This window comes from Oratosquilla oratoria, chromosome 33 (assembly GCF_046742065.1).
Source record: "Oratosquilla oratoria isolate Oo_2021 chromosome 33, ASM4674206v1, whole genome shotgun sequence".
NCBI classification, from domain to species: domain Eukaryota; kingdom Metazoa; phylum Arthropoda; class Malacostraca; order Stomatopoda; family Squillidae; genus Oratosquilla; species Oratosquilla oratoria.
The window spans coordinates 12,873,366-12,945,454 of NC_134809.1; the positions used below are offsets into that span (position 1 = coordinate 12,873,366).

Genomic DNA, 72,089 nt, shown 5'->3' on the forward strand with positions numbered 1-72,089 from the left:
TATATGTATATATATAAATATATATATTATATATACATATATATACAGTATATATATATGTATATATATGTATATATATATATATATGTGATATATATATACATATATATATATATACATATACATATACATATATATATGTATATATATGTATATATATTCTTCTATATATATTATATACATATATATATATATATATATACAGTATATATATATATATATATTTATATATATATATATATATATATATATATATATATATATTCGTGAAGCGTGGCAGATTCTCTTTCAAGCATATTCTCAGTATAATTCTGTTTAAAATGACAGCAAACGCATTGCCATAACAATATCCTGGTTTGTATTCGCCAGACAATTTACACAGTTGGTACCTCCTTTGACAGCGTTTATAGCGTCAATAATTTTATTGACTCTAGTAACTATTTCAGGGATAGGATTTTTAGGATTTTTCTCGATGGGTTGGAATTTAGATCTATCCTCTAGGATGTTATCAATCTTTTGAAAATATTCTGAGGTGGGGATAAGGACGAATATCGAGGCTTTATCGGCACGTTTTACTGTCGCTTTCTGATTAACAGACTAACTACTCCTTTTCTTCCAGTGTTTATGTTAAGGACACCAATCCCGGACTATGTATGAACGGATAAAGTGAGTGTCCACAAAAATACAGAGACTCCACCATCAGTACCCTTTTTAGAAGAGCTCTTACCTATTGTTCTTCTTGGCCAGATACCCAGGAGATCGACAGAGCCCACCAACTACTCATCAATAATGAATACTCCAGCAATGAAGTTCAATTTACACTTAGAAGAGTTACTGACACCTAGTATCAAGAAACTCATCACACTGCCACAGAACAAGAAGGAACTACTCACCGCATATTTTATAAGTCCCACATGTCCAATTAGTATAAAAATGATGAGAAAATTTTAAAAACATTATTAAAAGAAATGTGATCCTCACGAAAGAACGCGACAAATTATCACTCATCATTTATTACAGGAAGAGGAAAAAATCTTCTCTAATTCTGAGAAACCACACCGCCCCGAAATCCCATGGAATCCGTCAATCCCACGTAGTGTACACATTCACTTGCCCAGAGGAGGACTGTACGCCCCTATTTACCTACGTGGGAAGGACAACTACCACCCTGTCCAGAAGAATCACCCTTCACCTGCAACAAGGAGGACCTGAACACCACCTTCGGATCCACCGCAGACGCCATCTCGATGGGGAAACCATGATAAGTAATACAGAAATTGTCGCAGAAGAGAAGGACCTCCAACGCCTGACCATCCTGGAGGCTGTAATTATAAAATATTTACAGTCTGTTATTGATATACAAAACTTATGATTTCTCTCTCCTCTCCAGCATGAAACCTACACGTAGGAGATATTTGAGCATGAAAATAGAGCCCCTAGTTCAGAGAATACCCACACATAGGCAACCACAGAGGTTCAAAACAAGCACCCTACAGAGGACAAAAACTCATGCCTTAGACGATCGGCTATGCTGAAGGATCTACGAAACAGTGCCAGCCAAGCACAGGAGGGTCATAAGTGATCTCTCCAAGATTTGTCTTCATTCATACTTATACTGACCACTGGCTTACTTCTCTACATTCCAACTAAAGATGCAGAACGATCTGCGAAGCGTCTTGTTTTTTTCTACTGTGTTTCGTTTATTTTCATTTATTTAATGTATTACGTATGCATTTGTGTTAATATAAGTTCCCAATGTCAATTGGAAATTTGCTTCTTCCCATCTCTTTTCCACAGAAATCTACTTTCCGAAAGCTAGAAAGCTTACAAAAGAAATTAATTTTTAATATATTTACCATTGTTTTCAACAGAATATATATATATACATACATATACCAAAGACTTTTTCCCCTTACAAGTGAGGTAGCCAAAAAACAAAGGCATGAAAACCACTCCCATCCATTCCATCCCCAACATACTCCACTCCCCTCCCTCTTATATTGGCACCTCCTGGATGACGGGTCATCTCTGCATCTTACCCACTGCCCTGATTCAGAAGCAGTGCCGCAAGACACAGCTCATCCACAGCAAGGCCACTTCATTAAATCGGCGACCCCCCCCCCCCCCACCTCTCCGTCTCCTCATGCAGAAAAGGAGAAGACTGGGAAAAATCCCTTCGGGTTGCGTTAATTTATTTCTCAAACATACTCCCTAACTAGCCCCCCCCCCATCCTCCACCCACTCCCTCTAATGTATCACAGCATCATCCATACACAACCCTTCTCCATTCACTCCTATCTTCTGTCCTCTCCTGTCCTTCCTCAACAGGCATTCCCCTCTTTTCCAATGCCCCTTTGACCCCATTATATATATTTATTTATATATATATATATATATATATATATATATATATATATACCAAAGGCTTTTTCCCTTTACAAGGGAGGTAGCCAAAATCAAAGGCATAAATCCACTCTCACCTATTTCATCTCTATATATTCCATTCCCATTCACTGCCCCTCCCTCCCTCTTTTCTTGGCTCCTCCTGGATGAGATGTCGTCCCTGCATCTCACCCACTGCCCTGGGTCAGAACCAATGTAACAAGACACAGCGCATCCACAACAAGGCCGCTTCATTTAATCGGCGACCCCCCTTTTCCATCCCCTGATGCAGAAGAGGAGAAAAACGGGAAGAAATCCCTTTGGGCTGTATCAAAATATCATTCACACATACAGTATTCCCTCACCCCCCCCGCCTCCCACCCACCCCCTTCCATGCATCACAGCATCATCCATACGCAACCATTCTCCACTCACCCCATCTTCTGTTTTCTCCCTCCCTTCCTCAACAGTCATTCCCCTCTTTCCCAATGCCCCTGTTACCCCATCCATCCATCTCATCCTTGGTCACCCCCTCATGTTCACTCCCTCTACCTCTGCCTCCCACACCTCTTTTACTAATCTTTCTTCACTCATTCTTTCCAGGTGTCCAAATCATCCCAATACTCTTTCATCAACTCTATCTCCCAGTTCCCTTTCCACTTGCTCTCCTCCTCATTTCTTATTCTATCAACCTAGTAACCCCTACCATACTTCTCAGGCATTTCATTTCAAACAGAAACTCTTCCTCTCTTATGTTCCATGTTTCTGCCCTCATACAGTGTTGTCAACACAATCACCCCGCTAGCCGTCCTGTGAGGCCTTCGCCTTCTACCGCAATAAGCGAACCAAGCCGTGAAAGTCGTTTGGCCTTGGCTTCTTCACTCTTCAGCTGACTGGAAGGTGGGGGAATGACTGGACGGCAGACGCTGACGAAGTATCACTGGTGTATTTGAAGGGTGGGTGTGACCTCCTGTGTGTGTATTTACCTACTAGTATTTTACAGGAAGGGGAGCTATGCTCGTGGTGTCCCGTCTTCACATCTCGTTTTATCTAGCCTGTTTTTAAATTCGTGTATCGTTTTTGCACATACCATATTTTCGTCTAACTTGTTCCAAACGTCTATTATCCTATGGGGAAAGCTGTTCTTTTTCAGGTTTCTTCTATAATTGTCTTTTTTTCCGTGTTCTTTTGTATCTCTACTATCCCATTTTATTAGATCCTCTCTACCAATAATTTCTATGCCTTTCATGATTCTATAAATAGTTATCAAGTCTCCTCTCTTCTTTGCTCTAATGTCTGTTGCTCAAGTTTTGCCAGTTTCTCCTCATATGATAGTTCTGAGAGCGTTGGTGCCAATTTCGTAATTGCTCTTTGTATCCTTTCAAGTTTTGATATACTTTTTTCTTTTTTTTTTTTTGTACTTGGTGACCACGTCGCCGCTGCATACTCCAATCTTGGTCTTATCAAAGTGACTAGTATTTTCTTCATTATTTCTTCGTCCAGGTATGTCAATGGCACTTTGATTGTTCTTATTAAATTATAAGTTTCTCATTCTTTTATATTATTCATAATAATAACTCCCAGGTCTTTCTCATTTTCTACTTTTTTAATTTCTTCCTCTCTCAGTTTATATGATCCCACTATTCTTTTTTTACCTCTTCCAAATTCCATTATACTACACTTCTTAATATTGAATTCCATCTCCCACTTCCTACTCCATTCCCATACTTTATTGAGATCACTCTGTAGCGACTCCCAATCTTCTACAGTGTTCACTTTTTTCAACAATTTTGCATTGTCCCCAAAGAAGCTCATATAATTTTCAATTCCTTTATCCATATCATTAATATATATAGCAAACATTATTGGGCCCAGAACTGTTCCTTGTGGAACTCCACTAATCACTTCATCCCAATTAGAATGTTTGTCTTATACGTGTATGTATATATATGAATATATGAAAGTATGCATTGTATGTTAATGCATGCATATACGTAGTTGAATGCGTGTGTGCATATATGCAAAGCAAAGCATGTATGTGTGCTTACTCATTTTGTTTAAATATGTACATGAATCATGTTGGTACACTTAGATGATTGAGTCGTCTCATTCACACATAGAATATCCGTTAGCAAATTAAATGTCATAACTAGAATATCGCCAAGATGAAAAAACATTGTTTATTTCTTAGGATAAACTAAAACTCCAAAGCCCATATGAAATTTATTACATTTGCTGTTTACCACTATCAGGAACAAAGTTCTACAGATTTATCCGTTCTTGCACCTTGAAGAGGGTCTGAGGGTCATACACGAAGAAAACGGCGTTGCTCCGTTTCAACTGTTTAATGGCCGCCTTCCCGCGTCAGTACGCATCCTTTCGAATGATGAAGTTAAAACTTTTTTTTTTACCAGTCACATCGTCAAGACCATATGTGTTCTTCTTTTCCTGAATTGTCTTCATTGGCTCTTGCATGCACTGCTGCAGCACTAGTTATGGTAGAGGTTGTTCAAGACCTGCGGGGAGAGAGGAAGACAGCGAGTCACGTAAGCAGTTTCAAGCCGTTGCTCAGAGATTCTCTAAGCCCCCCGTAACCCGAACCCCAATATATATCATCGTTCTTCTGCACATAGCTTTCGTACACAACTTTAGGTGAACATTGATTCCGGACCCACCTGGATAAGAGGACCACCCTTGTCTGAAGTAAAGACTTCTTGGTGGCCCCGACGCTGAAGGAGGTTTGCTTGGCCTAAGGCGACCTCCTTCAAGTCGACGGGTAGACCCTCCACGAGATACTGCGGATGTAAAAAAGGACCAATACAGGATGAATATTTCCCTTTTACTATTTCTGTTTCTGTGCTAATTGGTCTTCCTTATATATGTTAAGTTTATCAACCAATTAGGGGTTATTTTAAGCTTGATGTGGATCTATTTAACTGTGTAGTTGTACTATTAGAAATACCTTAAATTCTTTATGATACGTCAGTGATCGAAAAGGAGAGTTGGGGAGTCCGCTGCTATGCAGCCCCCGGTGCTTTTATAGTAATTCTTCTCTTTACTTACAGTATAGTTAGTATAAATGTTATACTATAGATATTTTTCTCTTTATAGTATAAGTAAAGAAGCATAGACCTTCTTCGTTGCATTTAGCATACTCCCACTAGAGAAATTTTGTCAAAGGGCATCTCAACAAGAATGACAATACTATAACACTTATACTAACTATAATTAAAGAAAATTATTATTATTATTACTATTATTATTATTATAATTATTATATATTTCGTGTGTATGTGTTCAGTCTCTGTGCTAATAGCATATATTATGATTTCTGTGTGTAATTAAAAAAAACATTATCAGTACTGTTCTAAGTACTCCCTCCGTACATACACGACATGAGGGAACATTAGCGACCTAATAAGACATACATAATTCATAAATGTTCGATAGAAAGAAAAGGTTACTACAAATTCGCAGAAGACACGAGCTCAATAATTCGCCAGATATTTCTCAAGCTTACCATTTGGAGATACAAGACCATGAGGTAGCATTAGTTGCAGTAATAAATATAGAATACAAATTAAAAAGAGAAAAGAAAGAAAAAAAGGGAGTGAGGAAAAATTAATGTGAATGATTCTAATACAGTCGCGTCCTAACCACCCCAAGTCTATGTAAATGCAACATCTCATGCAGAATATCTTAACCAAATTTCTAAATGTTATCTATTTCATAATTTAAAAAATATCTGGTATAGAAAATTTTATGTAAATCTTGACAATAGATAAAGCATTTGTATAACAAAAATCATAAGTTACTTGATAAATTTCAACTCGACGGTATTTGTGCATTTTTCACTTGAGAATGAAAACAAAAGATAAATTCTTACCACCAGCATGATCAGAAGGATGAACGTGAAGAGACGCAGTTCCATTTTGTCCTCAGATCTGGAACGCAAAACTAGTTTTATAAAAATAGTCACACACAAATATATATTTATATGTTTGTGACTTCATTACACTCAACTCGTCCGCGACCGATGCTGTCCAGCTGCAACTACACTCCTACAATGGCTTTTCCTCTTCTTGAATAGATCACAAACCTTCCTAGGGTTTCTATTATTTAGCACGTCATAAAAAAAAAAAATACTTCTAGTCCCGAGCTAAGACAGTTATCTAATTTTCTAACATACCTAGTCTCAAATTCATGTAAAGTTCCAGCTTAATCTACATCCTTGATATCCAATTATCATATTTAGATTTGAACTCATATATTGTTTGAGCTTGGGCTATATCACCTTCTAAGCTATTCCACATATAGCATCTGTATGGAAAACTATTTCTTCACATCTTTTCGACAAGTCTTTCTTAATCTACTTCCATAATCTCTTAAATCCTTTCCATCTTTAATCAGATCTCTTCTGTCAATGCAATGTATCCTCTTTAGTGGCCGTCGATCCCGAGTCCAATACATGATCCAAGACCACGGTGAATCACGCATAAAACACAAACTAATAGATGACTTCCACTCAGACATGCTAGCAGTCACGGTAGACAAATCGTTGCCTCAATACACCTCCATCATTCAGACGCACTTAACACTCCCGGACCCAGACTTGCTACATTCCAACACCCAACTAACCACCCAGAGAGAAGAATCTCTCATCTTACGCATAATTACGGTCCCACATAGGAACTGATTTACATACATACACTATCAGACAGCCACTTCATCATAGTCATACAAAATGCTGTAATGCCTGCCATTTATTTTATATTATTTATTTTTGTCTGTTTGTTTATTATTATTTGCTTGATTTTCATTTATTATTAGTTATATGTCAATTTATTATTATTTACTATTTACCTGTTTGTTTACTATTTAACTATACCTATGCATTTATCTATTTTATTTATTATTATTTATATTATTCTAATTTATTTATTTATATATATATATATATATATATATATATATATATATATATATATATAATTTATTATTTATACTATTATAATCTTATTTACTTATTATTATTTATATTATTGTAATTTTATTTGTTTGTTTATTTATCTGTCATTATTATGATTTTTTCGCATCCGACCTAATTATGGACCAAATGGTCTCCTGTCGTCGTGCTCCTCCTTTGTAATCCTTTGTGACAGAAGGGCTACTCACAACTACCACATTACACCCAGTCCACTCACAAGTAACCACATCCACATAATATGACCGTTTCAGTGTCCCCATTCAGTTCATAAAATGCCGATACGTGCACTCGAACGCTCAACTACTAAACGCTTATTTACTAAGCGCAGCAACACTCACAATCCCAAGAATAGTTCACAGGAAACTTCCACGCGCACCTTGGCGCTATCACTCCCTCAATATTACAGAGTTCAAATTTTGTAACAAATATAAAATACTAGTAATGTTGGATTCCTAGTCAAACTAGGCTGGCATAGTTGTAGTTGTATGCACTGCATTGTAAAATAAATCAAACTACTGGATAAAACCGCCCACCAAAACAAATGCTCAATTCGTCAATAGCAGTGAAATCTAAAAAGACTGAAATGTGAAAAAATAACGACATGAAACCACAAAGTTTCAAGGTTGTGCCTTTTTCTTTATATCCCCTTTTTTGAAATACACAAAACAATTATTTTCAAATAATACGTGGTGATGTATTTACCTCTGAAAATCCAAAGAATGGTGTTGGAAATATGGTCGAGAGAAAAGTGCCACGTCTGAAGATGACGATCTCTTGTGTACAAACGTGTGAGCTGAAGTACAACGTCCTCATCTATGCACAATTGTGTTCTCGATTCTTCCACAGATGTATGGCTGGTACACACCTACGCAGCTTTGTGAATGACGTCACTGGGAGGGGATAGTGGGGGCACATGAAGAATTGTCACCCCGGAAGGCCCACATGAAGAATCGTCAGGAGATGAACTAATAAGCTAATGAAGAAACAAGTAAGTAGGTGAACAAACAGATAAATTAATCATTCAACCAATCAGTCTATACACAAATAAATGAATAATTCAAAATAACAAAACACATTTTTGAATTTGAGATTTAAAAGAAGGCCTCATCACGTGGTGTGACTATAGTTTTTTTATGTCAATTTTCCTCTTCAAGGAACCTGTTTTGTCTAATCTCAGGAATTCTTATTTAGCTTAAGAAAAGCCTCTCGCCCGGTAATAGTAGAATATTCTTGGTGAAACCTTTTATTTTAAGGAGGTTAGTACGACTTTTTTCTTATATATTTTGGTTGCGCGTGTTTGTGTCCGTGCGATCGTTCAAACTCAAACTGCAATTCGTTATTTAAACAATTATCATTTATTATTGATTCTATATGCGCGCGTATATACTGAGATGCACTATTTCATTCATTGATTTTAATTTTCTTATTTTTTCTTCTCAGGTTGACACTAGAAGCTTAGGAAATTTGATTTTTTTTTCAGATTTGGTCACCAGTTGTACTAAATAGGATCATGGTGCTTATTCATATATTTGACTTATTCATTCGGCTGTGGTACCTAGACTTGATTTGTTTTGAAGTAGAAATGCATATTTATCGTTATATAAACCAGTAAAGAGACAAAATATAAAAGAATATGCATGTTCTTAGAATTCTCTTGTACACCTGCCGGAAGAGATCCACTTTGAATGCGTGAGGAGAGGAAAAAAAAAAACGATAATCCTGCAGGCCATCGAAATTTTTTAATTAAAAACAAACGGAAAAAATGTATAAAGTATATATGACGAAGTAACTTATCATCGAGCACCTTCGGTTGATATGTATATTGTAGAACGTATTGAATTCAGGTGTTCTCTATTGTTACGGAATGCCGTCCTTTGTGTACGAAACACTTGTCGTGACGTCATATCGTTGCACATCTGTTGTGAAGGCCGTTGTTCATGTTCCCCCTTCTACCTTGCCATGGACAGCTACATCTCGACTTCTGATTTGCTGCCCCAACCTCCCCTTCTTTGTTTTTGAGGTCTATTATTGCATTCCCTGTAGTCTACTTCCAGTCTTCTTTTCATAGTAACACGCAAACATATACATGCGTGCACGGACATGAGTGAAAATGTACTTTTATGTATGCAAACACGCTTGCTCGACTGCTTTCGCATTCACACACACACACACACACACACACACACACACACACACACACACACACTTCAACGAATGGACGGCTTAGAAGACGTTCTGAAGAAAAGTGAAGTCTGTGGATCCCAACGCAAAGAGAAGTGCCTAGTGTTTTTGCAGGGTGGGGGGGAAATTGCTCGTGGAGTAGTGGGAACGTAGGGAAAGAGGAAAAGGGGAGGGATTACTGAGGGAAATGGAAGGAAATGAGGAGGGAGTAGACTTTGCCCAGCCAGACAAGCGGAAGGTAAACAAAAGACTTAGCGAGAATCAAATGTCTAATAAAAATGTAAAGATTAGAAGTATAGAGAGGAGCAATACAGAAGAAAGTGACGAGAATATGTTCCAGGGATTTAAAGAGGGTGGGGGGGACACAACCCCCCCCCCCGACTGATAAGACTAGAGGAGAGAGTTGATAAGGTGATCGAGGACTTGGAGCGTAAGTTAGGTAACGTAGACTCCATTTTCCAAAGAATTGAAAGGTTGGAACAACTAGAGAAGGCTAACAGAAACTTAACTGAAGAAATAGAGGACCTAAAAAGACAGTTAGGAAATGTAAAGGAGGAGAATGAGAAATTGAAGAAGAATAGTAATGAAAACAGTGAGAAAATAGCTACAGAAGCTAAAAATTGGAGAATAACTCAAGAAGGGAATAAGGTTTCATTCACTGACATAGTCAAACAGCAATTGAAAGAACATAATGAAGACTCAGTTATTAAAGTGATGAGACAGAAGGAGAATATAGTAAGAGAATTAGCTGACAAAAAGAAATGTATAATTATATTAGGAATGGAAGAGAAACATAACCCAGATAGAACCGCAAGAATCAAGGAGGAAAATGAAAGAGTAAGCAGTTTATTAAAATTAGTCCAGGAAGATGAACCAGAAATTATAAAGGAAATTGAGGAAAAATTCAGACTCGGAAAATATAGTACAGATAAGACCAGACCAATTAAGATTAAATTCAGGTCACAAACAACAGCAGAGAAAATTCTATCCAAGACAGGGAAACTAGCAACAAATGATCAATATAAAAAGGTATGGATAAAAAGAGAAATGAATAAGGAGGAAAGAGAGGCAGAAAAGCAGAAAAGAATTGAAGCTAAGGCAAAAAACGAGGAAAGAACGGAGTCAGAGAAAGAGAGATTCTATTGGAGAGTAGTGAACATGAAAATAAAGCAGTTCGACATACTAAAGAAAAACATAAGGGAAACAGAGAATACAATGGAAGTGGCAGAAAACTAAGAGTGTCTTACACAAATATAGATGGATTGATAACAGGATTGAATGAACTGAATGATTATTTGAAAGAAAAAGAACCGGACATAATGGGAATTGTAGAAACAAAATTAAAAGGCCCACTACCACCCAACAGTGTAGGACATGATACATACAATTATTGGATTAGAAACAGAGAGAAAAAACAAGGGGGTGGAGTTATGTTCCTGACTAAGAAGGATATAAACGTGAAAGGTGTCATATATGGAAAGAATACAGTAGAGATGATTATGATAGAAGTGGAAGACCGAGATAAGAAGAGCAGAAAATTTGTGATCAATTATGTGCCTCCGAAAACAGCCTCATGGGAGGAGAGTGAACATAAAAGTATGTTAGAGGACACAAAGATAGCATTAACTAAAATAATGGAAGACGGAGGAAGAATAGTTATGATGGGCGACTTTAATTGCAAAGAAATCTGCTGGGAAGAAATGACAGTAAAGAGTGGTGATGACTCATGGGGAAATGCTCTACTTGAGATGATTACTGACCATTCAATGACACAATGGATACAGGAGAACACTAGGTATAGAAATGAAGAAGAACCATCGAGGCTAGACTTAATAATTACATCTGAACCTAGAATAGTGGACAAGATTGAATATAAAACACCAATAGGTAAAAGTGACCACATATTGATTGAACTGGAACTTAATGAAGAAAAATATATGAAAAGAAATGAACAATATAGAAAAGGAAGAATGATGTATGAAAAAACAAACTTTGATAAAATAAGAGAATTCTTCCAACAAGAAAACTGGGAAGAAATATACAAAGAAGAAACAACAGTGGAAGAGAAATGGAATATTTTGACAAAAATTTACAAAAAAGGAGTGGAAAAGTATGTCCCAAGACAAAAACAAGAAAAAGAATATGTAAAATGCTGGTACAACAAAAGTTGTAGGGAGTTAAAGGACAAAAGAGACAAAGCCTGGAACAGATGGAAAAAAGACAGAAGACCTGAAAAATGGAAAATATATACTGGTTATAGAAATGAATATGTACAAAAGTGCAGAGAGGAAAAAAGAAAATATGAAAAAGATGTTATAGAAAAGTGTAAAGATCAACCAAAACTATTCTACAGATTTGTAAACAATAAACTGAAAAACAAACAAGACTTAGAGAAATTAAGACAAGGAGGAGTTGAATACACTGAGGAAATGGAAATGGCAGAAATTATGAACAAACATTTTAAATCAGTGTTTACAAGGGAAAATATACAACCTGAAGAGATTGAGTGGAAGGAAAAAGTCCCCCCTATGGAAGAAATAGAAGTAACAAAGAATGAAATATTGACACACTTGGGTAATTTTGATGTCAGAAAATCGCATGGGCCAGATGAAATAGCAAACTGGATTCTGAAAGAATGCAGGAATGAACTGGCAGACAAAATACATAGCATAATAAGCAGTTCCTTAAAAGAAGGAAAAGTTCCAGAAGATTGGAAAAAAACAAATATAGTACCTATATATAAAGGAGGAAATAAAGAAGAACCTACCAACTATAGACCAGTCTCTCTAACAAGTACAATAGCAAAAATATGTGAAAGAATTATCAAAAGTAGATGGGTAAAATACTTGGAAAAAAACAACGTACTAAATCCAAGGCAATTTGGATTCAGACAAGGACGATCATGCGTCACCAATTTAATATGTTTCTATTCAAGGCTAATAGATATAATACAAGAAAGAGATGGATGGGCTGATTGTGCATTTCTAGACCTAAAAAAAGCTTTTGACAAAGTACCACATAAGAAGTTGCTTAAGAAATTAAAATATGAAGGAGGAATACAAGGTAAATTGCTAAATTGGATGGAAGACTTTTTGCAAGAAAGAAAAATGAGAGTAGTGATAAGAGATCAACACTCAAAATGGAATGAAGTAATAAGCGGTGTCCCGCAGGGAACAGTTCTGGCCCCAATAATGTTTGCTATATATATTAATGATATGGATGAAGGAATTGAAAGCTATATGAGCTTCTTTGCAGATGATGCAAAATTACTGAAAAGAGTGAAAACTGAAGAAGATTGTGAATCACTACAGAGAGATCTAAATAAAGTACAAGAATGGAGTAGGAAGTGGGAGATGGAGTTCAATACAAAAAAGTGTAGTATAATGGAATTTGGAAAAAGCAAAAACAGAATAACAGGATCATATAATTTGGGAGAAGAAGGAATAAAAAAAGTAGAAAATGAGAAGGACCTGGGAGTCATTGTTATGAATAATATGTCACCTGAGAAACATATAAATAAGATTTTTGGAGAAACTTATAATTTAATAAGAACAATCAAAGTGGCATTTACATACCTGGATGAAGAAATGGTGAGGAAAATCCTAATCACCCTGATAAGACCAAGATTGGAATATGCAGCAACGATATGGTCACCAAGTACAAAAAAATGTATAAAAAAACTTGAAAGAATACAAAGAGCAATTACAAAACTGGCACCAACACTCTCAAAACTATCATATGAAGAGAGACTACAAAAACTTAAACTACAGACACTAGAGCAAAGAAGAGAGAGAGGAGATTTGATAGCTATTTACAGAATCATGAAAGGCATAGAAATTACTGATAGAGAAAATCTGATAAAATGGGATGACAGAAATACAAGAGGACACGGAAAGAAAATAAAAAAAGACAGCTATAGAAGAGATTTTAAAAAGAACAGCTTTCCTCACAGAGCAATAGACAGTTGGAACAAGTTAGATGAGAAAGTGGTGTGTGCAAAAACAATACATGAATTTAAAAATAGTTTAGATAAAATGAGATATGAAGACGGGACCCCACGAGCATAGCTCCCCTTCCCGTAAAAAACAACTAGGTAAATACAACTAGGTAAATACACGGTCGGTCAGGGAAAAATAATAATACATACATACATACATATACCAAGACTTTTTCCCCCTTAAAAGGGAGGTAGCCAAAAAGGAAAAGGCATAAAATCATTCCCACCCATTCCATCCCTGAATACACTCCACACCCCTCCACCCTCCCTCTTATCTTAGCACCTCCTGGATGACGGGTCATCCCTGCACCTTGTCCACTGCCCTGGGTCAGAATGCTAAATAAATAAACAAATAAAATCAGGCCAGCTAGATGGATAGGCGGGATGGAGCCAGCAGGCCGAGAAAAACAATAACAATAATAAATAATAATAACGAAAATAATAAACCACGGAGCTGGTCGGCCAGAGAGGAAAATAGATAAATAGATAAATAAGTAAATGAATAGATAAATAAATAAATGAATAAATAAATAAATAAATGAATAAATAAATAAATAAATAAATAAATATATAAATAAAAGGCTTCAGGCGGTAAAAATACCGCCCTTCATAGAAAAAAAAAGAATAATAATAAAGAAATGCTGACCGGCCTGGAAAAAAAAATAGTCCGGCCGTTTGGCAAAGAAAGGAGATACCTCCACTCGGGAAAACAGAAATGGCAGGAGCCGGCCAGCCGACCGAAGAAAATAAGAAAGAAAGAAGGAAGAAGAAGAAGATGAAGGAGAAGAAGATGAAGAAGAAGATAAAAAAGAAAAAAGAAAAGAAGAAGAAGAAGAAGAAGAAGAAGAAAAAGAAGAAAAGAAGAAGAAGAAAAAGAAAGAAGTATAATAAGAAGAAGAGAAGGAAGAAGAAAAAAGAAGAAAAATAAAGAAGAGGAAGAAAGAAAGAAGAAGAAGATGATGAAGAAAAAGAAGAAGAAGAAGAAAAAGAAGAAAAAGAAAGAAGGAAAGAAGAAGAAGAAGAAGAAACAGAAAGAAAGAAGGAAAGAAGAAGAAAAAGAAGAAGAAGAAGAGGAAAAAGAAAAGAAGAAGAAGAAAAAGAAAGAAGAATAGGAAGAAAAAGAAGAAAAAAGAAGAAGAAAAAGAAGGAAGAAGAAGAAAAAGAAGGAAGAAGAAGAAGAAGAAGGAGAAAAAGAAGGAAGAAGAAGAAGAAGAAGAAAAAGAAGGAAGAAGAAGAAGAAGAAGAAGAAAAAGAAGGAAGAAGAAGAAGAAGAAGAAACAAAGTCTTCTTTCGCAAGAGTATATATCAGTCGAACGGAAATCGCCCACCGCCGCCCCTGAACCAGAGAAGCAGGAGTGGGAGGAGGAAGAGGGGGAGGAAGAGGGGAGGAGGAAGAGGAGGAGGAGGAAAAGAATGAGGAAGAGGGAGAGGAGGAATTGGGGGAGAGGAGTCTTTGAGACCGGGAGATGGTCAGTTGTCGAGGAACTTGGAGTGACGGGATTTCGGGTAATTTCTTCCATCGACTGCCTTCCACCTAGTGGAAGTTTGATACTTGAAGATATAGAGTCAGGACCTCATAATTCCAACCTCGTATATTGGACTACAACAAAGGAAACAAACACAGACTTGCACAGCTAACATATTCACAAACAACGCCAAGTTTATGAAAAAACAAAAGAAAATCACAAACTGATTCGGGAAGATTTAAGCAATTTCTATGACTGGATCCTGTAATGGAAAATAAAACTGTATGTGGAAAATGCAGAATCCTGGAAATTTGAAGAAGTGAGAATTGACCATCATGAAGAATAGGAGGTCAAACAAACAGTTACTGAGGCAAAGGAGGAGATGGGCTTGTTTATGGATAACTTGTCAGAAGAAGAATGTATTGTAGGAAACGGGGATGGTTATGATGAGCAGGCGTGGATATTATTTTTTTCCGCGGGGTTTTATTTCTAAAAATGAGGTCATGTGTTCTAGAATGTACCCCTCAGAACTAGTATCTTGCACTAAATGCTTCCGCGTATTCACGCATGGCGATGTCCCACTGTTAGTCCGCATGTTATCTATTCATAATACGACTGCATGGTGTTAGAGATAGATAGATAGATAGAGAGAGAAAGAGAGAGAGAAAGAGAGAGAGAGAGAGAGAGAGAAGAGTGATGTGGCAAAGCGCGGTCTCACCGAGGTGCACCTGAAGGCTCAAGTTAAAATCGATAGAATATAAACGTGATATATTCTACTTGTCAGACATATCTGAAATAAAAAGAATAATAAACAACTCCAAGGAAAGAAATCTGATCTCATATTCTGTAAAGAATCAAACCTCTTTTCCCTTTTTTTACCTATGATTTACCTATGAGTCTAACGTCAGGTCCTCCTGTGTACAAATGCCTCCTTCCCCTTTATAAAGTGGGTAGTCGAGTCAGAGCATGTATCTTCTTCAAGGGAGAAAAACTCGAAAACAGAGGGTTACCATTTCTCCATCCCTTTTCGTCGCCTTTCACGACATGTAGGGGAATACAGTGGCAGTATTCTTGTCCTTGGTCACGTGTTACATTGGTGAGGAAAAATGGATTTCTCAGGCTCCTAGGATACCGGATGGTACAGGATTGACTAGGCTCAAAAAGACGTCAACAAAACCAATATTCCTGCTCCTTGTAAACAAAGGTGTTAAAATGCAGAGCTGGGCGCGTTACCGCCGGACAGGTAGTGCATTACCACCAATGCGTTACCGAAAAATCTGGGGTGCATTACCGTCAATGCGTTACCGATCTTAATTCCCTTTAGACTGATCTTGATAAAAAAAAAAAAACATGAAATGGAGAAGTATTTGCTTCTTACCAATATTATCAATAAAATAATACCTAAAATACAACATTAATATTCCCTATTCTACAACATAAAATAACAAGAGCTGGGCATTTGCGTTACCGCCAGCGTTACTGCGTTACTAACGTACTACCTGTCTGGCGATAAGGCACCCAGCTCTGCTAAAATGGCTACCCTTTGAATGTCATAAACCAAAGCGCAGAGCTTAGGAAGGTCTTTATCCACTCTGAGTAATGGCCTCCCAATCGTAGCTCACTCAAACTCTTCCGAGGTGATCTCAGATTCCTCCTCCGGGTATCATTACTGATGTGGCTGTAGCGTGGACACCGTTTCTCTTGCGTTCATGTCTGACTTGTTCCGGAGCACCTACGAGGTTGAGATACAGGCGAGTACTAGCCCCGCAAACCACGAGTAAAAATAAACAATAAATAAATAAATAAATAAATATATAAATGAATACATAAATAAATAAATAAATAAATATTTAAATAGATAAATAAATAAGTAAATAAACGCACATAAACTACTGTTAATTATATTACACCTCTCGCACCTCACCCACAAATCCCTTCTTGACCCATCGAGTTCGTGATAAGATACGAGAGTTCATTGAGAAGCAAGAAGTACACCGCACTTAATGCACTCGTGTTCCACCGTGCTGCTAGATGAAACACACACACACACACACACACACACACACACACACACACACACACACACACACACACACACACACACACACACAGACGAAAAAGTGGTGTGTGTAAAAACAATTCATGAATTTAAAAACAGTTTAGATAAAATGAGATATGAAGACGGGACATTATGAGCATAGCCCACCCCGTACAATACAACTAGGTAAACGCACAGACACATATACAGCTGACTAGAGTAAGCACCACAAAAGACACAGAGAGCACGTTCAGTCACGCTGCAGTCTGACGTACTCACCCTAGACATCTTTACAAAATCTCTTTGTGTGACATGTACGCTAATTCGGTGGGTGTAGCCGGATGCTCCGGGTGCAGCGTGTTTTGAGCAAGAAAGATCCGGATAATTGGATCGACTGATAAAGCTGATGAAGTTGATGAAGTTATCTGTGGGTTCATAGAGTCCAGATTCGCATTGGGCTTCACACTGGGCTTCCACGGGCTTCGCCAGCGTCGACCGTTGAGAGTTCGTTTGAGCAAAAACGACTTCGGTTACAAAATTCAAATTTTCGAATCTCCAAACATAGAATTACTTTTCCGTGATATATAGGAAAGCTGAATGGTGAACTGAGATTGTAAACAGAATATTAGACACACTATTAAAACACTCTTAGAGAAGTCTGGATTTCTGTAAACAAAGTCATATCCAAGCTATTCAAATAGAGGTTGGTGGTAGAATATTGGAGGAAAAATAGCCCAGTGTGATAACCCCTTAATCAAGCACTAGGTCTCTGCAGCTGGTGTATACAGCTGGGACCAATACCGAACCAATTTCAGGATCTTTTTCTTCTTCTTCTCTGCAGCGTCCAAAAATGACCTGAACGAGGTCGACATTGGCCAGTTGGTATCGATCTCCCTGACCACCTCACTTGTTGGCGTCCTGCCTCGCGGGTGCTTTTTCATTCCTCCTCTCATGGACCCCCCCAAGCCTCCCCCGCCCCTCTCTACATTAACGATCACACCATAGGCTGCCTCACATAGAACCACGCACATCTGGGGAATACTGGCAGCGCGAAGGAATTGACGCGGTATCCCCAAGGTGGAAGATTTCTGGTGACACCCCGAGAGGAGGGCGATTGGCACTTTCCTCCGTTACTCTAGGGCAGTGTTTCCCAAACTTTTCCAACACGTGACTCCTTTCAATATAACCAAACCTACCATGACCCCCATCTTTATAAACCTTCTGACAACGTCCTAATTTTTAATATCGCAGATACATTACTTTAAACTATATTAATCACAGTACAGAGAGAAATAACAAAGAATATATTATTGTTTATCAATGTTTATTAACAAGAATTGATCTGATAATATATTTGAATGAGAAGGATATATTTTCTTTTTTGATACAAGCAAATCAACACGCGGGTCTGTGTGGCTGAATGTACATACAGTTGGACCCTCCATAACCGCCAGGTAGGCTCATGACCCACAGTTTGGGAACCCCTGTTCTAGGGTCATAACTCATGACGTAGGGAACCTAAAATAACCGGCACCACCATCACCACTACCAGCAAAAACAACAACAACAATAACAACAACAACACGACACTATTTTTGAAACCTGGCGTGTTGTACCCAAGACTTCATTCGTTTGAGACGAGATTTCCTGTCAGATGTGGTGGTGGTGGGGAGGGCGAAGGGTTTAGATCGAGATCTTGATCTGGCGAAAGGAGTCATCTGAGACATCTGGCACTGACTGCAGATCATGTCCGTAACTGAAAAGTCAAGGAGCGTCCGCCAAGATACCCTCAACCTTAACTTACACTCTCTGAAAAGACGCAGAGTGCGGGGTGATCTAATAGAGGTGTTTAAGTGGGTCAAAGGCTTTAACAAGGGTGACGCAAACAAGGTCATCATATTAAGACAACAGGACAGGACTCGCGGTAATGTATTTAAACTGGACAAATTTAGATTTAAGAAGGAAATGGGCAAGGATTGGTTTACAAATAGGGTGGTCAACCAATGGAACAGACTTAGTAACCACGTAGTGAGCGCTGAAACTATCAGTTGTTTTAAGAAACGGTTAGACAACTTTATGGATGGGGATGACAGGTGGTCATGGACATGAAACTGCCTAGTGTAGGCCTCATGGTCTCTTGCAGTCTCCTTCATTCTTAGGAGTCCTGGATAGTCAGGACAAGGAACAGATAGTCTCTGGTAGCCATTGGGAATCGACCCAGAGCCCACGAAGGCGAGATGGAAACCTGTGTAGACAAGAAGATGGTAGGAGTTTTCCGCATATCGGGGTTCATAGGGTCGAACTGGATTATTCCGTCGCTAGGACCTCATGAACCCCGGCACCAGAGCTCCCGTCTCCTCCGGAGATCCCGCCGAAGCAGAATCCACTGGCACAACTCCGCCTCACCTCTCTCTGCCAGTGCTTGCCTGAATACGAGTATATCCCTTTGTTCTAGAGGAGATCATGAGAGATAGAGAGATAGAGAGATAAGGAGATAGAGAGATAGAGAGAGATGGAGAAATGGAGAGATAGAGAGATAGAGAGAGAGGGAGGGAAGGAGATCGAGAGAGAGAGGGAGGGAGGGAGAGGGAGAGAGAGAGAGAGAGGGAGGGAGGGAGAGAGAGAGAGGGAGGGAGGGAGAGAGAGAGAGAGAGAGAGAGGGAGGGAGGGAGAGGGAGTGAGGGAGAGGGAGAGAGAGAGAGAGAGAGGAAGAGAGAGAAAAGACAAAAGAAAGAGGAGGGGGAAGAGAGAAAGAAAGAGAGAGAGAGAGGGAGAGGGAGAGAGAGAGAGAGAGAGAGAGAGAGAGAGAGAGAGAGAGAGAGAGCAAATCTCCTTCGGACCTGGAGTTCATTTACCGCCTTTTTAGGATCAATGCCTCCCATTCTCTGGCTGGCCATGTTCCAGCATTTCTACTGCTACACATGATTATTGACTGTTTCAAGTTCTTGGTCACTATACAAGGGGAGTTTCGTCAAGATGGAATTGCGACACCTTCCCCAAGTATTATCTGACGTCAGCTGGTCGACAGTATTACTGTAGAATCAAATCCCTTAACAGAGCAGGGCGCGTTACCACCGGAGGGGTAGTGCGTTACCGAAAACTCTAGGGTGCATTTCCGTCAATGCGTATTATATACATATATATGTATATGAATGAAATAATTAAATGCATAGGTATGGTTAAATAATAAACAAACAGGTAAATATTAAATAATAATGAATTGACAGATATCTAATAATAAATGAAAATCAAACAAATAATAACAAACACTCAGATTTGTTATTTTGATTCGTTGTTGTTTTTTTAAGTCGCCGTTTCTTCCCCCTTTCTATTTTGTCAAATATCAATTGTTATCTATCTTTCCATTATCATGACACATTTTATACAATTTACCAGGGAATCTCGCTGGCCGAGCGGGTTAGGTCGTCGTTACTTGCGGCGAAGGTCGAGGGGATGGCGGTTCGAGTCCTGCCACCGGCGAAGTTGGACCAAAGGTATGGTTCATCAAATTCCCCGCTACAAGGCCCTCTGTAAGGGACACTGTCCTAGCCTCCTGATAGTAGGGAGTTTGTGACGGTAAACCAAATCACATCAGGACTTATACTCAGGACTGATCATCACCCAAATATAAAGTCGTACAATAACAGGCTTTGTCAGACACTGAATGACCTACAGGGTGGTCCAAATGTCTTGTTACCCCTACCAGTAGAGGTACAAGTATTACAGTAATACAAAATACATGTCCTTGATCCAGGCTGCTTGTATGGGCACAAGAGCGTGTGCATTCAGGCAAGAGCATAACGGGGGTTGTGCGACATGACGTCACCGAAAGATTCGGCAAACCAGCTCCTCCGAAGACAATACTGCGATGGAAACATTTTGTTCCAGTGTTCTTATTTTTTCTATTGTTGTTCTTACAGTAAATTAACTGAATCCAAGACATGTATTTTGTATTACTGTAATACTTGTACCTCTATTGGTAAGGGTAACAAGGCATTCGGTCGACCACCCTGTAGATTCAACTACCTCACTTGGGACACCGAGACGTTAACTTTACAAAATCTCTTCACTGAGTGGATCTATGCTGAACCGGTGATCGTGGTCGGTTACCTGGGGACCGTGGTTCTCCTACAAGAGAGAACCGGAGCAAGGGATTGATTGATACTTGGCCAGCGTCAAATAATTCTATTATGCTATTGAGGGAAAGACTTATTTCAATGTCGTCTTCACCACTCAAGGTCGATTCACGCCAAGGTCTATACACCCCTTACCCGATTTGAAATAATCGTCTGACATTTGCCACAAGAAATATATATATATGGTGCACCACAGTTCTGAAGAGGTGTAAAATAATCGACACCTATAAAAAAACACCTACTTTAAGGACTTCATTTTGGCTAAAGCCAGATTATTTCATTTGAGTGAGTGAGGCATCTTGGCAGTGAAAAGATGATAGCTCGATTAACGCCTCTAACATGATGGTGTACTTTATGGCTTTTATTCTGCTTAATGCCGGACAATTTCATTAACCTAAGAGCACATAAAGCTCCTTTTAAAGGAGAAATTTTTTTATATTTCAAACTTAATCATACGTAAGTTATGTGCGAAAAATTTTCTTTCATTAATATGTAACGGAAAACGATGTTATATATCAACGAACAAAATGGAAGTTTTCACGCATAACGTACATATAATAAAATTCGAAGTTTTTTTGTTCCTTTAAAGGAGCATTATGCGTTTATAGGTTAACCTTGTGTGACGTCACTACTCTGGAGTTCAGGAAGCTACTCTGTGACCTGTGGGCCGCGTGCCAAGGCACGGTGCCAATAGGGGCTCAGGCACCTGACCACAGCTATGACGGGGTGCTGAAAGCTTTGTAAACCAAGTGTGTGAAATATTAACATTTTCACTCAATCAGCCGTTACCCATAAAACGATGTGACAAAAAGATATGACAAAACGATGTGGTTAAAAGTTATGGAGGAGGAAACATCCTTTCATTCCTCCTACTCTCTCACTCCCATCATTAGACACGTTCCCTTCACTCCCTCCTGCTTTAATCATGTAAAGATTGCACCTCATCACAACCTGGAAAAATAAATAAAAATAATTAATTCCTTGATAACAGGGGATTCTTCTAAGGTGATTAAACTTGTCTGGCATTAGAACACAATCCTTGCCCATTGGTAGATGATGCTTAGAACGCTTTGTACGTTCATCATACATGTGAATCATTCCTTGTTTTTAACAAAAACAATTAACTTTTTAACATCACTGGGTTCCTCTACTCAAGCATATCCCCACCTTTTCCAACCCTAGCACCCCTTGTAGCCAAGTCTAAGCAGTCTTGTACCCCTAATATCTTATTATGTAGTTCAGTTCGAAGCTTTAAGATTCGTTTAGATAAACATCTAAGCAAGATACTGTAATACTGTTATTTATTTTATATTATTTGTTTATCTGTTTATTATTTGTTTGGTTTTCATTTACTATTTATCACTCAATTTACTATTATTTACTATTTACCTGTTTGATTATTAACCATATCTATGCATTTATTTTATTTATTATTATTTATATTGTTATATATTTTCTATCATTACTATGATTTTTTTTTTTTTGCATCCGACCTAGTTATGGACCAAAAGGTCTCCTGTCGGCATGCTCTGCCTTTGTAATTCTTACTAGAAAGAAAAAGGAAAGCGTGTACAAAAATTTCACTGCCATCAATTCACCGCGGAAAAATTCATACATACATACATATACCAAGGCTTACAAGGGAGGTAGCCAAAAAGGAAAAGGCATAAAATCATTCCCACCCATTCCATCCCTGAATACACTCCACCCTCCCTCTTATCTTAGCACCTCCTGGATGACGGGTCATCCCTGCACCTTGTCCACTGCCCTGGGTCACAAGACACAGCACATCCACAGCAAGGCCGCTTCATTAAATCGGCGACCCCCCCCCCATGCATAAAAAGGAGAAGACGGGGAGAAATCCCTTCGGGCTGCATCAAAAAATTTGGAAAAATTCACCGAATGTAAAGTTCGCCGTGGTGAAAATTGACCGTGAGGAAAGTTCGCTGCAAAGCGTTTTGTAAAGGATATATAATTGGCAATCCCATCTCTGTCCCATCCAGAAAAAAGAGAAGAGAAAAATCCCCTCAGGCTGTGTCAAAATATTGTTCATACATAACTACTTCCTACCTCCCATTTTTTTTTCTTGCATCACAGTATCATCTATACACAGCCACTCTCCACTCATCCTTATCTCCTGCCTTCTCCTTTCCTTGCTCAACAGACATTCCCCTACTGATCAGTGCCCCTTTCATCCCATCGATCCATCTCATCCTCAATCATCCCCTGTAGTTCACTCCATCTACCTCTGCCTTCCACACCTTTTACTAATCATTTTCACTCATCTTTCCATGTGTCCAAACCATCCCAATACTCTTTCATCAGCCCTATCTGCCATCTCCTTTTTCCACCCCAGCTCTCCTCCTTACCTCGTTTCTCACTCTACCTAGCCTTGTAACACCTATACTTTTAAGACAGTTTGTCTCACATTTAAACTTTTCCTTTCTGCCTCTCTTGAATTCCAGGTCTCAGCACCATACAGTGCTGTTGGCACAATTACTCCTTCATATAGTCTCCTCTTTGCTTCCATTCCCAAATGCCTATTTCTCATCTTTTAATCCCCCAAGGCACTTACTTCTCTCAGTCTACAATTCAATTCCACTTCCACTCCTCCCTTTCCTGCCATATGTGATTCCAAATACCTAAAGCTAACCACTTCCTCTCTCTGAGACTTCCAACTTGGTGCCATCCTCTCCCCTTGTACATCTCATCAGCTCACTTTTACCCAGATTTATCTTCAACTTTCTCCTATCACCCTCCCAAACTCCTTTAATCCCTCCTCTGACCCTGCTACAAGCAAACAACTGGCTCACCTCCCACTTTTCTCCATTTTTTTTAACCATCTCCAGTCCCCTGCCCATTACCCTTGCATTTACCTCCCACACCATCCCATCCATGTACACATTCAACAGCCATGGCGACATGCCACATCCGTCACAGTTCCACCTCAACCTCAAACCACTTATTCTCTTCATTTTCAATTCTAACATGACCTTTATTAATCTTGTAAAACTCTTGACTGCCCTTAACAGCTTTCCCCCAACCCCATATATCTACAAAACCTCCCACAGTGCCTTTCTGTCAACTGTCATAAGCCATTTCCAACTCCATAAAGGCAGAAAAAACATTTTTACCTTTTGCCAAAGCTTTCTCACATATCTACCTTACCACAAAAATCTGATCCACACAACCCCTACCTTTCCTAAACCCACATTGTTCCTCACCAATAACTTGCAATGTTACTCTCCTATTCCTCTCAAATAAAACCCTCCCAACTACTCGTACAATCAACAAACTGGTACTTTTTCATTATTTTCCTGACAGCTTAGGTGACCTTAATTTGGGTGGCTCCCCAGCCAGATGAAACTGAGAAGGGCTATTTTACTCCCAAAATTCTCCATCAAACACCTACCCAACCTCACACCCACTCTGCTTGGCCTCTTTCACCTTTCATCTTTACTTCATACTTCTCGTGTGCTTCCTCATTTCTTCTTTGCAACCATTCCTCATATGCTTGCTTCTTTGATGCCACTGCTGCCCTCTCACCATTCACTGCCTCTCCTGTTCCCTCTCATTCTCCTCATCCAACACATTATCTTTACACACTTCAGCACTTCCTACTAGAAACATACCCATTCTTCCTTTATTTCTATTTCTCCTTTGTTTCATTACATCTAATACCTCTCTCAACTTTGCCTGATAATATATTATGAAAATAACTGAAGAAGACCAGTGTTCAAATCCAACAGCCTGCTACTGGGGACTGATTTGCCTTGGAAATTCAAGCACACTAGGTAATGGTGATGACTGACTGAAACTAAACATTTCCTGACATGAGCTTATGACACTCAGGAAGAAATGAAAGTCTGAATCTTATCAAGTTCACTACTTTTTCTTTTATAAACAATAATAAAAATTCCATATTTTGTATTATAGTCTCTTAAATAGTCTGAAATTAAATTACCTTTATAAAAAAAAAATCTTTTAAGAATTTGCTTTTCTTACACTGTACATTCATAATAACTGTTGCCTCCAGTTTCAGCGATAACTTGCAGCCCTACAGCAACTAGCAATGGTCCTCAGGCTCTCCCACAGATCTCTCAGGGAAGAAACATATGACTGTTGTTTGTGTTCTGTAGTGTGGGACTATTTCTCTGTCACCAGCTTACTGCAGGATAGTAGTCACAAGTTGTCCGCTCTTCTTGTGAGAAATGGAAGTTTGTTTCAGCTGTGTTGGCATTTAATATCACCAAGCTATATTACAAACACTCCTGTAATGATTTCCCAATACCAAGGTGTGATCTGTTTATCAGTACCAACAAATAAAAACTGTGATACTTCAGTGAAAATTACAAAGCTGAACATGGCAGTGCGATGGAAGTGGATTGGGTTCTTGTTTCTGATACATGAAACATGTTCATCTGTGTTGCCTATGAGTGATACCACAAGTAAAGTATTTTAGTTTATGAGTAATATATAGGAAACTTGGGCATTATCTTAGTAGAGGGAGAGACATTGATATGGCTAAGAACCAATTTACTTTACCTTATAATGTTTTTGGTTAGTACAACCTATTTAGTGCTTGTAAATTTTGTCTGATTTGGTTCTGTGTCAGCTGTCTGCTGGCTAACACAAATTCTTGGAAGTTAGATGGGAGTAGAACTGCCTTACATTGTGGAAATCAACTTATCCAGCAAATAATCTCAAGATCGACTTGTACACTGACATATGTGGTAATTTGTTTTAAGCACCATTGAACTGCCAGGATTAGAATAAAACTTCTGCATTCCAAAAATTTTGCATTTTACTTGATTCCATATCCCCGCTTCTGTAGCACCTGATCTTTCCTCCTACATCCTTATATAAGTTTGATTTTGTAAGCAAACATACTCAAACTTCAATTGAAGCAATGAGTACATTGAGTATACAGTATCTGTCATATTTAGTTTCTAGTGTATGTCAAAGTGGTACATCATGTAGATAAAGGATGGGTGATTTGTACCCTAAGCAAGAACCATACCATATAGTTTGAATAGAAAAGAAATAAAGAAAGCAAAAGCATGAAAGAAAGAAAAATGGGAGGAAGAAAAGAAGACGAGCACAAAGAAGAAACAGAGAGAGATTGGATGTAGTAAGTTTTAACTTGTTCTTGTAAAACTTGTCTCATCAAATGGAACCTGCACATCCCATCCCCAGACCTTATTCATAGCTGCTCCATGAATTCACTGTCTTTTATACCAAACCCAGACCCCACTTAATTTAAGTTACTTGCCATTGGACCATCATCTCGGTACATAACATTTCATCTAAGCAGCAATATCTAAATCTTAAAAACAACTTTTCACTATACACAAACATTTCATAAACTGGCTCTTAAAACACCCAGTTTCATCAAATAAGGTATACTCATAAAATTACCATCCAATATCTAAATCTTAAAAACAACTTTTCGCTATAAACAAACATTTCATAAATTGGCTTTTAAAACATCCAGTTTCACTGAATAAGGTATACTCATAAAATTACCACCCATAGGATTCATACCAAGCTCATCCATAAAGACAAAATGAAATGAATGATGGTGTAAACCATCCAGTCCTTTCTGTAGATGATGGGAATGACTAGCCCTATTTTTTCAAACAGAAAGAAATAGCACCAACATAATAAATATGTAATCAATTCCTAATGAAGACAAAGATGACTGACTTGTCTACTCTATAACATTTTTTCTCTTATTTCCTTTGATACTAGAATTTCTGGTTCTTTCTCATTCTTATCTCTAGTAACTGAAAAAAAATAGTTTAAGCCCTTTTCATATGCCTTAACCATAGATATATGTCTCTATTCTTCTGCTCCCGTAAGGCTATGAAAAAGGCTACTCTTCTGTACACCAACATAGATTTAAAGAGGGCCACTCCATGAACATACTGCTCACAAATATTTCCCAACAAATCTTGGAGGGGTTCAACAAGAAAGATCCAACAGAAAGAATGTTTATGGTAGCTATAGACATAAATAAGGCATTTGATAAAGTTCCCAGACTCATACTATCAAAAAAGATCATAATGACAGATATTCATTATCACAAGAAATGGCCAACCCCTTAGCAGATAGTAATTCAAAATAATAATTTTTGGGACTAAAAGACTGTACAACAGTGCATCCCAAAGAATGATACTCTCACATATGCTTTTTAATCTCTTCACAAGCACTCTCCTTGTTCCCCCTTTTTTCAAGTAAACAGTGAAATGTAGACAGAGTGATGCAAATGGATCTTCAGTGTTCAACTTTAACAATTTGTTTACATTGAAATAAAGAAAACAAAGGACCAATGATGTGGTTGTCCTGCAAGATGGACTGCAAAGCTGCCCATTTTCAAAACCCACAACCCCCTTACCTTCATCAGGAGTTGTACCTCATGGGCTGACACTCAAGTCTCCAGATTGGGCTCAAGATCTTTCTCTCCTCTTCTGACCACTTTCAGCCAGTGACATAGAAACAGTGCCATACTCATACAACACAAACAATAGTCCAAAGTCTCTTCCCAGAGAGATCTGTGGGATGTTCTGAGGACCTCATATTAAGACAACAGGGCAGGACTCACAGTAATGGATATAAATTGGACAAATTTAGATTTAAGAAGGAAATAGGCAAGAATTGGTTTACTAATAGAGTGGTCAACAAATGGAATAGACTTAGTAACCATGTAGTGAGTGCTGAAACTATCGGTTGTTTTAAGAAATAGATAACCTTATGGATGGGGATGACAGGTGGTAATATACATGGAATTCCCCAGGGTAGGCTTTATGGTCTCTTGCAGTCTCCTTCATTCTTATGTTCTCATGTTCTTATGTTCTTTGCCAGTCACTGTAGGGCAGCAAGTTCTCCACTTAGTGAAACTCAGGGCAACAATTGATTGATTAGATTATATAAAGCAGGTCAGAAGGTCACCCTTACTTGGAAAGGTCCACCTCAAGACTCCTGACTCCTAGTCTTCTCACACCTCTACCCAAAGATTGCGTTCGGTAATCTGCTGCATCAAGTGGATTTGTTGTGACAACACAAGGCTGCCATTTGACTACAACTGTGTGAGGCCATGACTTCCTGCTCTAACAAGTTTTCTCCCCGTCTTCTCTTTTTACTGCATGAGGGGATGGACAGGGTAATACAACTAGGTAGATACAACTAAAAGGGTGGTTACTGATTAAGTGAAGTGACCTTGCTGTGGATGTTCTGCATCTTGTTGCATTGCTTCCCAGGACAGTGGGTAGGATACAGGGATTACCCATCATCCATTAGGAGCTAAGATGAGAAGAAGGAAAGGGTGGTGGATGGGAGTAGAATGAGTAGGAGCGGGTACTTTGGTTTGATTTGGCTACCTCCCTTGTAAAGGGGAAAAAGCCCTTGGTATATAGATCAATTGATAGACTTGAAATGTATTTACAGATACAGTATACTTATGATATGTTTAATATTATATTGTAATATATTAGAAATGTTGTAAAGTTCACTGCCAGTATTTCCTTTACCACAATTTGTAAATTTTGTCTTGCTTCACAAAATTATTGGTAGCACTGTATTTGAATTGTCTGCACCAATTTCTGATTTATTTTATTTGGAATTCATTATATTTCACCAATAGATATGTGTATAATATTGATATTTGGGTGAATGAGTTGTTTACATTGTCTGCTTGTCAGCTGTTGCAAATGGTGACTGTGTCTGTATGCTAAGTTTGCTGTGCTGTTATTCTAATAATATTAAATATAATAATAATATCAACATAATCTAATAATATAATCTGTTATAATAATATAATCCAGCTTCCCACACATACATGTAAGTATCAGTAGAAAATACTGAGTGTTTTATGATGTTCTCCACAGACATGTGTAAGTATAAGTAAAAAATGTTGAGTTGCAGAATTGTAGGACCATTGACAGTGGTGCTACTCTAAACCACAGGATATTAAGGTTAAGATTCTGTACAGGTTGTACAAGACAACTCCTTGTTTTAGGGTGATTATTTTAGTTCAAATACCATCGTATATGCCATGATATATGATAATAAAACTCAATGCAATGATTGATTGATTTAGTAGTCAAGCATAAATAAATATCTTATGGCCAGGATCCGAGATGACTTTCTAGGATATGCTGATGTAATGCTGGAGTTTATTTAGGAGGAGGAGGAGAAGGAAGAAGAGAAGATGAAGAAGATGGAAGGAAGAGAAAGAATGAAAGAAAAACAAAGAACAAAAGAAAGAAAAAGAAAATGGAGGAGAAAGAAAGCAAGCAAAAGAAAGAAAAAAAAAGTTTCCTCAAGTTTCACAAAGTCAAAAACCCATAGCATCTGATCTTCAGGCTCTCTCTCAGATCTGAGCAAAAAAAGAAAAAAAAAAAAAAAAAAAAAACTGGACTATTGTTTGTGTTGCCTTGGTGTGGGACTATTTCAAGGTCACTTGCTGAAAATGATACGAGGTATCCTGTACACCTTTAGAGCATATAGAATAATAAATAAAAACAACTTCGATGTTTCTTGAATTAAACCTTACATACTAAATCAATAGCACATTTGCAATGAACATTATGCTTGGAAATTTCATCACATGGACCCTTTTCTGATTACCAGGTTTGAATCACAGAATTTTTTTTTTACATTGGTAGCGGAGCGGACTTGTAACCACGAGGTTGGCAGATTGACCCCCGCCCGGGCCAGTGAACTTAAGCTGTTTACTGGGGAGGTTACTGCCGTGGCTGGGCACTATGGTTGGGGGTGTTGAGGCTTGCCTCAACTGACGTTCTGAGGAGTGTCTGAGAAGACTGATATCAAAACTGAAACCCAGCAACTTTAATTTTTAACCTTTGGTTGTCAGGGGCCAATGTTAGGCATATGTAGTCCAGAATATTCGAACCAAATGTACAAGACAAAAACCAAATGACATAAGGAGAAAAGTCACACAAATGACATCCTTCCCCACGATTCTTTACATATTTTTCTCTCTGGATATGGGTTCTCCCTCCATGCCTAGGCGTTTACTTACAAACAACTGACCTCAGTATTTTTTTCATCAAATTTTGTTGTGATGTGAACCTAAAAATGTACAATTACTGTAAAGAACTCTTGTTCTGTTCTGTACTCTAGATCTAATGTTGCCAATACAGTCTCCTAATCTCCTGAACATGGCATCCCTCATACTTTACAAAATTGTTATGGTAACAACAGAAGATGCTCACTGGCTGGGCGGATTAGGGCATCGTTATTTGTGGTGGAGGTTGAGATGATGGTGATTTGAGCCCTGCGAGTTCATTAAATTCCATGCTACGAAGTCCACTGTAAGGGGCACTGTCCTAGCCTCCCGATAGGGGGGAGTTTGTGACTTTAAACCAAATCATTAAACCAAATCAACGACAGAAGATCCTATGAGGCTGAGTGGTTGATGGGGATCTTAACTGATCAAACGAGACAGCTTCAGGCAGGAATCTATCCTGTAAATGTATAAAATTGTCTATCCTTAGATGGAACAAACTATAACATGTCACCAAGCTGAAGATATTACTCAGCTTCTTACATATCTCTTTCTGAATTTCATTTCTCCTCTGGTGCCTGAAGGCATGCATGAAAAAGAGTCTACAGAAATTGCAAAGGTGAATCAGTTCTTCAGATGTAGTTATGAAATGATGACCTCTAAAGATGCAAATTGCATTGTGAGTTCAGTATTGGTGATCTACTGTAGGACCAGCCTATCTCCTGTGGAATGATACAGCCTTTGTACCTCCTCATAGTGGCTTAACCTGTCTAGGCAACATTGTACGTATAATTAGAAGTATGTAAAGATTGACAAATATGGAGGTGAGGTGACAAAATGAAAAGTTAAGGCTATGGTATGGAATTTTATTCAGAATCAGATGTTTTGACCTCTTGGGTCTTTCTCAGAGGACTGAAAATAGAAGAATCAAAATACATCAACAGCTTTGTGATCTGACGACCCTACGTGACCTCACCCCGGTCTCATTATCTCACACTCATCAGCTGCCATATTCTAGCCTTAACTTTTCATTCTGCCACCTCATCTCCATAGTTAGAAATATATGTTTAATTAATTATGGTTGTGTTAGAATGGCTGTTGTTGTGACTGTATTCTGACATCAGTGTAATTACCTAGGCCATACTGACTGAATGCTGGCACTGAAATGTCTATTGAATTTATTATTCCTCCCAATGAAGAGAACTAAGGTGTTATATGTCAAGTGGAATAATATCTTCATTATCAAAGACATCTGACATCGTGGTATATGATATATTCCAGCACAAATTTTCAATCCTTACAAAACAGTTTCAAGTCAGGTGCTCTAAACTTCTGTTTGTGTACACCTGTATACATTCATACATACATACATATATACATAAAATTTTGATTTTATTTTAATTTTTAAGTAGTGCTTCTGAGTGATGCTAAACCACAGGATCTTTTGTGCCTGCCTCTACTTAAGTTGATTGCCAAGTTTGGCTGTCTTGTAGTCCGAGCGTAGCTGAATAAATGTGGCCAGAACTGTTCGATCCAGCCCAGACTGGAAAGAAAGAAAACATGAGCATTTGAAAAAAATAAATAAATAAATAAATAAAATAAAATGAATAATTAAAAATAATAATAATAATATCCATCATTTACATACATTTAAAAACAAATACTACATGACAGACTTAACAATTTTATCCTTAAAAAAAAAAAAAAATAAAAAAAAAAAAAAATAAATAAATAATGATAATAATAATAATAATAATTATATTCTACCTATCTACATACCAAAAGGCTTCTTCCCTCTTATGAGGGAGGTATCCAACCAGGGTCTACTCGCTTATCCCACACCCACTGTTTCTCCCACTGTCCTGGTTCAGAAGCAATGCAGCAAGACACAGCACTTCCACAGCAAGGCCCCACAGTCTAAGTTGGTTTATCCCCACACCTTCATTTACATTGCAATTGGATGGGATAATGGTAGCAGTAGTGTTAGTTCATCTTCTGCCCTGTTTTCTTAACTGTAGCTTAGTTTAGTAAACACAAACAGCCTTGTTAGGGCCAGTAGGCCTGCTGTTGTTTGTTCTTTCTTTGTGTTCCTTTGAGTACATGGCAATCCTCCATCCTTGTCCCCTCATAAGTAAATAGAGAAGACAGGGAGAAATTCCTTTGGATTGGGTCAGTTTATCATTAATTCACACCCACTATCATTCACTCCTATCTCTAGCCCTCTCCCTTCCCTGCTCAACGGACATTCACTTTTTACCCAAAGCCCTCTTTAGTCCATCCATCCATCCATCCCATTATTGGTCTTCCCTTCAAGTCCGCTCCATCCACCTCCGTTTTCTACACTCTGCTAGTCTTTCTTCACTTAGTCTTTAAAATGCCCAAACCATCACAGTATTTTTTCATCAACCCTATCTGCCAGCTCTCAGGCCTCCCTCCACTCCTACTCTCCACATCACCTCCTCATTTCTTACTCTATCTATTCTTGTAACTTCCACCATATTTCTCAAACATTTAATTTCAAATACATTTAAATATAAAATCAATGACAGTCATTACAGCATTTTGCTTAGATGTTTATCTAAATGAATCTTAGACTCTGCTCTAGCACTGTGTATTTCAGCACTACTTCTGATCCAGGTAATAGACAGAGGAAAGTGATCTCCCTTCATTCACAAAGAGAAAAAGAATGGGTGTTGTTGGTGTTGTTGTTCCCTAGACTGTCTGTCCGAGCAGTCCTGTCTCCCCAAGGAATGCCATGGCCGAAACGGGGTTTTCCCCACAAATCCTTTATGGAGTGTATGATGTGTTGTTTGCGTGTGTGACTGTGTATAATGCAGTCTCCCATGACGAATGGGTGTTGGATGGAAGGGTGCATTCCTTGGCTGGCTACTCCTCTTATAAAGTGTAAGAGGCCTTTCGGTATATAGTACAGAACATTGCTGTGCTTGAGAAGATGGAAAAGTACAAAACACTTAAATTAAGTACAAAAATCAATGAGTAACCTTTTAAAATACAAAAGAATCGTGTTACTTACTAGTTGGTCTCCAGAACACACTTGCTTAAGATTCTCTGGAGACACTTGGAGAAGTTTGCAGAGGGTGTGGAGAGTGTCAAATAGGGAATTGACTAATGGCACTTTGAAGCCAGTTACGCACTTTCTGTAGTCATTTACATCACAAATCACAGCCATGGCACCTAAAATATAAGCATGACATGTCATTAGCACAAATGTCCATTAGTACAGTGAGTCCTCCTTATACAGTAATTCTTTATCCGGTAAACTCACAGTTGCGGTATTTGGTAATTACTACCCTCAATTCTATCTACAGTAAGAAAAACTCACAGATACAGTATCTGCTCGTGTTTTATTTACACCGTAATGTAGCGCTACCATGCTGTGCGGCCACCACAACAATCAGTCTCTTCCTGCGTTCGGTATATGGCAATTTCAATTTGCAGTAAAGTTTTCAGGAATGCATATGTACTGTATAACGAGGACTTACTGTATATCAAATACAAGCACATGCACACAAATGTGAATTTGAAACTAGGCATGATAAATTGAGGAGTAAGAGACAGGACCCCATGAGTATTGCTGTATTAATGTAAACAACAATTAGACGAAGACCATAACGGTCTTCGTCTTATAAAAAGCAAGCCGCTCAGGCGAGGGTTTGAATCCCAGTGGGAGAGTTTATTTACAAAGGATTACAAAGGATTACAAAGGCGGAGCATGCCGACAGACCTTTTGGTCCATATCTAGGTCGGATGCAAAAAAAATCATAATAATAATAAAATAATAAATAAAAACTATAATAATGTAAATAACAAATAAAATACATAAATAAATGCCATAATGACACAAACATATATATATATATAACAATGATAATAATAATAATCACGAAGAACCCACAATCGGAATAAAAGGAAACTTCAGAAGAATGTACTTTCCTGAAAATGGCTATAGCTATTCGCCGAAATATAGAAGTTACACTTTCTTCTAAAGTGTCCTTTTATTCCAACTGTGGGTTCTTCGTGATTATTATTTACAAATGTGCTACAACATTTTGTCTAAGTACATACATACATATACCAAGGCTTTTTCCCCCTTCCAAGGGAGGTAGCCACAAAAGGAAAGGCATAAAAACACTCCCACCCATTTCATCCCTAAATACACTCCACACCCCTCCCACCCTTCCTCTCATCTGAGCACCTCCTGGATGACGGGTCATCCCTGAACCCTGCCCACCGCCCTGGGTCAGAAGCAGTGTCACAAGACACAGTACATCCACAGCAAGGCCGCTTCATTTAATCGGCGACCCCCCCTCTCCGTCCCCCTTTGCATATAAGGAGAGGACGGGGAGAAATCCCTTCGGGCTGCGTCAAAATTTACTCACACATACTACCCCACCCCCCACCCCCCCGCCTATTCCTCCTCATGTCGTCACAACATCATCCATATACAACCATTCTCCACTCACCTCTGTCTTCCGTCCTCTTCCTTCCTTCCTCAACAGTGATATATATATATATATATAAAATGAAGATGCACACATACAAACAAAAAACATATATCAAAAGTACCTACTCACCTGTAGTATTGTATTCAAATCTCATGAGATGGTCAAAGATGGTACGATGTAATCTTATGCCAAGCTCCAGTAGAACACTTTCGAGGTTGTGTCCATCTAAAGAATCACGAAGTTTCTCCAGCACACTGTTTATCCAACGCACAACGTGTTGACATGCCTAAAATAAAAAATTGAACAGCTGCCAGGTCACATGAAGAATTGTCACCCCATGAGATCCCACTTAAAGAACTGTCACCCCAGTATGCCAAATATCAAGAGTGGAATAAAGATTAGGTTAGGTTAGGCTGAATGAGGGTTATGCTTATTGTCATCAACTTATACAACTGAAGAATTATAAACCCAGGATGATGGCCCACATGAAGAATTGTCACCCTAGGATAGCCCACATGAAGATTTGCCACCCTGTCCAAGTCTGGGGTGACGATTCTTCATGTGATCCCAGCTGCCTTAAGATTCAATGACAATAAACAGATATGAAGAGATGTGAACACAATAAACAGATATGAAGAGATGTGAACACAATAAACAGATATGAAGAGATGTGAACACAATAAACAGATAAGAACAGACGTGAACATCAGTCTAAGGGACCTCCTATAGATCTCAAACTAAAGATAAGTATCTATGCATAGTAGTCTTGCGAGATGGTAATCATAGAGAATAATCTCCATCTCCAAGACTTGCAGAGCCTAAGTGACACCCCCCCCCTTTCCCCATCACCACTTCCCATCTCCACCATTCCTTACTGCCTATTATAGCTATTGGCTTGCTAAATAAACAGATTTTAAAAATGTTATTTAATGTCCCTACTGCAGAGAGAACAAGGGAAAATATTTCATACTAGACAAATTACCCGCGTGTTGCTGCAGGCAAATGATGATCATTTTAATTTTGATAGATTTTGTGGAGAAAAGTTACATGTATCAATATAACTCATTGGAAAAGGTGACACAAATAAAGTGTTAAGAAAGAAAAAAATAAATAAATAAACAAATGAATAAATAAAAAAATTGAGGAGGGAGACGCCCTTTGGAAATAAAATATATTTGGCTGTAAGAGAACAATTGAACTAATTTTTTATTATTTTTGAATTCGAGTAAATTACCGCCCTCGAAAAATAAAAATAAAAATAACCAATATGTCAACATTTGGTAAAATTACACAATCATTTTACATTTACATGCTTTCTCCTTACAAAGGCTATCATAGTTTTTGGCAACATTAATTTCACAAATATAAATAATATTTATGAACACATACAATGGTTTGTTTAATCATAGTAATTTTTGTCACAAAATGCCAATAGTATTAAGGGGACACTACAGTAGTGCCATGTTACCCCACCATACCCCTTTAACCCTTAACCCTCACCAATTTTTTTTAATGAAATATAGTTATCCCAGTACCTGAAGTGATAGGGTATCAGAATATATATGGTTATGGGGGCCTATCTCCAAAACCCTAGGAGTTCATGTACAAAGAAATAAACAAACAAACAAACAGACAGAAGCTACTACTTTATTATAGTAGATATTGTTGATTCTCAAGCAAAATTTGTATATTATGGTAAAATATTTAGGGCTCCTCTAACTTTTTTTCTATAATTATTTTATCAGCTTTGTGGGTGGTATGTCCAAACTAGAATTACTGCCTCCCTAAATGTGCTGCCCCCCTAGACATACCAGGTGCTGTAAATTTCTATATACATTTGTTTATAATATCTAAATACAAAGAGACTTACTGGTGTAGCATTAGCTATGAGAATATCATCATTGTCAGGCTTGAAGTCTGTGCGCTTCTGTTCAGAATTTAAGAGATGGCGAGCGTAACTACATACAGCGTTGACAGTCCGGTCCAAACCCAAATCCAGTTTCTGCTCCACACTGACCTGTAGCTGTTTCTTCTTTTGTAAGCAGTCCCCATGTTTTGGAGTTGATCTGCAAAGTTTTCATATATACTACAACATAAGAAAAAACAAGGTTGGTTCTAAAGTTTCTGTATAATATTAGCTAAGATGAATGATATGAAAGACCTGAATAATGCAGATCACAGTATCTTTAGCCTTTCTCATCAAGATGTCATTGGGAGAATCTTATATACATATTCCACATTTCATACTTTTACATAAATATCATGCAATCAGGGCCCCGACAAGGGGAGGGGCAGGGGGCAATGCCTCGGGGTGGCAATTTTTTTTTTTTTTTAAGGGGGGGGGCATCACTTTTGGTGAAATGAAGGTGAAGCACATTCCCCCTAATGTACTTTTAATCCATGATTCATTTATCATGAGTTGTGTGTATGAATGATGTGTGTATAAACATTGTTTTGTGGATGAATGTTACATGTGAATCGTGCTGGTGACCATCAGATGTGGAAGGTGGTGGTTGTTGTTGTTGTTGTCGTTCCCTAGACTGTCTGTCCGAGCAGTCCCGTCTCCCCAAGGAAGGCCACAGCCGAAACTGGGTTTTCCCACAAATCCTTTATAGAGTGTATGTTGTGTTGTTTGCGTGCATGATTGTGTATAATGCAGTCTTCCATTATGTGTTGTATGGTATGGGGTGAAGTGTTACATCCTGGGCAGCTGTTCACAACACGGTCGTCCAGCCTCTTCTGGTAGCTTAGAAGTGCTGGGTGGTGACCGCATCGCAGTCTGGCCAAGTGGACTCTGTCCTTACGTGGGAGAGAGGATTCAGAAGGGTGGATATCAGGGGGTCTGGCATGCAGCAGTGTGTTGTCTTTCAGTGTGTTAATGGAGCGGTGAGTGATATGATTATGAATATGTTTCCGGAGGCTGGTATTTGGTGGTTGTGGAGGAAGAGAAGAGAGTATCTGTGTGTAATAAAGGTCTATGGGTGTAGTTTTAATGTTTCTTGGTGTGTGTGGGTGTTCTGCTATGTAGTGTAGCGGGTGTGATGTGTTTGTGGTGGCTGCAGCAAGTGTTTGTGTGCCTCTCATGTCGAGGTGGTCCTTGACTTTGAGGACTTTTGTTTCATGGTGTAAATGGTCTGTAGGTGATGTATTTGTGCAGCCTGTAATTGTTTTTAGGGCTTTGTTTTGTATGATTTGAAGGGTGTTGTGGTGTGTCTCACTGAGATTAGGAGCCCATGCAGGACTCGCATAATTCATCACTGAGCGTATGCATTGTTTGTATATTGTTATATTAGTTTCTTTGTTTTGTCCAAATGTTGTTCCAGTGATTGACTTAAGTGCGTTAAGTCTAGGTGTGCATTTGTTTTTTATGTTTGTGAGGTGTTGTTTGAAAGACATGGATGTATCGTATGTTACACCAAGAATTTTCGGTGTGTTTGTGTGTGGTATTAGAGTGTTGTTGATGTAGAGATGAGGTATGTATTTGTGTTCTTTTGTCCAGTTGGTGAGAAGTGTTGCTGTAGATTTGGTTGGAGCTATTTTGAGTCTGTTTGTGATGAACCATGTGTTGAGTGTGTCAAGGTAAGGCTGGATTATTTCTGCAGCTTTGTCTGTGTTACGATGTGTGCATGTGATTGTTATGTCGTCTGCGTAGGAAGAGATTTGTATTTCTGAGGTGTCTGGCGTGGGTAAGTCATGCATGTATAGATTAAATAATGTGGGGGATAGAACTGAGCCCTGTGGTACTCCGTTCTTAATGTTTCTGATGTGCGATGATTGGCCATTATATGACACATGAGCATTCCTGCCTGCCAGATAATTGGCCAGCCATCTTTTGGTGTTATTGTGCATGTCTGTGTTATATATTATATTTGTTAGGTTGTGGCGGGGGATAGCATCAAAAGCTTTACTAATGTCCAATGTTATAAGAAGTGTTCTGTGGTGGGGCCTATCTGAATTGATGCCATATAAAATTCTTTGTGTGAGGTTTGTCAGAAGAGTGTTTGTGGAGTGTAGTGGCCTAAAACCGTGTTGTGAGTCAGCAAGGGGAATATATGGTGTGACAAGTTTAAGTATTAGGCGTTCAATGACTTTAGAGGGGGTGCAGAGAAGTGTGATTGGGCGGTGCGATGTTGGGATTGTTGGGTCTTTGTTCGGTTTTGGAATGGTGATTATTTTACCATGCTTCCAGATGTCGGGTATAGTGTTGTGTGAATAGCTGTAGTTTGCAATGTTTGTGAGTGCGTGTATACCTTGTGGTCCAATGTGTTTTAGGTGGATGTTGCTTATGTTATCAGGGCCACAGGCAGATGAGTGCTTGAGACTATGCATTATGAGTTTTGTCTGACTGTCTATGAAGGGTGGTGGTGGTAGTGGTGGTGTGTGTGGGGTGTGGGGTGGGGGCACTTACCCATGTTGGGGCCCTGCATGCAATGAAACATCAATGACAAACTCACATGACCAAGGGCACCAAACTATCGTGGAAGAGTTTCTCCAAAAGATGTACCATTGAATTACTCTGATGCACGACTTCAAAGAAGCTTATTTCTGGCGGTGCTTTTACCTCCCCGCTTGGAATGGCTTGGAGACCCAATTCTGAAAAGTGACAGCATTTCAGTATTTTCATCATTCACAGATACATGTTCTTATATTCCACCATTTCATATATGAAGAAGGTATTCAGTGGGGAATTACACAATTTTTATTTTGTATACCAAAGACCTTTTCCCCTTGTGAGGGGCTCTTTACTTAATCTAGTCTCTAAAGCAGTGGGTTCTTAACCCCTGGGTCGTGACCCAAATTTGGGTCGCCAAGCCATTTTATTGGGTCGCTAAGGGTTTGCAGAAAATGATTATTTTCCCACTACATATATATTATAATTATATAATGTAATAATTAAAATACATGATGCCTAGTTTTAGGATTCTAAGCAGACCATGATTAAATAATTTTGTTTCTAAAACCCGCTTTTAAAAGCATAATCATATTACTTATAAATACAATTCGTATATCTAAGTAGGCTTGGGTCTTGATGCTTCATTTGTGCAAAATTTTGGGTCGCTGCCAAAAAAGGTTAAGAACCACTGCTCTAAAGAGAGGTATGAACCACACTGGCATGTTTACATTCAGGACACTATCCATCATTAAATTAGCACCAACACAGAATAGGCCTGGCCACAGATTCAAACTGCCAAGGATGCAACCATCACATAGATGACACACAGCACCTCATTCTACAATGCCCAGGATGGATGACCGCATTGTGGACAAATGCCAAGGATGTAACACTTCACCCCATACTATTCAACATGTCATGGAAGACTGCATTACACACAATCATGCAAGCAAACAACAGAACACACACTCCATAAAGGATTTATGGGAAAACCCTGTTTTGGCAATAGCATTCCTTGGGGAGATGGGACTGCTCGGACAGACAGTCTAGGGAACAACAACGACAACAATGCCCCACACTAATAATCCATAGGGAACAACATAGTATTTCTTCCCTGAGTAACTTATGGGCCCACTCAGGGGCCACTGCTGATTACCAAGGAGCCATGGGTTTCCTGCATGTCATTACCTAAAGGTAGCCGCCATTGGTCCCACGAAGTAAATAACTATATACACTACAGTGAGGCCTCTTATTAACGGACATTAATTAGCTGTGTTTGCGGTGTTTTTCGCAAAGTTTTTGCTGTTGTTTAGTGCGTGCAATCACTATGCCACCCAAAAACCACTCCAAATTAACGGATTATTTACATTAACGGACACCGTTACCCCCCTTTTAGTCCGTTAATGAGAGGTAGTACTGTATATTCTGCCCAATACTGGCAGAGTACCTAAATCACATTGCTAAGTATTTTGACATTTCTGAGTACCCACTCACCTATGGCATAATCTACATGGTCAAGGAGCAATGCCTTCACTAGCAAATCAAATATTTGCACAGCATTATTCTGAACGTCTGATGGTGTTGACAGCTGAAACCCAATGAGACACAGTTAATGATTTACCAAAAACTTTTATTATAAAAAAGAAAAAGAAAAAGTTAAAGATTATTCATAAACAGTACTGCTATTTCCTATGAAATATTGCGAGAAAGAAAAGAGGGAAGAAAGAAGAAGAAAAAAAAAGTTATATATTGATGCTGCCATTCTCTTCATATTCTGTACCATTACATCTTGTTTATGAATCTAATAGAGGTCTTCAAGTGGATCAAAGGCTTTAACAAGGATGATGCAAACAAGGTCATCATACTAAGACAACAGGGCAGTACTCACAGTAATGGATTTAAATTGGACAAATTTAGATTTATGAAGGAAATAGGCAAGAATTGGTTTACTAATAGGGTGGTCAACGAATGAAATGGACTTAGTAACCATGTGGTGAGCACTGAAACTATCAGCTGTTTTGAGAAACGGTTAGACAACTTTATGGATGGGGATGACAGGTGATGGATATGGAGCTGCCTAGTGTAGGCCTTATTGTCTCTTGCAGTCTCCTTCATTCTTATGTTCTTATGAATGTTGTGGATTTACAATATGAAAAAAGAAAGAAATAAAAAAGTCAGTTTAACCCCTTCCATACGGTGCCGCACACGTAGGCGTCATGGACTTAGATCTCGGTGGCAGCAGCCAATGCCAGCCGTACGACGTGTCGTAATAATACTCGCATCATAAAATATAGTCACCGCTTATATCGATCGTTCTCTCTTCACCCGTGAATTTTGATAACCATAGAAAATGCGATTACAAAAGAATTAGAAAGAATGTCATTATGGAGGGGCGACTACAATAAATATAATCAAGACGCCGATATGGCAGCCTCGCGAATACACTCGCTCCCCATGATGCCTACGTGTGCGGCACCATATGGAAGGGGTTAAACTGTACATACACAAAAAATGCCTCTGTGGTGGTATGGTCCCCAAAAAGAGTAACAAATATAAGTGAGATCAAGAGAATACAAAGGGCAGCAAACTGGTTCCCAGCCTGGTGGAGACAACATGGGAGACTAAAAACACGGTACCTGGCAACATTGAAAGATCGAAAGAGAAAGGGGTGACTTGTTTTCATTATTCAGGTTGCTAAAGGGGATAGGCTACATTGATTGAATAGAGGTCTTGATTAGGGATGAAAAGGCTTCAAGAGGTCACAAGAACCAATTGAGAAAGACTAAATGCCTCAAGGATGTCAGTTTGCTATAAAGCAGAAACAATACATAAATTCAAATCTAAATATGATAACTGGAAAATAAGGATATAGGCCAAGTTGGACCCATAAATTAATTTGAAGGGATGACAATTAATTTGCAAGTAAGAGAGAAATCCCAGTATGTGTTGCTTCTTTTCTATAATCTAAAATTAAGTAATGGTAGTGATGAGAGCTGGTAACTGATGAGAACTGGTCAGGCACCTAGGTTGGATGGGTATTATCCAAAGTGTCTGAAGAAGGAAGGTACAGTAATAGTGGACTGACTACTGAGGTTGTTTAATGTTTGTCTAAGGGACAGGAGAGTGCCAGAGGACTGGAGCAGTGCCTGTGTAGTTCTGCTTTACAAAGGAAAAGGGGACAAATGTGATTGTAGTAGTTTTAGAGATCAGTTTGTTGAGTGTAGTTGGAAAGGCTTATGGAGGGGTTTTAACTGAAAGAATTAGGAGAGGAATAGAGGAAATAACTGGATGGGAGTGGTGGATGGAGTGGAATGGGTGGTAGAGAATGTATCTTTGACTACTTCCTTTACAAGGGGGAAGAAGCCTTTAGTATATGGATAGATATATAAATTATTTCACTTATGTAATCAATTAATCTCTTGCAGGAGACACAAGATTTTTAAGTATCCTGTCATGGCCACTAGATTAATTCCTAAGTCACTCAAGAGATGAAATAGAAATGTAACTATCATCTATTTATATGATGCAATTCCTGAACTTTCTTTAAAACTTTTTTATGCACTAAGTAATCTATAATCACAAGCTTCACAAAGGATAATCTATAACAATCTATGCAAAATACAATGGGAAAAAAAAAAAAAAAGCTTACTGACCATCTGACATCGTTTAAAGGCTTGCTTGGTTTCCTGCAGAAGCGAGATGGCTACCTCTTCTGACAAGAAAGTTTCGCCACCAAAGGTTGCTTTATTACCAATCACATCCTGGATGTTACGTCGAATCTCATTGATCCTGAACAATAAAAAGATCACTTATTGTTACCAGTAAAGTCACACTAGCTACATGGAAGGTTACCAGTCTTGGGTAAGGATTGACCTTATATAAAGATATAAACATTAATAACAAAAACTGTTGTACGTGAATGGAGAATGGTTGTGTATGGATGATGCTGTGATGCATGAGGGGGAGTGGGTGGGGATGGGGAGTGAGGGAGTATGTGTGGAAAATAAATTTACACAGCCTGAAGGGATTTCTCCCTGTCTTCTCCTTTTCTGCATGAGGGGACAGGGAAAGGGGTCACCGAATTAATGAAGTGGCCTTGCTGTGGATGTGCTGTATTTTGTGACACTGCTTCTGACCCAGGGCAGTGGACAAGATGCAGGGATGACCCATCATCCTGGAGGAGCCAAGATAAGAGGGAGGGAAGGGGGATGGAGGGGGAGTGGATTATGTGGGGATGGAATGGCCCTCCCCTGTGGCTATGGCCCTGGGTGAGAGCTTTGATGTTATGATCTGTGTGGTAATTATTGTACACTGGCAGTAATTATTGTACACTGGCAACACTGGCGTAACTGTTTTCATGTTTGGTATCACTGTGTACTGTTAGTTACAGTCGCACCACAGGCGAGTGTAGTTCCCCTCTTGCAGTTCCTCTGTTGATGTGTAAGTTTATGTGTGTTTATTTTGTCCTGTTATGTACTGTGTTCATGCTGTGTTGCATGTTTGTCATAAATTGTTTATGTTGTGTTAATGTGTTGTATGGCTAACGCTAGATATTTTGTCTGTTTATGTTATAGATCTGAGAGCCGTTATTTTGTTGAATAAAGCTTGGAGTTTGTTACCAAGTGTTTCAGTCTCATAACAATTTATTCAACAAAATACTCGTCATGACTAAGCTGCTTAAGCCATGTCGACTGGACACGGATCCCAGCTCTCCTACGGCGGCCAAGGAGTGGAAACACTGGCACCGAACCTTTCAAAACTTCATGGAGGAGAGTGGAGAGACCGCACCCAACAAGCTGAAGGCTCTAGTGAACTGTGTATCCCCGAGTGTGTACGAACTCATCGAAGACTGTGCTACGTATGAAGGTGCCGTTGCAAAACTAGAGAGTGTTTACGTCAAGTTACCGAATGAGATTTTTGCAAGGCATGTTTTGGCAACCCGACGACAGCAGTCAGGTGAATCCCTTGATGAATTTCTGAGAGAGTTACATAAACTAAGCAAGGGTTGTAACTTTAAGGCAGTCACAGCTGAACAATACCGGGAGGAGATGGTACGTGATGCGTTTATTAACGGTATTGCCTCAGCATTTATTCGTCAGCGCCTGCTAGAAAACAAGTCCTTGGATCTGGAGGCGGGGTATAGTCAGGCCCGTACATTGGATCTTGCCCAGCGTAATGCTGATTCCTACACGTCTTCCTTGCCTGTTCCTCATGCAGCTGCTTTAGTTCCAGGACGGCAAGGACAGCCTTGTGATAGCCAACAACCGCAGTCAACGAAAGAAGAGGCGGAAAGAAGATCACCTGTGGACTCGACTGTCGCTGCTGCACATTCGTCAAAGAAGAAATGCTATTTTTGTGGTAATGCATTACATATTACAGGTAGGAGTAGTTGTCCTGCCCGTGCTGTTACATGCAACAACTGTGGTAAGACAGGTCATTTTGCCAAAGTCTGTAGATCCAAGGGTAAGACTTCTGACAGCACTACTGCTACACTGTATAACCCCACTCTGCTCACACTTGCTGCCACTTTTCCAAAGAACCTTTCACATGCAGCTACAGACATCACTGTCAATGGTCATTCACTGAAAGCATTAATTGACTCATGCAGTTCGGACAGTTTCATAAGTGAGAAAGTGGCACAGAAACTAAAGCTGACAGTAGTTCTTGCAAGCAAGGAGATTTCAATGGCATCAGCATCTTTGAATACTAGCTCCCCTGGGTATGTTATGGTAGACTTGGGTCATGTCAATCAGAATTATCCATGTGTTCAGCTAGGGGTTTTAAAGGATTTATGTTGTGATGTGATCTTGGGTCATGATTTTCAAAAGCAGCACGAGAGTGTAACTTTTCAGTATGGGGGAAATAAACCAAGTTTAAGGGTAACTAGTAACTGTGCCTTGACAACAGCTGATATTGAGGAGCCTTCACTGTTTCCGAACTTACCCCAACAGTGTAAACCAATTGCAGTTAAATCCAGACGCTATAGTGAAGATGATCAGTTGTTTATAAGTGACCAGTTATCACGCTTGCTATCTGAAAGTATCATTGAGCCAAGCATATCCCCATGGAGAGCACAGGTCGTAGTTGTAAAAGATCCACTTGACAGGCACAAAAAGAGACTTTGTATTGATTATTCTCAAACCATCAACCAGTACACAGAACTAGATGCATATCCCCTTCCAAGGATAGAGGACATGGTGCACAGTCTTGCAAAGTACAAGGTGTTTTCCACATTTGACTTGAAGAGCGCATACCACCAAATTAGCATTAAAGAGAGTGAGAGGAAGTACACTGCTTTTGAGGGTGCAGGGAAATTATATCAGTTTTGCAGAGTCCCATTTGGTGTCACTAATGGAGTAGCAGTATTTCAGAGAGCTATGGATAAGTTAGTTGGAGATGAGGGTCTTAAAGATACTTTCCCATATCTAGATAATATTACTGTAGCTGGATCAACTCAGGATGAACATGATAGCAATGTTAAGAAATTTTTGGAGGTTATTCAGAAACGGAAGCTTACCCTCAATGAATCTAAATCAGTTATGTCTGTGCCTACAATCAATGTTCTTGGGCATTGTGTTGGTAATAATGTCATAAGGCCTGACCCTGACAGATTACGTCCTCTCCAGGAATTACCACCTCCCACAAATATAGGGTCTTTGCGAAGAGTTCAAGGGTTGTTTGCATATTATGCTAAATGGATTCCTGGCTTCTCCGATAAAATCCAACCCTTGATAAACACAAAAACTTTTCCATTGAGTGAATCAGCACTAGCTGCCTTTAACACCTTGAAAAGGCAGCTTACGGATGCTTCTCTAAGGTCTGTGGATGAGAGCCTTCCTTTTGTTGTGGAGTGTGATGCTTCAGAGGTCGCTATCTCAGCAGTATTGAACCAGGGTGGCAGGCCAGTAGCTTTCATGTCAAGAACGCTTCAGGGAAGTGAGTTGCATTATCCTGCTGTAGAAAAGGAGGCTACAGCTATTATTGAAGCGGTTCGCAAGTGGAATCATTTCTTAGCCAGAAGACATTTTACTCTGATTACTGATCAGCGCTCTGTAATGTTCATGTTGGATAACAGAAAAAGAACCAAGATAAAGAATAACAAGATACAAGAGTGGAGGCTTGAGCTGGCATCATTCAGTTATACGATACAATATCGTCCCGGGAAACAGAATGTTGCGCCAGATACCTTGTCTCGTGCATACTGCTGTTCTGTTTTCCCAATGTCGAATCTTACAGGCATTCATGAGAATCTTTGCCACCCTGGGGTAACTCGGCTTTTGCATTTTGTGCGATCTAAAAACCTCCCCTTCTCAACAGATGATGTGAAAAAGGTGTGTGCTTCTTGTAAAGTCTGTGCACAGCAAAAACCACAATTCCATCGTTCAGCACAAGGGGTCCTCATTAAAGCCACACAGCCGATGGAACGCCTCAGTATTGATTTCAAAGGACCTTTACCTTCCACCACAAACAATAAGTACATGCTTACAGTTGTTGATGAATACTCGCGTTTTCCTTTTGCATTTCCTTGTTCAAATATGAATTCAAAAACAGTAATCAAATGTCTTGAGTCTATCTTCAGTCTTTGTGGAATGCCGAGTTTCATTCATTCAGATCAAGGTCCTTCTTTCATTTCTCAAGAACTGAAGATGTACCTTTCTCAGAAGGGAGTTGCAACAAGTAAAACAACACCTTATCACCCAATAGGTAATGGTCAGGTTGAGAGGTACAACGGGATTATTTGGAAGGCTGTTTGTTTAACACTTGAATCTCATGGTTTGAAGAACCAACACTGGGAGATGGTGCTTCCCGAGGTTTTGCATTCAATAAGATCACTCTTATGCACTGCAACCAATGAGACTCCACATGAGCGTTTCTTCAGGTTCCAACGACGTTCTAGTTTCGGAAATGGATTACCAACATGGCTTTTGACCCCTGGGCAAGTGTTATTGCGGCGGCATGTTAGGTCTAGCAAACACGAACCATTAACTGATCAGGTAGAACTTGTTGATGTGAACCCAATGTACGCAAGTGTCAAATATCCAGACGGGCGTGAGTCAACTGTGTCTATCCGTGACTTAGCTCCAAGTCCTGAGAGTCCGACGACTCTTACTTACCCGGATGAGGCACCAGGAAATATAGAGACTCTGGGTTCACACACAACACAAGATGTACAGCCTCATACTAATCATGACTCTCATTCATTCACTGAGCCCACTGAGTTAAGGAGGTCGACTCGCGTGTTAAAGCCCCCCGATCGTTACGGATGGGACTAATCTGATATTTCTGACATGGTATCCATTTTGTTAATGCTGAATTTTTCTAGGAGGGGAGAATGTGGTAATTATTGTACACTGGCAGTAATTATTGTACACTGGCAACACTGGCGTAACTGTTTTCATGTTTGGTATCACTGTGTACTGTTAGTTACAGTCGCACCACAGGCGAGTGTAGTTCCCCTCTTGCAGTTCCTCTGTTGATGTGTAAGTTTATGTGTGTTTATTTTGTCCTGTTATGTACTGTGTTCATGCTGTGGTGCATGTTTGTCATAAATTGTTTATGTTGTGTTAATGTGTTGTATGGCTAACGCTAGATATTTTGTCTGTTTATGTTATAGATCTGAGAGCCGTTATTTTGTTGAATAAAGCTTGGAGTTTGTTACCAAGTGTTTCAGTCTCATAACAATCTGGATTTGGAGTGGAGAGATAATTTGCAGATGTATTGATCTTTCAGGGACTCCAATGCACAATCTTTTGGCCACAGATACGGTGAGACCTCTCATTAATGGACGTTAATTAGCTATGTTTGCGGTGTTTTTGCTGTGTTTTCGGTGTTTTGGAGTGGTTTTTGGGTGGCATTGTGATTGCATGCACTAAACAACAGCACCAAAAACACCACAAACACAGCTAATTAACGTCCGTTAATGAGAGATCTCACTGTGGTTAGTCATTCTAGGTTACTCTGCACTCTGCCAGTTTAGAAGTTTGTTGTTATTTCTTGTCACTGCTGTGGATGTCTCTCTGATATTTTTTCACAGGATGTAGCTAAGGATTGTATCAAATGCCTTATTTATTTAAAATGCATTCTTATTTGTAGTGGTGCTTTCTTTCTGAAGACACTGGCATTAACGTCTTTCACTATCTCACATACAGAGAACACAGACAATAAAACATTTTCCCAAAGGGATCTATAGATTAAAGACTACCGACAGATACCTTAAGCCTTCAAGTTTCCAGTAAAAAGAAATCTATTTACGGTACATAAATACATACATATGTATACTATAATCTACTCATACTTTTTTAAATATAATAGTGAGTGGTTAAAGCAAAGATGTTTTTACTTACCCTCCTGACTGTATATTCTTCTTTTGGTGTCCTTTGGTTTCATAGTAGCGACTTAAGATAAGATTGAATTTTTCCCTTAAATATCTTGTTTCTACACTGTAATATATACAAAAGAAACACAGCTGTTAAATCCTTTGTCAAAAAGAAGAGGATGATGAAGAAAAAAAATTAAGGAGATGAAGAAAGTGAAGAGGAAGGTGAAGAAAAAGATGAAGACAAGAAGGTGAAGAAAAAGATGAAAATGAAGAAGATGAAACAGATGATGAAGAAATCAGTATCATATAGTGCAGAATAAATCTAACAAACTATAACTATACTCACCTTATGTATGAATGCAGATGTCTATGGAAGATAGATTTGGTTAATTTACTAAGGAAATTGGGGTCTGTGCCCATGTCAAAATATTGTAAATCACTGCACAATTTCTGTGTCTGTGAGTAAAGTTCATGAAGATTACGAAGATAAACTTCAGGTATACTTTTGCTTTCAAGTCTTGTCTGAATGTGTTCCTGGAAATATAAAGTGAACATTAAGGAGAATCAGATAAAATTCCTAGAACTTGATAGATCTTATGTTCTCCTATGGATCTAAGTTTTTCATGCTAACAAAAACCATATTACATGATATTCTACACTAATGGAATTAGTCTCTACTACTGTACTTTCCCATACTATCTAACATTTTACTATACAAACAAGTTTTAATATCCATCATTATACAACTGTAATTCTTAAGATACATTTGATTTCTATTTTGATTAATAAAAAAAATCATGTTAAATCATACATCTATGCCTATATTCTAAGAGGAAAAATAATTTTAAAACCACAAAATTCTGAATTATGTTCCAGAGGTGAATGGAGAATGGTTGTATATGGATGATGTTGTGATTGCATGAGGAGAAATGGGCAGGGGGGGTGGGGGGTGGGGTAGTATGTGTGAGTAAATTTTGACGCAGCCCGAAGCGATTTCTCCCCGTCCTCGCCTTATATGCAAAGGGGGACGGAGAGGGGGGGTCGCCGATTAAATGAAGCGGCCTTGCTGTGGATGTGCTGTGTCTTGCGACACTGCTTCTGACCCAGGGCAGTGGGCAGGGTGCAGGGATGACCCGTCATCCAGGAGGTGCTCAGATGAGAGGAAGGGTGGGAGGGATGTGGAGTGTATTTGGGGATGTAATGGGTGGGAGTGTTTTTATGCCTTTCCCTTTTTGGCTACCTCCCTTGGAAGGGGGAAAAAGCCTTGGTATATGTATGTATGTATGTATGTTCCAGAAGAATTATTTTGAGAGCAGATGAAGCAACTGACCTGTAATTGACCCTGAAATATGTTGAGGACAAACTTGGCCATGACCTGATCTGGGTTCGTAAAGACTTGACGAATGAGCTCCTCGCTTCTGGTGCATAGTGGCAACACCTCAACAAATAAGTCTCGACTGCGCAGAGTTCCCTTAAGGATAAAAATGGTAAATCATAGTTTTGGAAATGAGGATTATTAGAAAATAAGAGTATATGGGTAAATATTTAAAAATATATATGAAAAATATATTAGTTATAGATGGTATAATGTCTGAAGGTTTGTGAAACATGGTCAATGACAATGTTAGGTTGTGTGCATTTACTATCACACAAATGTGTATTATTTTATGTCACATACTGCCCTGCTCTTGCCATCACTCGGTAGCTAGGGTGTCATATGAAGTAAACAAAGAGCATCACGAAACAAATGAAACACAAGTGTGACAATCATGAAGACATCAGAAAGAGAAAAGTTGATGGCCAAACAAACAACATGCACAGAGCAGAAGTTATATTTTTCTTATCAGTGCATTATTATGGATGAAATATAATAAGAAATGAAGAAATATTGAATACAAACATGATAAAAGTGGATGTTAAAAAATACTTCTGAATATAACAACAGAGATACAAACTGGCTCCTCTCTGTCCATTTTATAAAACTTCTGCAACCCCCAAATAGTTAACCATGCTGTTGACTGATCAGTCCCAGAGAAACTATACCATATATTCTTTATTACATCTCTGTTCTCAGGCTTACTGGGCTTGTGAATTATTTTAGAATAATGGTCCTTTACAATGTTAAAGTGTTGTTCAGATAGCTGTTTTTCAACTTCAATGGTTAATACAGCTTCATGGATAGGAAGTAGATTGTTTTTAGTTTTGTTGACTGCAGTCTGACTGGGTATTCTTTGTCTTTCAGTTTGTGTTTTTTAGGCATTTCTATCAGTTTTGATAGTTGGTCTTTGATAAGTTTTACAATGCTGTTGGTCAACATTTAGATAAATGCAGCGCAATCCTTGAAGTATGCCACAGAACATGTAAGCACATTTGGCATGTACCAGGCATAAGGATGGTAGAACATAAATGGTTGGAATTTTAAAACAGGTAAGTATAAAGGTATTAGAGGGCAAAACTGTCAAAAGTGTTGGTATAAATGAAAGAAATGGAATAAAATGGTGTGGGCTATTGCTTACCTTAACCTATGCAGGTAGGAAAAACAGGGACAAGAAATAAACAATATTTTTTTTTTAATGGTGACAAAATATTAGCAGAAGGAATGCGAGAAAAAAAAATTAACATCATTCTAAAAATGAGTGAGGTTAAGTTGTTTTTATATAGATTAAAAAGATATATTCTATAGAGCCTTTTTTCCTTATAAGGGAGGAATGACAGAGTCAAAACCTACAACCATCCCACACCCAACCAAAACCCGTTCATTGCCATTCTCATCCTAGAACCTCACGAATGAAGGATCATTCCTGCCTCCTGCCACAATCCTCAGGTCAAAGGCAATGCAACAAGGCACAGTACTTTCACAGCAGACCCAACAACTGGCGCAAGTTTACTCCCACTACTTCCATTATATAGCAATCCTGTTCCCAGAGCTGGGTGCATTCCTTGGTGTGTTCCTAGGTTCATTCCTCAGTGTCCTAAGCAAAGTCATGCCAGTCAGGACATCAAGGAATGCACCTAGGAATGCGCCCAACTCTGCCTGTTCCTCATCCACTCAAAAAGATTAATGGACAGCCAAGAACCTTTGTTTGGGCCACATCATTCCTTCATCCATTTAAAACCACTTTCTGTTCACTTATTTTTAGCACTTGCTTGCCAGAAATATTTCTTGCACCTAATGCCCCCCTTTACTCCATCCATCCCCTTCATTTTTTGTCTTCCTTTAAAGTTCACAAAACTTACATGTTGTGCTTCCTCAATAAAGGCATCCACACATTGTGAATAACCTTTGAAATGGGAAAGTATGGCGGCGATCTCCTTCATCCGCTCCTTATCAGTTGACCGATGGGCTTTGATAAACTCTAAGATGAGAGATCGCTCAATTTCGTCATACTTCTCACCAATCTTCTGCTTGGCATTTTCGAACCTGTTACGAAGAGAAGTTGAAACAATGAACATTTTCAGGTCTCCTCTTTTCGATCAGGTCACTAAAGAGGAAAGATTACACTGACAGAAGAGATCTGATTAAAGATGGGCGGGATTTAAGAGGTTATGGAAGTAAATTGAGAAAGATCACATGTCTAAAAGATGCGAAGAAATACAGTTTTCCGTACAGGTGCGCAAATATTTGGAGTAGCTTAGAAGGTGATATAGCCCCAGCTCAAACAATACATGGATTCAAATCTAAATACGATAACTGGAAATCAAGGATATAGAATAAGCTGAGACTGTACATAAATTTGAGTCTAGGTATGTTAGAAAATTGGAGAATAGGAAACAGGACCCAACAAGCATTGCTCCTTTCCTGTCTACTATAGTTAGGTAAATACACACACAATCTCTGACGGACACATCAGCACGATTGTGAAAGAGATGTATGGATTTTTGCAGGAGATTAAAGTGGATTTTCACTATGTGGGTGAAGAGATGATGATAAAACTCATCAAAACCCTGATATGTTCAAGACAGAGTGAAGGATATAAGCAAGATTGAGAGAATACAAAAGGCAGCAACCAAACTGGTCCCAATCCTGGGAGATAAACCATATGAGGAATGACTAAAAGCACTGGGTCTACCAACTTTGAAAGATCAAAGAGAAAGAGGTGATAAGATTACAGCATTCAGGTCACTGAAGGTCAATAACAGAAGAGATATCTTGATGAAGGATGAGGGGGCTTTAAGAGGTCACGGGAACAAATTAAGAAAGACCACATGTCTAAAGGATGTGAGAAAAGACAGTAAAGAAATACAGGAGAAGTTTTCATGTGAGTAGAAGAAATTGTGTTAGGGATGGAAATGGTTTAAGTGAAAGTGTGGCTGGGCCTAGGTTGTGCAATGTCACCATGGTTGTTCATGTGCATATGGATAGGATATTATGGAAATTAAATATGAGGGTGGTGAGCAGGGTTTTGGAGATGGTAACTGAGCATGGAAGTGCGAAATGAACCAGTTGTTTACAGATGACACTGTTCTTATGACTCGGTTAAAGAAGGGTCTGAGGTAGTTCATAGTGTCATTAAAGTTCCAATAGTTTTGACTGTATACAACTGCAGCCAATACCTTACATGGAGAAGAGCAGAAATAACACAGTAACATTTATGTAATATGATCAATTTTCTAAATAGACACTTAAAACCCACTGTAAGAGGCCGGTAGATGGAGGTAGACAATTAGGTAGATGGAGAGGTAGATGGAGAGCGAATGCTAATTCAAGATCGGTTGTTATGAAACAACGGCCGACAGCTGACTGCTGAGTCGGGGATTTGTTTAGTCGCCGTCCTGTCTAGGTAAACAAACGACCGACGAGGTTGTTGCATGTTGATACAGAGGTGACTGATTGTAATAATGCCGATGTAATCAAAACTGTAAACGCAAAAGCTATTTCCGTTTGACAAATGCTGAGGTAAACGATATTGCTTGTGTCAATGTAACAGCCTTCCGGATTGGAGGAAAAGGTGGAGGAGGAGAAAAATTATTGGTGCATGAATTCAAAGTCATGCCCATAAGGTGTGGCACTTATTTGAGAAATAAGAGGAGATTGGATGAGAAAAATTCGTGACATCAGACGAAGGTGGCTTGGCGTATGATATGGGGATCTCGACAGACAGAGAGAGATCTGGTTGTAATGAACACAGTGTAAATTTAGTAAGAAGAAAAATCCATAACTTTACTTAACCTAAGGACTTGACTGAAGTATGAGAAGTACAAGGCATGGGGCCTACTGAATAAGATGAACTTGAAATTAGTGAAACTGACGTAACGAAGGCATGGGGCCTTGTGACAAGTGAATTACAAGACTAACATTACAGAAGTGTTATTGGTCGTGGACCAACACCCACTACCAGAGAAATAATATCAGAAGTATAGGGGATCTGTATATTCCGACTATCTGTAGTCCTCTTCAACAGAAAGAGATAGTAGTTGAATTATACAGTTTTCCTGTACTTCTGATGTTATTTCCCCGATAGTGGGTTTCAAGTGTATATTTACAAATGTGTTATAACATTACAGTTTCCCAATTTTCTAAATGTTAACTTACTTTCCTGATGGTAATTCCTGGGCTATAAGATGAAGTTTTTGTATTACATCAGCTGCTTCATATATCTGGAAAAATAAAAAATAAAAACTTATGAAGTAATAATAATGACATGCAAAATGTATACATCATAATAAACTGCTATCAACAAATAAAAGGAGAGAGGCTGGAGGAGCTGGGGGTGCATGTGGGAGGTGGATGTGGTAGGAAAGGGAGGAGTGGAGGTGGAGGTAGAATGTAGATTGAGAGAAGCAAGTAAATGCCTTGGGGGATTAACAAGTGTTGTGAGAAATAGACATTTGGGAATGAATGTTAAGAGGATATTGTATGAAGGGATAATTGTACCAACGGCACTGTATGGGGCAGAAACATGGAACATATGAGAGGACAAATTCAAACGTGTTTGAAATGAAATGTCTGAGAAGTATGGTAGGGGTTACTAGGCTGGATAGAGTGAGAAACAAGGTGAGGAGGAGAGCAGGAGTAGAAAAGGAGTTGGGAGATAGGGTTGATGAAAGAGCATTGGGATGGTTTGGACGCATGGAAAGGAGTGAAGAAAGATTAGTAAATGAAGTGTGGAAAGCAGAAGTGGATGTAGTGAACAGGAGGGGGCAACCAAGGACGAGATGGATGGATGGGGTAAAAGGGGCTTTGAGAAAGGAAGAAGACAGAAGATGGGGTAAGTGGAGAATGGTTGTATATGGATGATGCTGTGATGCATGGGAGTGGGTGGAGGGGATGGGGGGTGAGGGAGTATGTATGAATGATATTTTGACACAGCCAGAAGAGATTTCTCCCAACCTTCTCTTTTTCTGCATGATGGAAGCAAATCAGTTGATACAATATACCAGTGCTTGGTGTTCCAAAATGTGTTTGATGTGGTCCTGCACAATCGGCTATTCAGTAAATTACACTTACATGGTACATACATATGCCAATGGCTCTTTCCCCTTTACAAGGGAGGTAGCCAAAAAATAAGGGCATAAAATCCATTCCCACCCATTTCATCCCCACATACTCCACTTCCATTCACCACTTTTCCCTCCCTCTTTTCTTGGCTCCTCCTGGATGATGGGTTATTCCTGCATCTCATCCACTGCCCTGGGTCAGAAGCAGTGTAACAAGACACATCATATCCACAGCAAGGCCTCTTCATAACTGAGTCAAAGATTGGCCGAGAGAAAACCTAGGGTTGTAATCAATGGTGTGATATAGTGAGCGGTGTTCACCCAGGGGTCTGTGCTTGGTCTGATTCTATTTTTGATTTATGTGGTTTAGTAAATAAAATATCCAAATTTGCAGATGACACTAAAATTGCCATGACTTCCCTTCCTTACTCTCTCTCCACTCCTGACATCCTAGTTACCACACCCCTCAACTAAAACTCACTTTTCCTTTTCAGTTTATATTCTCTTAATGTTAACACAGCTAACATTTCCATATTTCTTCTCGCTTACATACTATCAATCTCTCTCTCACTTTTTTTTTTTTTTTTTCCCTCACTTGTTACACACCCATGCACATTCCAAAACCCAATTACAAAGGTACTGGTCAGTCTTCCTCCCAAATCTTCTTTTTTGATTCTTTGCAACTGAAAAAGAGGGGAATTGTTAGTCCCCATATTCATTCCCATTTCATTGCTTTCTACGATACACATAAGACAAGATAGTGGTACTTTTATCCCTTGCCACAGGGACAAAAGTAATAATGTAAAACATAGAGAAAGAGGCGATCTACTGGCCATTTACAGAATCATGAAAGGAATGGAAGTCCTTGACAGAGAAGATTTATTAAAGTGGGATAAAAGAAAAACAAGAGGACATGAAAAGAAACTCAAAAAGGATAGTTATAGAAGAGATCTGAAAAAGAATAGTTTCCCACACAGAGTGGTGGATGTCTGGAACAAATTGGATGAGGTAACAGTGTGTGCAAAAACCATACAAGAATTTAAGAACAAACTAGATGCTGAAAGATACAAAGACAGGTCACTATGAGCATAGGTCCCTTCCCATATAATACAACTAGGTAAACACAAATAATGTAAAAAGGTACTGATTATGTGAATGCACACACCTGACTTTTATCAGTGAAGACTTCTGACACCAGAGGTCCAGAAGATAGAAACTCGGCAAAATGGTTCATAAGCCGCTGTGCTTCCACTGCTCTGGCTCTTGGAGTGTTGACACTTTCAAGTTGATCACCAAGATGGACGACTTTGGTGGCCACGCTGTTGATACGGCTATCCAAACCTTGGAAACTTTGAAATGCTTCCTGAAACAATGAGCAAAATATATCATATAATATTCAAGACCTATTTAGTTATTTCTGTATTGTCAGTCTTTCAGTCTTCTATGGAGTAGTGGTGATATCCCATTGGAAAAAAAAAAAAAAAAAAACACTGCACTAATGCTTAAGACCACTTGGCCCACATACTCCTCAAATTTTTTAATGTTGGAAAAATTTACCCGATTTTTGTCAAGAAGCTGAGCCACATTGTGCCAATGCCGAACCTCTTCCTCCTTAACAGCTACTTCCAAGCGTTCGGATTTCTTAGCCGTTCTTTCTCCAAGCAATTGAAGATCCCTGCAAAAAAGAAATTAACAGATACCAGAAAGTGTTTTCCTCCTTATAAGAGGGGGATAGTTAACTAAGGCATGTGCCCACCCTTTACCTATCACACACCTATCCAACACCCATTTGTCATCAATTCTATCTCAGTTCCTGGTAAAGGAAGTCATCCCTGTCCCTTGCCGACTGCTTGGGTTTGAGGATACACAGCAAGGCACAGCACCTCCATAGCAGAGCCCTAACTGTTAAAGCTGCTTTACCCTATCTGCTTTACAACACGAGTACCCTCACCCCTCATCCAATCAAGAATACATAGCATGCAAGATGAAATCCCTTTGAACTGCGTCAATATATCACCCAATTACAACCATTATCTAGTCACACCTATCTCTTGTCCTCTCCCTCCTCTCCTCTACAGATATTCCCCTTGTAACTGAGTCTCATTCTCAGTCTTCCCCTCAAGTGGGAGGGGGAGAGGTATGTGAATGGTAAACTTACACAAAACAAAGAAAAAAATGTATAAAACTAAAGTTAACCCAAGAAACAAGGAAAGTAATAGAAACTGTGATACAAAATCATACACCTACTTGATTGCTTGTGTGAAAGCGGTATGAAGAAGGTCTGGATTAAATGCTGAGTCGCCTCCACCTGGAGGTGACACACTTGCGTTTACTCTCCATGCTAGCCTTTCCACAAACTCCTCACCATCAAAGGGATCCTGCAAAGGTATTTATGGATTAAGATTAATTTCTGAGATTTCTGTAACATGGTATGCCTTGGGATAGGCAGTTCTTGTCCTAACTAGACATATGGGTAATATAAATGCAACTTGTAATAAACCGAGTAATAAACCTCATACTGTACATCAAGTCTCGTGTTTATGTTTTTTCTTGTGATATGGATCCCAGACTCAAGGTCATCATGCATATATATATATATATATATATATATATATATATATATATATTATATATATATATATATATATATATATATATATATATATATATATATATATCAAAGTTATGTCATAGCACATTTGTAAAATAATACTGATGACCCACTTTCGCAGAAGAATAAGCGAAGATATAGAGATCTGAATATTTCGATCCCTTACTGTGATCCTCTTCAGCAGATATGAAGAGGATCACAGTAAGTGATCGAAATATACAGATCTCTATATCTTCGCTTATTCTTCTCTGAAAGTGGGTCATCAGTATTATACATATATATATATATATATATATATATATGTGTGTGTGTGTGTGTGTGTGTGTGTGTGTACATGAAGATCTGGAGTCTGGCATCCATATTGGAAAATGTAAACACATGGTTTATCTGCCAGACTGGGGACCAGTTTGGTTGCTACCCTTTGCATTCTCTTGATCATGCTTACATCCTTCACTCTGTGTTGAGACAATACTACTGATGCATATTCCAGTCTTGGATGTGTCAGGGTTTTGATGAATTTTCTCATCATCTCTTCATCCATACAATGGAATGCCACTTCAATCTTCTGCAGTAGTCCAAATGTCTCTCCTATAATCCAGCTGGCATGTGTGTCAGTTGACAGGCTGTCTTTTTTCAAGACTCCCAAGTCTTACTCCTCTTTTGCTTTTGTAATGGGTTCACTTCCCAAGGAATAGCTTAAAGATGGCCTTTTGCATTTTTTGGTATACTTACTTAGAAAAGTGGCATACTTAGATGACTTCTGTCAGTGATTGAGCTTCATTTCCCATTCTTTGCTCCATACAAAAATAGCATTTAGACCTTTTTGCAACAGTCTACCATCCTCCTCATTTTCACTCTTCTCATGATTTTTGTATCATCTGCAAACATTTTGGCATAGCATGTTGTTCCTTTCATCATGTCATTGACACAGACAAAAACATTATTGGTGCAAGCACTGAACCTTGTGGAACTCTGCTCATAACTGCTCTCCATCCTTTACTACTGTCCTCATGTATCTTTCCTTCAAAAAGTCATTCATTCATTATAGTAGTTTGTCACTCAGTCCTCCAACATCCTCCAATTTTCGCATAAGTCAACTGTGAGGTACTTTATCAAATACCTTCTCTATTCTCTAGGTCCAGGTGTCTGTGTGTGTATGTGTTCATATATGTGTGTTCATGTGTGTATGTGTATGTATCTAATCTAATTGTTAATATACAAAATTAGAACTGTGTTTGTGGCATATTGTTTGTATCAAAATTTGTCAAACTTAACCTTCAATTTACTTATGTGTCCACCTGGAGTATTTCTTTTTTTAAATCCATTTAATAAATTTATTTTCTATATGGAAAACTGCCCTGCCTTGCATCTCTCAGGCATGCTGCTTTCTTTAATTCCTTGGTATGTCCTCTTGACATTCTTTCATTTCATCCCTCTTTCTGTTCTAAATAGGGCTATTATAACTCCTCTTTCTCTTCACTTCTTCAGTATAGGCACTCCCAGTTTTTACAACCTCTCTTCATGTGTGTTCTCAACCAAACTAGAGTATTATTCTAGTTGCTGCTTTTTGGGGTCTCAATTTTTTGTATATCTTTTGTGCGGCAACAATGCCACTCTAGAGCAAATCCTACTTTCAACTATCTTTTAATTATACTTACATCCATATATTTGAATGCCACTCTCATATTAATCAACTGTCCATGAGATAGAGAGAGAAAGAAAGAGAAAGAAAGAGAGAGAGAGAAAGTAGGGAGAGAGGGAGATAGAGAGAAAGAAGTAAGGATAGAGGAAGAGATGGAGAGAGGGAGAGAGAGGGAGTGAAGGAGAAAGGAGAAAGAAGAAAGAAGGAGAGACTAAGAGGGGGAGAGAGAGGAAGAGGGGGAGAGAGAGGAAGAGGGGGAGAGGGGGAGAGAGGAAGAGGGGGAGAGAGAGGGAGAGAGGGGGAGAGAAAGGAGGAAGAGAAAGAAAAAGAGGGAGAGAGATAGAGAGGGGGGAGTTATAGAAATAAATATGGCAATTCAGTGACTATGAACCAATCAAAACAAGTGAATTTGACCTAAGTGAGAAGGATTACCATATCCTTGAAAGTATATCCTGACATTCTTCAAATTAAAACATATAAGGTACACAATTCAGTCTTTATCTCTATTGATAAAACTAATAAATCTATCTGCCTCATAAGACTGGCGTACCATCAGATCTATGCTGCCTCTATACTCTCTTATATGAAGCATTTGGCTGACTCTAATAAATAGGGAGTGCCGACCAGGTAAGTCAAGCAGGTGAGAGCCGCAACAAAACTTCAAAAGTAAGAGTACTAAAATACAGAAGTATTTACTAATTTAGGGTATTTGTTTTTATACTGCCCCGATACCAAACCCATGTTTGTTTGTCTACTGCCTTAAAACAATAATATTCACAATATAACTCTTCATCACAGTACCTGCTCAAGCTCCTGAAGATATTGATTTAACATCGTATATTGAAACTTCTACAATACTCGCATGACATTACAACACACCCACTACCACTGTCAGTCTGTCACTCAATGTTTACAACAAAACAAAGTTCTGTCGATTCTACTTGTGCGCAAAACTTGTTTTCGAAGGGTATATGAATATGATGTAAGAATTTGCATGTCAAATTGTTCTAAAACTTCTCTTATATTCCTCATTCATTTATGTAGCTGCTGTATCAATGTTTATATTCTTCTGTCCGTTACTATTAATGCAGAAAGTAAACAAGAAAGATAATAATCCTTACTACTGACCAATGACAAACTGAGGTCACTATTCATCATAAAGACTTCATATTTAGGGATTTTTTCAATCGTTGAACACATCTGAAAGTGAAATAATTATTGAAACGACGTACTTCGGGTTATTCCTTGTTTGAATATTTATTTAGCTGTTTAGTGTTTGAAGATGTATCATTAATTTAGTTTGATTAATTTTAATATATTGCTGAGCAATATTTGTTGAAAATGTTTAGAATAACAAACTAATGCGATAAGATTTTGGTTAGAAGAAGTACTAAGGTGCTTAAATTTTGCTTGATAACTCTCTCCCAGGATATTTTTATTTTTCTTGGTTTTCGGGGCCAGCACCCACCCGGACACCTTGCAGGGGGTCCGGAACATTTCATATACACAGTTTGTTTCTCACGCGATGTGGAGAATATTATAACTCCCGACAAATGTTCCTATCCCTTTTAATATGTAATGCTGACGGTGTAAATATCTAGGTGACCGCCCCACCGATTCAATACTGGGATACTCCTGAAACTACATACCTGTGATCGGCAGTGAAAAGTACAATAACATCACGAAGCATCATGTGTCTTTGTGAATATGTGATAATTTACTTTGTTTAAATTCTAATATTAGTTTGAATATTCCATAAAAGTATTATAACTTACCGTGGCCTTGGGGCCACTTGGTGATTTTCTTCGTCTTTGTTCTGTGATCGTGATTTGTGCGACGACTTCGGGCGTGGCATAGAGGATAAGTATGGGAATGGAGGGAAGAATGAGGTTAATGTGTTGAGGGGAGACTGGTTCTCTTATAGAACGCACCCCCTCACTGGTTTACCACACGTTTCGTCGTATTATACACTTCACACGATAGGATTTATATGAGGTCTGTGATAGGGGGTAAATTTTATATCACTCCCCAATCAAGAATCACTTCTGGTCAGTTTCGAATCATGTCTCGAACTATGTAAAGAAGGGGGTCCGACTTCGCGCCTAGTGACCCTTGACCTCACGTTGCCAAAGGTCTATGGGAGGTACAACTTCACCTTAACTGAAGTGAAAATGTTATACGATACATATGATAGATAATCCCCATATATGGTAATTAGAAATGGGTGGTTCACCAGATACAATACTCAAGACGGAGACGTCACAAGGTGGTAAATAAAAAGATCAATAATGAAAATGATATTTCGGCAACTTAACATTCCTGGAGATGGTAGTCAACCATGTTTGGTCCTATGGCGTCGAGTCCCTTACATAATGCTTTATATGTTTTTGTATATATTAACAAAAATGATAGGCCACTCCATCTAAACGGAAAAAGTAAAGTTGTATAATTCGTTATATATGCTTTTATATAAGCATTCTAGAATACTGATTCCATACAGCTTGATATACTTAATTGCTGTATCTCAATCTTAATCCTAATTCTACATCTATAAATTTACTAAATTAACTGAGGTTGTAACCACATATGCCTATATTCATTTGTGATAATAGCTTATTTACTAAAAAAAAAATGCCTCAGTCCGGATTTATTCCTGACACGTGATGTCACTGTTATCGCGATGTCAGTGTCATTAGTGGGGGGACACCGACCTCAGGGGAGGGGGGAGCACCCCTTAACTGTCGGCGGCGCCAGGTGGAGTGCGTGCCCCCAAGAAACTGAAGGTTGCTTCAGAAGGGGAGACAGTGAGGTGCCGCGTCACCTCTGCCGAGGTGAATCGGGCCGAGTCCAAAGCAAAGGACAGCCGTGGTTCTGCACTCTAGCAGGTAATGGTAGAGGGGCTGTTGCACCTCGGTCCCACAGGGTGTGTAGCGGTCGTAATTATCTCTTCCCGCATGTAGCATTTGCTACCCAGAACAATATTATAAGCGGATCCTATGGACTGTAGATTCCGCCTTTCTTTCCGGAAGCAGGTGGACTGCCTCGTCCCTCGTGACGAGGTAGTACCACAACGCCGATTAAGAAATATGTAGTTTCCTCCTGTGGTTGGCCCTGGGGATTAATCTGGCCTTCTTGCTGGTAACGCCCTTGATCCGTGTGATCGTAGGTGCCGGGGTCAGTGTGATTGTGCTGAACCTCGTCATTGCCTTGGCAGCATAATCCGCAACGGTGTTCCCTGAAATCCCCATGTGGCTGGGAATCCAGTGGAATGTTGCACACCTGCCATGCTGGTCCAACAAGTGCAGCGAGTGCTGGATTGATGTCATTAAGTAGACGTCATCCGTTGTCTTCTCGGAGAGGATGACGTCAGTGCACCACTTGAGTCTGTGTGGATCACGACTGCCCCCTGCCCAGCAGAGAGAGCGCGGTCCCGGGTCTTGGAGATAGGAGCAAGCTCCGTCTGAAAAGTAGAACTTCCGTCACTCACTCTCTATAGCGCGGTCGTCCCACCAGAGTTCACAAAAGCAGTGCCTCACCTTCCCGTGAAGGGGTCCACAAGGCCGTTCATGTGGTGCAACAGGCTCGCAGGAGGGGTGATGGACCTTATTTTCTCAAGGACCATGGGTCGCAACCGTGCCGGGTCGTAGTTAGCCTTCCTTCCGTCGAGGTGGAAAAGTTGAAAGCTGGCGCAGAGAGATCGCCACGGAGGAGGAGGGAGGGGGCATAATCTGGATGAGGGCCGTCTAGAGCACGTCGCCGAACCAATTCCCGGAGTTCAAAGGCACGAATCGCATTCACCGCAAGGGTCTTCCAGGAGTGACCAGTGGGGTCTTCCTCGGCTTCTAGGGCACTCAAGAGGGAGGGCTTTACTTCATTTACCCTTGGACCGGTCAAAAGTCGGACGAGAAGACATGAAGCAAGCCTCGCTACCCGTAAGCGAAGAGAGATAACCCCCACCTCCTGTCTAAGATTCACCACACTGGTTCATGGAGGGGACGCAGTGACAGTGCTGAGAGCCTGGTTTTCCAGGACTTCGAGTTTGTCTTACGAACTGGGCCGGAGGGAGATGAGAACCACGGCGGCATAGTTCACCACCGAACTTAGATATAGTACATCCGGAGGACCTTGTCCCCGGCACTTAACCGGGGTCTCGTCATAATTCTGAGGAAATTTAATCTCGTCTTCGTAGTCTCTCGGAGGTACCTGACTTCCGAAGCGAAGGAGAGCCTGGCGTAGATCCAGACGCCCAAATATTGATAGGTGGGCACCCATGGAGGGTATCGTTCTGGAGAGTAAGGTGTGAGCATTGCTTCCGCTTCCTTAGATTCATTGCTCTGGTCTTTGTCGTCGAGATCTTCAGTCCCATCCTTCCACATTTCTGGGAGAGGTGATCGAAAGCCCTCTGAGTCCTGCGAAGGAGGCAGCCGCCCCCAGTGACCACCAACGCGAGATCGTCCGCATAACAGAGGATGCGAGCATCCTCTCCAAGATCAAGGAGAGCCAGGTTCTCTATGAGCACGTTGAAGAAGATAGGACTGAGAACGCCCCCCTGCGGGGTCCCATTTTCCAACTGTAGTATGCGGATAGGTGTCCCTGGAGGCGCACTCCCTCTAATCTATCCGCGAGGTAGTCTGCAATCCAGGTCAGGAGTCTGCCTTGGATCCACTTAGCAGACAAGGATGCAAGAATGGCAGTAGCACTTGCTAGCTCGAATGTTTTTTTCTAGAACCGGAAACACCACAACTGTAGGATGATTACCGACCAATCCAAGAAGGGTTGCCACACAGTCAGTTGCTGCCACTCTTTTTTATAAAGCCATACATATTCTGATGGAAGGGTTCCATTTACAATCGGAGGCGATTGAGGACCATCCGCTCAGCGGTCTTACCAATGCAGGGGGTGAGGGATATAGGCTTGGAGATCGGCACGATATCCGCCTTTTTCCACTCCGCAGGAAGACGTCCCGTCTGCCAGGAGGCATTAATGAGTGTCAGTGGTACCAACTCCCCAGATGGCCCCAGTTGCTTCAGGAAAGAGTAATGTATCTCGTCGCTACCAGGAGCTGTATCAAGGCTCGTCTTACGAGCCCGTCGAAGTTCCTCGAGTGTAAAGAGACAGTCCGTCGGGACAACCGTGGCCATTGATACGTGGATCACATCCTCTCTGTCCTGTTCTTCACACCTTCCCTCCTCCTCCTCTTTTCCTTTTCTCGTCTCTTTCTTCCTCCTCATTCCACATCATACTCTTCCCTTGCCTTTCCATCTCCTACTCGTCCCCTACTTTCTCTGTATTTCTTCTCTTTACTCTTCCCTTCCTCACCTTTCTCCCCTCTACCCCTCTCCTTTTTATTCCTACCTTCCCTCTTATCCTTTTTCTTTTCTCCTTCTCTTTATTTTCCTTGTCCCTCTTCCTTTGCCCTCCTCCCACCTCCTTCCGCTCTTCTCCTCCACTATACTCATCCTCTTCCTCCCCGTCCCTCTTCTTTTCCTCCTCTTTCTCCTCCCTTGTTGTGATCATCCTCCTGCTTCCCTCCCTACCTCCTCCCCCTCCCCCCTTTTTCTTTTTCTTTCTCTTGTTGTTGTTGTTGTTCTTCTTCTTATATTATTATTATCATTATTATTATTACTATCATTATTATTCCAATTCTTTTTCATTGTATGATTGGTCATCGGCGTTTTATTTTTTTCTATTCTGTCAAACGGCTGTTCATGGTTTAAAAAAGTTAATTCGGAAAAAAATCACATATTGCCAGGGTGTTTGGCAAACAAAACAGAGAAAGCTATGAAACATTCGTTACGCATTTGGAAAATAAGTACTTGACCTCTGCGCAGGCGCATATTCGTTGCCACTAAAATTCACATTTGGCAAAATGTTTGATAACAAAGTATTATTTACCTCTGTGCTTTATCTCATGGTGTCAATGATAAAAAAAATACCCAGTACATTTTCACTCACTCATGAAATCATCTATGTACGGGAAAATGTGTGCTCAAAGTGCTGAGGAATTTGTTGACAGTAGTTGATAAAGTAGATAAATAAACAGAGGTGCCGCAAGACAGAATAACAGTGTTTGAAGTTCGAAGTTCAGCTCAACCACAACAAAAAACGTAAGTAAAGTGGCCACTACACGATCAATATTGCACAATGTATTATTGTTTCAAGAGTGCATGGTTGTACAACTACCATCCATACATTGTCCGTGATATTGTGTTTATCACACAATGATACTGATTATATATGGAGGGACCATACTGAAAAGAACAAAGTGTATATAAATTCAGACTCAAGTGTTTGTGATGGGGAAGCATTTGGTATTTTTTAGAAGTGCATACCCACGCGATATAGCATTAGGATATTAAACATAAATTTTGTAAATTATAATACATCAATGTAATAAATATTTTTTCTGGCGGAAATCAATAACAGAAAACGTTGCTCTGGGAGCATTTGAAAATATTATGTATGCACATCGGTACACTATTTATGGACAAGAACTTGAACATGTGGAAAGCGAAAGGGACCTTGGCATTACAGTAGAGTCTACATTAAAATTTGAAGATCATATTCATGGGAAGATGAAATTGGCTAACTCGATGATTGGCCTTATACGCAGTCTTTTCCTATCTCAGCCCAAGTAAGTTCAAGCCCCTGTATACAACATTTGTAAGAACCCACCTGGAATATGCACAATCTGCATGGTCACGTAGGTATAGGAGCCTTGAAACAAAAATCAAACAAGTCCAACAAAGAGCAACTATTTTGGTAGATGGTTTTGGAGAGATGAAATATTCTGATCGACTGAAGCATCTCGACTTACCAACACTCAAATACAGTCGATTACGTGGGGACATGATCGAGATGTGGAAGCACTTTAACATAAACCAGAGAAATCCTCCCAGCTTCCTTCAGGCCCACTGACAGACCAAGTCGACTACATAGTAAACAACTATTCCGACATCGTCCTAATGATGGGATGCATGGTGCTCATCATAATAGCTTTTGCCATCGAGTAGCTAGGATATGGAACGGCCTACCGTCTGAGGTTGTATAGGCAGGGACTGTTAGATCTTTTAAAAACCGCTTGGATTGCCACTGGAGACTTCAAACTTAGATTTGACCCGTCAGCCACTCCGCCAGAGCCACGAGTTATAGTTTAAGTTTACCCTGAGAGCGCAGCGAAGAGTCGTCTCCTCGACTGGTCTGCGTAATATGCTTAAGTATGCTTAAGTAAGTATTTAGACGCCATCTTTGTTTTGATAGATTCGTAGGTCGAAGGCGACAATGACGACCCTGATGACCTCTAGAATCACAGGTACCGCATTATTTAATGCAAGTAAGGTTAGGTAGGTTAGCTTGGCTTAGGTAGGTTAAAGCGGCGGCGCCAGGAATTTTAGTTGGGGAGGCTAAGGGTGGGCTGAGCAAATTTTTTTTGGGGGGCTAATAGTAATATGATAATACAAATATATTATCCTTATTTCAGAAGGGGAGGGGGTTAATGGTAGGGCTAGCACTGATGGCTGACAAATCTTTAGCCCTGGCAATTAAAAATTCCACTTAATTAAATTATTTCAATGAATGGTTTAAATTTTCAATTTGCTCATTTCAGTTTGGGGGGGGCTAATGGGGGGGCTGGTAGGTTAGAATAGACAAAAATATCAAACTGAAATGTCTTCGACCTCCGCATTTACCAAAACAAAGATGGCGTCTAAAGCAGTCGAAGTGACTGCGTTTATGTATAGCATTTAGCAACCTTTTCTGTTCTTTCCGCCCGGAAAAGCGAATATCACATTGACGTATTATAATTTACAAATTTTATATTTGATTTTTAATGCTATATCGCATAAGTGTGCACTTCTAAAAAATAACCAAGCGTCCAAGTTAAGGTGGCGGCCCAGTAGGCTTGCATGCTATTTGCTTTTGCTACATAGTTTGAATTGAAACGACTTCGGTTACAATATTCTAGACTTCCGTAAGAACATCTCAACAATGTGTCTAACATTCGTATTCTAGGTTTACACTTCTCTTAGGTCGTCATTCAGCTTCTCACTATATGGCGCAAGAGTAATTTGAATTTGGAAATTTGAAAGAAAAAATTATCGTAACCGAAGTTGTTTCTATCTAAACGAAGTAAAAAAAAAAAGTAGTATGCTAGTGAGAAATGCTTAGTGTGTCGTCTCCTTAAGGTGGGGGAGGTGGCTAACCTAACCAACGTAACCTAAAAATGCACACTGAATACCCATGGTACCGCTTTGGTGGTGGGGAGCGTGAAGGTTGCGGGAATTATTTTCACCATCCTTTAATTTGAATTTCCGCAAGAAACGGTACTAAGAATTTTTTTTTGAAGTTGTCGTAATATAGATGCAAAAAATATAAATACAAATTGCTGAGGGAGAGCGTGAGACGAAACTTCATGAATATAAATTTCAGATATAAGAAGGAAATAAGAAAGAACTATTTTACCAATACTTTGGTTAAGGAATGGAATAGACTTAGTAACCATGATGTAGTGAGCGCTGAAACTACCGGTTGTTTTAAGAACAGGTTAAACAACTTCATGGATGGGGATGACAGGTGGTCATGGACATGGAACTGCCTAGTGTAGGCCTTATGGTTTCTCACAGTCTCCTTCATTCTTATGTTCGTATGTACTTTCATAACCACTGTTCTCAATTCAGTAGCTACGTACCCCCACTAGTGGCGGCACACTAGGCATGTCTCGCTAGCATGCTACTTGCTTTTGCTACTTCGTTTGGTTGCGATCTTGTGTTTTTTCAGATTTCCAAATGTCATATTTCTCTTGCATTATATAATGAAAAGCCGAATGACGAACAAAGGGAAGTTAAAGCTATACAAATTTTAGACAAATTGTCGAGATGTTCTTACGGAAGTCTAATCTTGTAACCGAATTTGTTTCTACTCAAACGAAGTAGCCAAAGAAAGTAGCATGCTAGCCTAGTATGCCACCATCTTGGACTCTTTAATTTGTATAGAATAAATAAAGAAGTTTTCATTTTTTTTAACGTATTCAGTAAACCTACATACTATTACATATATCTGTATTAAACAGAAATGGTGCTACTATAGCGCCAAGTCTACGGTAGCTCTCACGCTATAGCGTGAGAGCTACCTCCCGTTAGTATTATAGCGTGAGGTCTACCATTTCGCACTGCATTAAATTTATGCCAGGTACCAACAACAATGCAACTCTGTCCAGTCGGTGTCAGGTGTCAAATCCCGGTGTTAGATACTAAAGTCTTTAGCTTTGACTCGGAAAGTGTTTGCTGTAGAGGGCCACAATTTTCCACAATCCATACGATTATCCTCGTCATGTTTTGTTGGTGATTGTGGTGGATTTGTAGTCTCCAGTTCACTTGTCTGTAGTAGAGCATCAATTATCTAAAAAAAATGCTAATCTAGTGAATTAGGAAACTGTTTTAGATTCCCTATAAAACGTGTACAATAGGAAACTGTTTTAAATTCCCTATAATACAAGTACAATGCTGTGTCTTGCGGCACTGCTTCTGACCCAGGGCAGTGGGCGGGATGCAGGGATGACACGTTATGGGTATTAAACTGTGCAGCGAATTTTTATTTCACATCTGATTTCTGCAAGTCCACCGTCTTGGGTCCTGATTGTTGGATGGTATCGCAACATATGAGTTGTGGTAGTACGTGGTCGTAGTTGAGCGGTGTTCGGAGGTTTTGAATAACATGCTTGTGCTTGCTGATTTTGCTTGTTGATCCGACTTGCTGCTTCCAGATATGTTGGATCCCACCGCTGCCACCAGATATGTTGGATGGTATCGCAACATATGAGTTGTGGTAGTACGTGGTCGTAGTTGAGCGGTGTTCGGAGGCTTTGAACAATATGCAGCGGAGCAACGTAGGTCTGTCTCTCTGTGATCTTTCTCTTCTTTATTTGGTGACAGGAGGTGTTTATATACATGGCTCGTGGTTAGGTTGCCGACGAGATATTCATTTACAAGATGCAGTTTTAGTAAATGTTAGAAATCAGGATAGGGTTTACATATTTTATAATTTGCATATACATATATACAATGACATGCAGTTGTCCGAGGTTGGACAGGATAGACATATCCCGTTGGAAAGGGATTTAAATATAATTTGTATCAAATGGTAACTGCTTGGCTTGGTGGCAATCCCGTAGGGTTGGTGAGGCGTCCAGCTGTGGGTGAGGTGTTCTCCTGGACAATAGCGACCTGACCCGGAGTGACCAGGTGCGTGAAGACGTCAGGTCTACTACCAGGCTACTCATGTATGCACCGAAAGCTTACGTGCAGTGCCGATAGTATAAGCAGAGGTGGTAGATGAATGTCTAGGAGATTTTGATGGTAGATTACGTCTTCTAGGAGGTCTAGATGCTAACATGATTTTTATTAATTTCTTAATGTATCCTACTCGGTACAGTGTTCTTTGCCCACCCTAGCTGGCTCAAATTCATTATCTGAAGATTTTGCCCCACTTCTGCAGATTTTCCAATCAAAAATGGCGTGGACGGAGACGAAGAACGAGTTCGTACGAGATGGTATCCTTTTGTGCCCAGTGATTATCATTCCCTGACATCCCAGACAAATATATATATATATATATATATATATATATATATATATATATATATATATATAAATAACGAGTATGGAAATTATAGCATTACAAATGTGAATTGGTTATATAATTACTTTATTTTTCTGTTGTTTTTTTTTTCATGTGTCGGTTAAAAGGGTTGTCACACTGATCTTCCACAGGCCTCACCAGATCGTTCAAGTAAAAACGACTTCAGTCACAACATTTCATTTTTCAAAATTCTAACCAGGGTCGGCAATTCTAGCCTGGACTTGCCGTCCACAAAATAATGATAAAAATAACGATACTAAAAAAGAAATCAAAGAAGCCCTGGATATTTGGTGAAAACATGATGAAGACGTATCATAAAGTTCTGTCAAGAAGTGCAAAGTTTTAAAGTCCTAGTGAAGAAGATGATTCTAGAAACATCTCCAGAACTCCTTGCTTTCGTTGAGAAATATGGTGGAGGATTTGCTAACTTTCGTGTTAATCGAGACTCTTACTGACTTTGGAGACATCGGTTGCTTCTTGGGAAAGGTCTGTCAGTAAACTAAAGCTCATCATCAAGACATACCTGAGGAACCATATTGCAGTCTGAGTTTTTTTTTATTAGAAATCTATTTTTTAATTTTAACTTAATTATACGGCAGGCACAGCAAATGCATCTTTTATTATGTATACCAGTATCATATAATCACGTTTCACAAATTAGGGTCATATGTATATATATAACAAAGCAGACGGATGATCTAAGAGGTTGTAAACATATACGAATGTTATACATAAAATGTTTATAGCGAAGTCTAGATTTCTGTAGAAGTTGTATTCTAGTTATTTAAGTAGATGTTGGAAGAACATTTTGGGCAGAAAAATGGCCAAATGTGATAACCCCTTATGGTGTTTGTGCGTTTTTTTTCCTTTTTTTTTTATCAGTTTCTGCAGCCTGACCTCGACCTGGTTGACGTTATTGACAGAAAAACCTGTAAGCATATTTGATTCATTGTTGGTGTTGAACAACTCGCATTATTACAAATCTTTACGTTGAATATTATACATACATACATACATATACCAAGGCTTTTTCCCCCTTCCAAGGGAGGTAGCCAAAAAGGGAAAGGCATAAAAACACTCCCACCCATTTCATCCCCAAATACACTCCACACCCCTCCCACCCTTCCTCTCATCTGAGCACCTCCTGGATGACGGGTCATCCCTGCACCCCGCCCACCGCCCTGGGTCAGAAGCAGTGTCGCAAGACACAGTACATCCACAGCAAGGCCGCTTCATTTAATCGGCGACCCCCCCTCTCCGTCCCCCTTTGCATATAAGGAGAGGACGGGGAGAAATCCCTTCGGGCTGCGTCAAAATTTACTCACACATACTACCCCACCCCCCCGCCCATTCCTCCTCATGCAATCACAACATTATCCATATACAACCATTCTCCACTCACCTCTGTCTTCCGTCCTCTCCCTTCCTTCCTCAACAGACATTCCCCTCTTCCCCAAAGCCCCCTTCACCCCATCCATCCACCTCATCCTAGGACGTCCCCTCATGTTCACTCCCTCCACATCTGCCTTCCATACCTCTTTTACTAGTCTTTCTTCACTCATTCTTTCCATGTGTCCAAACCATCCTAATATTCTTTCATCAACCCTCTCTCCCAAATCCTTTTTCACCCCTGTTCTCCTCCTCACCTCCTCATTTCTCACTCTATTTAGCTTAGTAACCCCCGCCATACTTCTCAGACACCTCATCTCAAACACATTCAAACTCCTTCTCTCTTCTTCTCTTATGTTCCACGTTTCTGCCCCATACAGTGCTGTTGGCACAATCACTCCTTCATACAGTCTCCTCTTCGCATCCATTCCCAAATGTCTATTTCTCATTACACTCTTTAAACCACCAAGGCATTTACTCGCTTCTCTCAATCTACATTCTACCTCCACCTTCACTCCACCTTTTCCTGCTACACTTGCACCCAAGTATCTAAAACTATCCACTTCCTCCAGTCGCTCTCCCTTAATGTTCACTTCCAGTCTACTGCCACTTTCACCCCTTGTACATCTCATCACCTTACTTTTACCCACATTTATCTTTAGCTTTCTTCTATCACATACTCTCCCAAACTCTGCCACCAGCTTCCTCAATCCCTCCTCTGACCCTGCCACAAGCGCAGTGTCGTCCGCAAACAACAGCTGGCTCACCTCCCACTTTTCTCCATTTTCTTTAACCATCTCCAATCCCTGACTCACTACCCTAGCATTCACCTCTCGCACCACCCCATCCATGTATAAGTTGAACAGCCAGGGCGACATAACGCTGGAGAGGGGGTAGAGTACCGGAGGACTGGAGTAGTGCCTGTATAGTTCCTCTTTACAAGGGAAAAGGGGACAAGTGTGAATGTAGTAATTTCAGAGG

General features: G+C 39.5%; 1 protein-coding gene across 1 annotated transcript; it reads right to left on the reverse strand.

The window, feature by feature from the left end:
* Positions 1-28,299: 28,299 nt before the first annotated feature.
* Positions 28,300-60,017, reverse strand: Sec10 (Exocyst complex component Sec10). Its single transcript, XM_076172625.1, has 16 exons — positions 59,886-60,017; positions 57,079-57,209; positions 56,389-56,506; positions 55,997-56,194; positions 53,927-53,991; positions 51,631-51,814; positions 49,724-49,864; positions 48,740-48,927; positions 48,419-48,514; positions 42,728-42,863; positions 40,569-40,662; positions 39,136-39,274; positions 36,552-36,747; positions 34,811-34,967; positions 33,250-33,410; positions 28,300-31,758 (listed from the first exon to the last, which is right to left on the reverse strand). The coding sequence occupies exons 1-16, from the start codon at positions 59,916-59,918 to the stop codon at positions 31,672-31,674; spliced, it is 2,124 nt and encodes a 707-aa protein (XP_076028740.1). The 5' UTR covers positions 59,919-60,017; the 3' UTR covers positions 28,300-31,671.
* Positions 60,018-72,089: the final 12,072 nt, after the last annotated feature.

What these genes read in the sequence shown, in the direction of transcription:
- Sec10 (XM_076172625.1), bottom strand. Translation starts at nt 59,918, where the DNA reads ATGTTAAATCAATATCTTCAGGAGCTTGAGCAG. An exon ending in AGCTTCTTGACAAAAATCGG is followed by an intron (nt 56,195 to 56,388) that starts GTAAATTTTTCC and finishes TCATTGTTTCAG; the next exon opens with GAAGCATTTCAAAGTTTCCA. An exon ending in CATCTGCATTCATACATAAG is followed by an intron (nt 48,515 to 48,739) that starts GTGAGTATAGTT and finishes TATATATTACAG; the next exon opens with TGTAGAAACAAGATATTTAA.